Source organism: Loxodonta africana, chromosome 3, assembly GCF_030014295.1.
Source record: "Loxodonta africana isolate mLoxAfr1 chromosome 3, mLoxAfr1.hap2, whole genome shotgun sequence".
In the NCBI taxonomy this organism is placed as follows: Eukaryota; Metazoa; Chordata; class Mammalia; order Proboscidea; family Elephantidae; genus Loxodonta; species Loxodonta africana.
Genome location: NC_087344.1, coordinates 16301295 through 16373383, shown reverse-complemented (window position 1 = coordinate 16373383; position 72089 = coordinate 16301295). Strand labels below are relative to the sequence as shown.

The following is a 72089-nucleotide window of genomic DNA, read 5'->3' as shown; positions in this document are numbered from 1 at the left end:
CCAGAAGCTTCCATCTTATCTTGACTTCCAACTCCAAATAGTCTCTTCCAAACCCAGATTCATTCTCTCTCTCTTCTCTGACTCTTTTATACTCTCTCTTAATTATTCTTCCCATTTTCCATATAATATAGGCTTCCCTGCTGATTGCTCAGCATCTCCACCATCTGTACAAAAAAGCACAGAAGTATAGGATTTGGCTGGGAAGAAATGCAGCCACTGTGAGAATGATTGCACGAGGGAAAGGGAGTGTGGATATAGATTCCTTTTTTACTTTTTCTGTTACATAACTTATTGAAACCCCAGCTTCATGGCAAAGTTTGATATCACTTCTATGGATTATTCGTTTCGGAATTCTCATTTCGTTCAGCACGTTCCCTCCATTTCTACACACAATGCTACTACAATAAAAAATAAGTCTGCACTCTAGAGTTACTGTAGCAATAAAATACATGTGACAATGGAATTATACAAAACTTCAAACATCATTTTTTTACCAGTACTTAGAACCCTTAATACTAAAAAGCAATACCATCAAAAAAATTTTAACATGCAAAAAAAATAATAAATAGACTTGCAGGGGGCTTACAAATGTAAATATTCTACTCAGAGGTTGACTTCTACTTTGTCTCACAGTCAACGTCAGATTAATTGACCTGAGAATTAATGAGACATAAGAAACAAAGAGAGGAAGATCCTCAATGAGATGGACTGATACAGTGCCTGCAAACGTGGGCTCAAGCATGCAATGATTCTGAGGGTGATGCAGGACAGGGCAGTGTTTCATTATTGTGCGAATCTGCGTTGTAGCCTTTCATCATACTCAATCAATCTATATAACCCGAGAAGCTGAACTATATGAAGAAAAATATGGTATCAGCATCGGAGGAAGACTCCTGAACAACCTGCATTACACAGATGACACAGCCTTGCTTGCCGAAAGTGAAGAGGACTTGAAGTACTTACTGTTAAAGATCAAAGACCACAGCCTTCGGTATGGATTGCACTTCAACATGAAAAAAATGGAACTCCTCACAACTGGACCAATATGCAATATCATCACAAATGGAGAAAATATTGAAGTTGTCAAGGATTTCATTTTATTTGGATCCTCAATAAACAACCATGGAAGCAGCAGTTAGGAAATCAAAGAACATATTGCATTGGGTAAATCTGCTGCAAAAGTATTCTTGAAACTGTTAAAAAGCAAAGATGTCACTTTGAAAACTGAAGTGCGTCTGACCTAAGCCATGGTATTTTCAATAGACGCACCTGCCTGTGAAAGCTGGACAAGGAATAAAGAAGATCAAAGAAGAATTGATGCCTTTGAATTACGGTGTTGGTGAAGAGCGCTGACTATATACCATGGCCTTCCAGAAGAATGAACAAGTCTGTCTTAGAAGAAATACAATCAGAAAGCTCCTAGGATGCCGGGATGGCAAAATTTCATCTCACATACTTTGGAGGGATCAGATTCTGGAAAAGGATATCATGCTTGGTAGAGTTGTTGTTGTTGTTGTTAGGTGCCACTGAGTCATAAGGACTCTATGTACAACAGCATGAGATACTGCCCTGTCCCTCGCCATTCTCATAATCATTGTTATGCTCAAGCCCGTTGTTGCAGCCAATGTGTCAATCCATGTTGTTGAGAGTCTTCCTCTTTTTCACTGACCCTCTACCTTAGTCTTCAAGGTGACATCTTTGCTTTTTAACACTTTAAAGAGGTCTCCTGCAGCAAGCTTGCCCAGGGCAATGCATCATTTGTTTTCCAGACTACTGTTTCCATTGGTGTTAATTGTGGATCAAAGTAAAATGAAACTTTTGATTACTTGAACCTGGTAAAATAGAGGGTCAGTGAAAAAGAGGAAGACACTCGATGAAGCGGATTGACACTGTGGCAGCAACAACGGTCTCAAACACAACATTTGTGAGGACAAGGCAGGACCAGGCAGTGTTTCATACAGTTGTACATAGCGTTGCTATAAGTAGGACCTGACTGGATGGCGCCTAACAACATTTTCCTGAGGTTGCGAGATCTGTACGGGGAACTTTTTCTCAAATCTCTATTAAAGCACTTGCCACACTGAATTGGCTACCTGTCTCTACCACTAGCCACAAGCCTTCCGAGGGCATGACTGAATCTTGGGAATCTTTGTATCTCCATGCCTGGTACGTAATACATACTTCATCAAATTTGGTTGAAGGAAAGAATTAAGGAGTTTATTAGTAAATGAACAATGCTATCACCTAATAAGTACCATCCTACCCCTATTTTGTACCCTGCGGTTCACTTTCCTCACTAATTTATCTTTGTAAAACACTAGTTTTCAAACTTTTGGCCATTCCTTTGTAGATAGAAAAAAATAATGAGGATACACAAGCATGAAGTACAATCAAGTGAAGTAAAGCAGAAGCAGGTGGAGTGGAGTGGAGTAGAAAATAATGCTGCACACATGATAAGGCAAAGTCTTGTTTATCTTAAGTTTCAGTTGTGTGTGTATGTGTGCATCAGCACTGTATACTGGGTTTCGGCATAGGATGTATTCTTACTGTGGCTTCTGACCAAAATGATATGAAAGGCACCGTACTAAACCTTAGCTTTGTGCACTTCATGCCCTGTTAGGCAAGTCAGAATTAGATGCGATTCTGTTACTAGTTCTTGCAATTTTTTCTAACTCCCTTCAGTAATGTTCGATGTCTCTTCCTACAAGATTAAGGCCTTAGCTTCACATTCAAGACCTTACATAATCTGCCCCCAACCTATTGCATATTGCTTTCTTCCCACAACCAGCGCCATTACAAAACATCAAGCCTATACAAATGCTCTGCTCCTTGCCTTTCCCACCCTGCTAAATGTACAAGACATAGTCTTTGCTTTGTAACTTTTGCTTACCCTCTCTCACTTTCACTCCACCACCCCTGCCACTCCTAATGGGCTCTGTCTTCGATGATTTAGCTACAGGTGTGTTCCTGACGGTCTTCAGCTAGAAGGTATTGACACTTGGCTCATGGTAAGTACATATAATGTTTGCTGTAAAAATAGCACTGAGATTCTTGTACTACCACACAATTCCTTTTTACCTTTTATCTGAATTTTGTGATGAGTGTTGTTTACAATGCACAAAGTGAGAAGTTGGTTCAAACACAGTCTTAAGTCACATGTGATTGATTCACAGGAAGGCTATGAGACCAACGGCAACATAAAAATTATTTTAATTGTCTGTGGTTTTGTCTCACATTCATATTAATGACATCTATCTCAAAATGCTAGCCCCAGTGCTCAACGACCAATGCCAATAAGCCACAGAAAAGACAAACAATTAAATGCTTTTTTTCAAAAACCAGTTCACAGACTTTTGGAGAAAGAAGCAGTATATAAATACGTGTCAAAATAAATAATGCTATATATTTACGGCACATCATATTTGTCAAAGCCTCTGAAATCAATTATTTTCTGGTAATGACCACCCTAGCATTCATGACAAAGTGGGTTACTTAGTGTGATTATTAAGACTGTGTGTCAACTTGGCTGGGCCATGATTCTCAGTGGATTATCAGTTATGATGTAATTTGGCAGTTGTATAATGATGAAATCATCTTCATGATGAGACCTGCTATAATGTGATCACCTCCATGATGGGATCTGCTATGAGTAGCCAATCAGCTGAAAGGAAATTTCCTTGGGGTTGTGCCTGCATCCAATATAGGTGGGCTTTCTAGTAAGGCTCACTAGTTTGCTTGCTCTGGATATTGCAGCTGGCTTCTGCTCATCTGACCTCCAGTTCTTTCTTGGGACTTGAGCTAGCAGCTTGCCTGCTGTCTTAGTTATTCAGTACTGCTCTAACAAAAATATCACAAGTGCATGGCTTTAAGGAAATTTATTCTCTCACAGTTTAGTAGGCTACAAGTCCAAATTTAGGGCGTCAGCTCCAGGCAAAGGCTTTCTCTGTCAGTCAGCTCTGGAGGGAGGTCCTTGTCATTAATCTTCCCTTGGTCTAGGAGTTTCTCTGTACAGGAACCTCAGGTCCAAAGGATAGGCTCTGCTCTCGGCACTGCTTTCTTGGTAGTGTGAGGTCCCCCTGTCTCTCTGCTGGCTTTTCTTTTTTATGTCTCAAAATAGATTGGCTTAAGACACAATCTCATCTTCTAGACTGAGTTTACATAAAGGCTGTTAATTCCATCTCTTCAGCATCAGAGAGATAGGATTGCCAACACATAGGGATATCACATCAGATGACCAAATGGTGGAAAATCGTACAATACTGGGAATCATGACCTAGCCAAGTTGACAGATATTTTGGAGGGATACAATTCAATCCATGACACTTGCTGACCTTGAGTTCATCAGTCTCTGTGGTCTGGATCTTGGATTCGCCAACTCTGTGAGTCAGAAGAAGCCTTCGGCCTTACTTGGGAGTTTCCAGCCTCTACAACGCGTGAGCCATTTCCTTGATAGAAACCTCTCTCTCTCTCTAGCTATATATATTTAGACACTCCACTGGTTTTGCTTCTCTAGAGAACCCAGCCTAAGACACTTAGCATTTATGTTCATTGCTAAAAGAATACTTATAAAACCAGAAGACAAATGTTTTATACAGATTAAGTAAGTGTAGTGAAAGGATACAACCCTGACGCACACCTTAACTAATTTTAAACCCTGCAATACCCTCTCTAATGTGAGTTTCTTGTAAAGAGCATCCAGCTGGATCAAGATGTTTTTAAAGAATCAGTAATATGTGTTTTTGTTATAGAGTTTATTCAAATTATATTTAAAATAATTTACTGATAAGAAAGGACTTATCAGTCATCTCACTATCTATTTTCTACGTCTTAAATCTTTTTTGTTCCTCAGTTCCTCCAGTACTGCTTTCAGTTCTGTTTCATCATTTTTTCCCCAGTGTATCAATTTGATTCCCATCTCATTTCTTATTCTGTATATATCTTAGTTTTCCCTTAGTCATTAACCTAGGAATTTCAGTTAACATACTAACTTTATAGAAATCAAGTTTGAATTAATACTGACTTAATTTCAATAGCGTAAAAAAAACTCTACTCCTTTTCAGTGCCATGCTGCCCCCCATTATGTTGTTATAGTCACAAACTAGGTCTTTTTACATTGTGTGCCTATGAACTTACCTTTACAATTATTGACTTATGCATTTGTTCTTTATATTATATATGGAAAAAAAAATCTAAGAAAAAAGAGTACTTAAAAATCAAATATGCAATAATACCTTTAATATTTACCTATGTAGCTACTTTAACATTTTTCTTTATTTCTTCAAATGGCTTCTAGTTACTGTCTAACGTCTTTTCAGTTTATCTTGGGAGACCCCCTTTAGCATTTCTTGTAGGTTAGTTGTACTGGTGATTAACTCCCTCAGTTTCCATCAATCTGAAAATTTCTTAACTCCTTCATTTTTAAAGAAATAGTTTTTCTTATCTCACTTCTTTTTTTTTACTTTCAATACTTTATTCACTCTATCCCACTGACTTTTGGCCTCCACAGTTTCTAATGAGAAAGTGACTGTTATCTGATTGACAAGCCCATCTATGTGATGACACCCTCCTCTCTTGTTGTTTTCAAAATTCCGTTTGTCTTTTTCTTTCAACAGATTTGTCTGTAACATGTCTCTACGTGGATCTCTTTGAGTTTATCCTGCTTACAGTTCACTGACCTTCTTGGATGTAGATTTATGTCTTTCATTAAATCATTTTTCAGCTTTCACATGCAATTCTTCTTCAAAGAAGAACTGATGCCTTTGAATTGTGGTGTTGGCGAAGAATATTGAATATACCATGGACTGCCACAAGAACGAAAAAATCTGTCTTGGACAAAGTACAGCCAGAATGCTCCTTGGAAGCAAGGATGGTGAGACTGCGTCTTACATACTTTGGACATGTTGTCAAGAGAGATCAGTCTCTGGGGAAGGACGTCATGCTTGGCAAAGTACAGGGTCAGCGGAAAAGAGGAAGACCCTCAACGAGGTGGATTGACACACTGGCTGCAACAATGGGCTCAAGCACAACAACGATTGTAAGGATGGCACAGGACCAGGCAGTGCATAGGGTCGCTATGAGTCGGAACAGACTTGACGGCACCTAACAACAACAACATCCAATCTGGAAACTTTTCAACCATTATTCCTTCAAATATTCTTCTCGCCCCTTTCTCTCCTTTCCCTCTGGTACTCCCATTATGTGTATATTGGTACACTTGATGTTATCCCACAGGTCTTTTAGGCTGTTTTTTTTTTTTTTGGTTTTGTTCTTTGGTTTTTTTCCCCCCATTCTTTCCATTTTCTGCTTCTCTGACTGGATAATCTCAATTGACCTTTCTTTAAGTTTGTTGACTCTTCCTTCTGCCCTCTCAAATATACTACTGAATCCCAGGAATGACTTTTTTTTTAAAAAACTTTGTAGTTTTCAGATCCAGTTATCTGTTTGGTTCCTTTTTATAATTTCTTTTCATTATTCCATGTTCTGATTATTAATGTATGTTTGCAGCTGTTTCTTCTAGTTTTCAGTCATGCCACATCAGCAAATGAAGGTCCCAAAAGCTTCACTCTATCTGCGTCATAAAGGTCGACTCTACTTTGAGGAGGCAGTTATTACCTAGTTGTCTTTTGACTGCCTTCAAACTTGGGGGGCTCATCTTCCAGCACTGTATCAGACAAGGTTTCACTGCTATTCCTAAGGTTTTCACTGGGGAGTTCTTTTCAGAAGTAGACTGCCTGGTCCTTCTTCCTAGTCTGTCTTAGCCTGGAAGATCAGCTGAAACCTATCCACCATGGGTGACACTGCTCACATCCAAATACCAGTGGCATAGCTTCCAGAATCACAGCAACACACAAGCCCCCACAATACAACAAACTGACAGACACATGGGGCTGCAAATATCCATTAATAACCAGAATGTGAAATGTACCATGTATGAATCCAGGGAAACTGGAAATGGTAAAAAATGAAAAGGAAAGGGCGAAGATGGCTAACTAGTCAGAAGTTTCCACTGAACCCTCTTGCAACAAAGACCTGAAAAAACAGGTGAATCCATTACATATGTGACAATCTACAAACCCTGAGCATCAAACACGGAACTAAGGAATCGACCTGAGTGACAGTGGAGCTAGAGGCCATGCAGAAGCAGCGACAAGTTGCTGAGCCCGCTCAGCACCTCAGCTCTGATTCCTTGGTGCTATTCTTTCGTGCGAAGGCAGTGGGGCTGATGGTAGCTTCCTGAGACATGGCAAAATCACCGAACGAAGGCAAACAAAAGAGGCGCATTCCTGACCCTGTGGTGTGCCTTCAGCGGACCTACCTGTGCAGTTTAGGAAGTGGCTACTTCAGTGGAAAAAAAGGCAAATTGCCAGCACCCCGAGCCCCTGGTGTGATGGCCACAGATCTGGTGGTGGGGTTTGGGACAAAGCTGCTTCACAGAAAGAAGGCAAACACAGGACGCAGCCCTAACCCCCAGGGTAATCTCGGCAGAGACCCAGCCAATGCACACAGGCTCCACACGCCTCTGCAATCTGAGATAAAACAGAGCTCTAACACTAGATATGTGATTTTGTTTAATTTACCACATGGATCTAATAGCTCCTTCTTCTGAAAGTTCTCTATCCTATCTATCTGTTCCCTCATCCCCCTGCCCCAGCCAGCTTCAATAACATTTGAATTCCCTGGGCCTGAGACAGAACTTGCAGCACACTCTCTCTGACCCATTCTTCTGGCCTGGGAGAAGGAGCAAATTAACAAACAGGGGAAAAATACTTACCTGACTCCCCTAAACTGGAAGCCCAGAGCAGAAGTGGCTCCAGTCCAGGCATAAGCGATCCATAGACTTTGGCTTTCACCCCTGCATGGAACCAGGTGGCTATTATAATGCAAAGGCCAATCTGTTGGAGGTCTCACTGTAATTGTTTCAGCAACACAGTGGAGAGGCAGGTTTTGGAGGTCTGATACCACTCTACCTATTAAAAAGAGCTCTAACCTACCCACGGCAGGAACCTGAGGGCTAAGGTTCTACCCACACCACCTAGCCACCCGTGAAAGGGCTCTGAGGATAGTGGTGCCTACGAGTCTTTACAGGTATAAGCACTGGATGCCTAAGGTACACCTGCAGAGCCCATGCACCACAGCACTCTAGAGAACAGAGAGGCTCCTTGTTAAATGACACTTGGGGGAAGGCTGTCACCACCCTGCCCACCTCAGAGTGTGACCCCCTGCCGCTACCAGAAGCCAGTGCATACAACCATCACCACTACTCCTCTAAGATAGTAGGTGAGAGCCTACACCACAAAGTAGGTGACCGACTATCAGGACACCTGAACTGATCCTATCCAAGAATAGCGAATGGATTCATAGGCTCTTATACCTGGTAACAGCTCTAACCATCTGGTAACAGGACATTAGTGCTTTAAAGGCTCCAATAATCAAGTTGGCACACTCTAGTAGCCTACCTGGGTATATTAAAACAAAACAAAAAAAAGATAGGACACAGTGAGCAAACATAATATAAATTATTACAGTAACTTATACATGGCTTGTGACAGCTGTTGATATCAGATCACATAAAGAAGCAGACCATGATTACTTCTACAGCTCCCAAAACACAGAATAAAGGTCTCTCCTAGAAGAAGATGTATTTCTGGAATTGCAAGATATAGAATACAAAAGATTAATAAACTGAACACTTCAAGACATCAGGAATGACATCTGGAATGAAATCAGGCAATGTACACAAAAAGCAAAGAAACACACAGATAAAGCAGCTGAAGAAATTAAAAAGATTCTTCAAGAACATAATGAAAAATCTAATAAGCTGCAAGAATCCACAGAGAGACACCATTCAGAAATCCAAAAGATTAACAATAAAATTACAGAATTAGACAACTCAATAGGAAGTCAGACCAGCAGAATTGAGGAACTGGAAGGCAGAATTGTAGAGATGGATGATAAGTCACTGGGCACCAAGATATTTGAAGAAAAATCAGATAAAAGAATTAAAAAAAATGAAGAAACCCTAAGAATCATGTGGGACTCTATCAAGAAGAATAACTTGCTAGTGATTGGAATACCAGAACAGGGATGGATAACTGAATATACAGATAGAATAGCTGAAGATTTGTTCGTAGAAAATGTCGCTGACATCATGAAAGAAGAAAGGATATCTATTCAAGATATTCATCAAACCCCATACAATGTAGACCTCAAAAGAAAGTCACCAAGACATATTATCATCAAACTTGCCAAACCAAAGATAAAGAGAAAATTTTAAGAGCAGCCAGGGATATGCAAAAAGTCACCTACAAAGGAGAATCAATAAGAACAAGTTCAGACTACTTGGCAGAAACCATGAAGGCAAGAAGGCAATGGGATGACATATATTCAGCATTGAAGGAGATAAACTGCCAGTTAAGAATCACATATCCAGCAAAACTGACTCTGAAATAGGAAGGCAAAATTAAGTCATTTACAGATAAACACAAGCTTAGGGAATTTGCAAAAACCAAACCAAAACTACAAGAAATACTAAAGGGAATTCTCTGCTTAGAAAATCAATAATATCCGAAATCAACACAACACTAGGACACAGAACAGAGAATCCCAATATCAACTCAGATAGGGAAATCACAAAAATAAGATTAAAAAAAGCTCAAAACAAGGAATCGCTGATGTCATTACATGAAAGATGACAATAATCAATAAAGGGAGACTAAATAATTTTAAATAAAGTAGGCACAGATCTCCTAAATGGAAAGGAAATCAAGGCAATACATGCAGATATGAGTTAGGTTTATACTTAGAAAAACAGGGGTAAATATTAAGGTAACCACAAAGAAGACTAACAATCCCATATTTCAAAATAAAAACCAAGATAAACATATAGACTCAGCAAAAACAAAATCAACTACACTGAAAAACAGAACACACAATTTACAAAGAAAAACTTCTCAGCACAAAAAAGAAAGTGGATATATGAAACTGTTAACAACACACAAAAAAGGCATCAAAATGATAACACTAAACTCACACCTATCTATAATTACACTGAATGTAAATGGACTAAATGCACCAATAAAGAGACAAAGAGTTGCAAATTTGATTCAAAAAACCATAATGCAGCTATGTGCTGCCTACAAGAGACACACCTTAGACTTAGAGACACAAGCTCAAGCTCAAAGGATGGAAAAAAATATATCAAGTGAAAAACAAGCAAAAATGAGAAGGAGTGGCAATACTAATTTCTGACAAAATAGACTTTAAAGTTAAATTCACCACAAAGGATAAAGAAAGACACTATATAATGATTAAAGGGACAATATACCAGGAAGATATAAACATACTAAATATTTATGCACCCAATGACGGGGCTGCAAGATACATAAAAAAAGCCCTAACAGTATTGAAAAGTGAGATAGACAGCTCCACAATTGTAGTACGAGACTTCAACACACCATTTTCGGTGATGGACAGGACATCCAGTAAGAAGCTCAATAAAGACAATAAATGCCACAAACAACCAACTCAACCTCATAGACATATACAGAACACTCTACCCACGAGCAACCAAGTATACTTTTTTTCCTAGTGCACATGGAACATTTTCTAGAAGAGACCACATATTAGGTCATAAAGCAAGCCTTTGCAGAATCCAAAACATCAAAATATTACAAAACATCTTCTCTAACCATAAGACCAAAAAAGTAGAAATCAGTAACAGAAAAACCAGGATAAAAAAAATCAAATACTTGGAAACTGAACAATACCAGGCTCAAAAAAGACTGGGTTATAGGAGACATTAAGGAGGCAATAAAGAAATTCATAGAATCCAATCACAGTGAAAATACTTCCTATCAGAACCGTTGGGACACAGGGCAACCAGTACTCAGAGGTCAATTTATATCAAGAAATGCATGTATCCAAACAGAAGAAACGGCCAAAATCAAAGAATTATTCCTACAACTTGAACAAATAGAAAGAAGCAAACCATCAGGCACCAGAAGAAAGCAAATAATAAAAAGTAGAGCAAAATTAAATGAATTAGAGAACAGAAAAACAATTGAAAGAGCTAACAAGACCAAAAGCTGGTTCTCTGAAAAAAATTAAGAAAATTGATAAATCATTGGCCAGACTGACAAAAGAAAAACAGGAAAGGAAACAAATAACCCAAGTAACAAATGAAATGGGCGATATCATAACAGACCCAAGTGAAATTAAAGGAATCATATCAGATTACTATGAAAAATTGTACTCTAACAAATTTGAAAACCTAGAGGAAATCTGGGAATTCCTAGAAACACACTACCTACCTAAACTACCACAAACAGAACTAGAACAACTAAATAGACCCATAACAAAAGAAGATACTGAAAAGGAAATCAAAATCCCAACAACAAAAAAAAACCCTGACCCTGACGGCTTCACTACAGAGTTCTACCAGATTTTCAGAGAAGGAGTAACACCACTACTACTGAAGGTATTTCAGAGCATAGAAAAAGAAAGAATACTCCCAAACTCAGTCTATGAAGCCAACATATCCCTGACACCAAAACCAGGTAAAGACACCACAAAAAAAGAAAATTACAGACTTATATCCCTCATGAACTTAGATGCAAAAATCCTCAACAAAATTCTCGCCAACAGAATTCAACAACACATATCAAAAAAATAATTCACCATGACCAAGTGGGATTCATACCAGTTACGCAGGGATGGTTCAACATTAGAAAAACAATTAATATAATTCATCATATAAATAAAACAAAATAAATGAACTACATGATTTTATCAATTGATGCACAAAAGGCATTTGACAAAGTTCAACACCCATTCATGATAAAATCACTCAGCAAAATAGGAATAGAAGGAAAATTCCTGAAAACAATAAACGGCACTTATACAAAGCCAATAGCCAACATCATCCTAAACAGAGAGATTCAGAAACCATTCCCCTTGAGAAAGGGAACTAGACAAGGATGCCCCTTATCACCACTCCTATTCAACATTGTGCTGGAGGTCCTAGCCAGAGCAGTTAGGCTAGATAAAAAAATAAAGCCCATCCAGGTTGGTAAAGAAGAAGTAAAAGTACCTCTATTTGCAGATGACATGACCTTATATACAGAAAAAGCTAAAGAATCCTCAAAAAAACTCCTGAAACTAATAGAAGAGTTCAGCAGAGGATCAAGATACAAGATAAAGATACAAAAATCAGTTGGAATCCTCTACACCAAAAAAAAAAAAAGAACACTGAAGATGAAATCACCAAATCAATACCATTTACATCAGCCCCCATGAAGATAAAATAACTTAGGAATAAATCTTACCAGAATGTAAAAACCTATACAAAGAAAACTACAAGACACTACTGCAAGAAACCAAAAGACACCTACGTAAGTAGAAAAACATACCTTGCTCACAGATAGGAAGACTTAACATTGTGAAAATGTCTATTCTACCAAAAGTTATCTATAGATACAATGCAATTCTGATCCAAATTCCAATGATACTTTTTAATGAGATGGAGAAACAAATCACCAACTTCATAAGGAAGGGAAAGAGACCCCGGATAAGGAAGGCATTACTGAAAAACAAGAACAAAGTGGGAGACCTCACTCTACCTGTTTTTAGAACCTATTATACCGCCACAGTAGTCAAAACACCCTGGTACTGGTACAAAAACACATACATAGACAAGCAGAACAGAATTGAGAATCTAGACATAAATCCATCCACATATGAGCACCTGATATTTGACGAAGGCCCAAAGTCAGTTCAATGGGAAAAGACAATCTTTTTAACACACGGTGCTGGCATAACTGGATATCCATCTGCAAAGCAATGAAACAAGGCCCATGCCTCACACCATGCACAAAAACAAGCTCAAAATGGACCAAAGAACTAAATATAAAATCTAAAACGATAAAGATCATGGAAGAAAAAACAGGGACAACATTAGGAGCCCTAATACATAGCATAAACAGTATACTAAACATTACTAACAATGCAGGAGAAAAACTAGATTGGTGGAAGCTCTTAAAAAACAAAAACCTATGCTCATCCAAAGACTTCACCAAAGAGTAAAAAGATTACCTACAGACTGGGAAAAAGTTTTTAGCTATGGCATTTCCGATCAGCACCTCATCTGTAAAATCTACATGATACTACAAAAACTCAACTACAAAAAGACAAATAATCCAATTAAAAATGGGCAAAGGATATGAACAGGCACTTCACTAAAGAAGGCATTCAGGTAGCTAACAGACACATGAGGAAATGCTCACGATCATTAGCCATTAGAGAAATGCAAATCAAAACTACAACGCGATTCCATCTCACTCCAGCAAGGCAGGCTTTAATCCAAAAAACACATAGGAATAAATATTGGAGAGGTTGTGGAATGAATGGAACACCTATACACTGCTGGTGGGAATGTAAAATGGTACAACCACTTTGGAAATTGATTTCGTGCTTCCTTAAAAAACTAGAAATCCAACTACCATACGATCCAGCAATCCCACTCCTTGGAATACATCCTTGAGAAATAAGAGCCTTTACACGACATATATATGCACACCCATGTTCACTGCAGCTCTGTTTACAACAGCAAAAAGTTGGACGCAACCAAGGTGGCCATCAAAGGGTAAATGGAGAAATAAATTATGGTATATTTGCGCAATGGAACACAACACATCAATAAAGAACAATGATGAATCCATGAAACTTTTTATAACATGGAAAAATCTGAAAGACATTATGCTGAGTGAAATTAGTTAGATGCAAAAGTACAAATATTGTGTAAGACCACTAGTATAAGAGCTGGAGAAATAGTTTAAACAGAGGAGAAAATATTCTTTGATGGTTGTAAGAGGGTGGATGGAGGGCGGGAGGGAAAAGGGTTTTCACTAATTAGATAGTAGATAAGTTTTTTTTTTTTTTTTGGTGAAGGGAAAGACAACACACAATACAGGAAAGGTCAACACAACTGGACTAATCCAAAAGCAAATTAGTTTCCTGATTAAACTGAATGCTTCAAAGGCCAGTGTAGCACGGGCAGGGGTTTGGACACAATGGTTTCAGGAGACATCGAAGTCAGCTGCCATAATAAACCTATTAAGAAAGCATTCTGCATCCCACTTTGGAGAGTGGCCTCTGGGGTCTTAAACGCTGGCAAGTAGCCATCTAAGATGCATCAACTGGTCTCAATCCACCTGGAGCAAGGAAGAATGAAGAACACCAAAGACACAAGGTAACTATGAGCCTAAGAGACAGAAAAGACCACACAAACCAGAGACTACGCCAGCCTGAGACCAGAAGAACTAGATGGTGCCTGCCCACAACCAATGACTCCTCTGACAGGGAACACAACAAAGAAGCCCTGAGAGATCAGGAGAGCAGTGGGATGCAGACCCCTAATTCTCATAAAAAGACCAGACTTAATTGTCAGAACGGGACTAGAAGGACCCCAGAGGCTACAGTCCCCAGACCTTCTATTAGCCCAAAACAGGAACCATTCTCAAAGCCAACTCTTCAGACAGGGATTAGACTGGAATATGGGATGGAAAATGATACTGGTGAAGAAGCTTCTTGGATCAAGAGGACACATGAGACTATGTTGGCATCTCCTGTATGCAGGGGAGATGGGAGGGCAGAGGGGGTCAGAAGCTGGCTGAATGGACACGAAAAGAGAGAATGGAGGGAAGGAGTGTGTTGTTTTATTAGTAGGAGAGCAATTAGGAGTATATAGCAAGGTATGTATAAATTTTTGTATGAGACACTGACTTGATTTCTAAACTTTCACTTAAAGCACAAAAAAAAATTAAAAAAAAAATCAGATGACGTATTGCATCGGGCAAACCTACTGCAAAAGACCTCTTTAAAGTGCTAAAAGGCAAAGCTATCACTTTAACAACTAAGGTGCACCTTACCAAGCCATGATGTTTTCAAGCACCTCACATGCATGAGAGAGCGGGACAATGCCTACGGAAGACCAAAGAATTGATAACTTTGAATTACGGTATGAGCAAAGAATATTGAATATGCCATGATTACTGGTGGAACAAACAAATCTGTCTTGGAACAAGTACAGCCAGAATGCTCATTACAAGAAATAATGTCCAGGTTTGGTCTCACTTTCTTTTGACATGTTATCATGAGGGATCAGTCCCTGGAGAAAGATATCAACCTTGGTCAACAAGAGGGTCATCGAAACAGAGGAAGACCCCCAACAAGATGGATTGACGCAGTGGCTGCAACAATGGGCTCCGGCATAACAATGATTGTGAGGATGGTGCAGGACCAGGCAGTGTTTCACTCTGTTGTACACAGGATCGCTATGAGTCACAATTGACTCAATGAGATCTAACAATAAAAACAAGGATTAGGATTTTGAACATGTCAAACTTGATGTATCTATTAAACTTCCATGTGGAGAATCTAACAATCTGGAGTGATCCTGTCTAGAGATATGCATTTTGGAGTCCTCAGGGAGGGTGGAGGCTACAACTGTCGAGAGACCATGTGACAAGATAGGAATGGCCATGTGAGAACTTGGGTGGGCAGGTAGCTAGGAGGGATTAATGAATGCTGACACAACAAGCTGTGTAGATCACAAACGGGCCTATGACAATGCATCTGTAGACACGTTAGCCCTATATACCACTGAAAACCTCTATATCGTTGCACAAATAATTGACATGTGAGAAGGAGTATAAAGAGAATCCCAGATGCCGTGAGGAAGAACAGTAATGGCCCCGAAGTATACTTTCTGAAGAAGTTACATTTGATCAGAGACCTGAAAGATTGGTAAAATCTAGTTAGCAGTTGGGGCTGGAGAGGGAGAATTTAGGATGAATGGAACAGTAGAGATGACAGGGTATTTGCAGTTTCCTTATGATTGCAGTCCAGAGAGTGAAACAGGGAAAGTAATAACTGAAGTTTTAGGCGCCAGATAACGGAAGACTGAATAGGCTGCATTCAGAATTTGGAACTTCTCCTCAAACTAATGAGAATTCATGAAAGGATTGTAAACACGGGAGTCATCTGATCTATTTTTGCAAGGATATTCTGGTTAGAGTGTGAAGAACTGAACACACAGACAGGTCAAGATTGATGTGGCAAGATGCAGGCCAATGTCAGACTTCCTGCAGGAGGAGAAGAGGACGTGAATATTCATTCACTGTTTCTTTTTCTGTCTTATGACTCAAACCCCAGTTCATGACAGTGTTTGCGATCTCATGCTTTGGATTACCCATTTCGAAATTCTCAGTTCTCTTAATTCTTCCCCCAAATACTACACATAAAGCTAGTACGATAAAAAATAATTTGAGTCTCAGAATTGCTGTGGTAATAAAATATACATGCCAATGGAATTACAGCAAATTTCCAAGATTAACATTTTTATTTGTGTTTAAAAATTTAGCCAAAAAATTTAATAGCACCGCAACTTTTTAACAAGGATAGATGATAAATACAGCAACAGGAGACCTGTAGCTGTGTAAATATTCTACTCAAAGAAGCTTGGCTTTTGAATTCTGCCATAGATATCTAGCACTGCTACAACAAAAATGCCACAAGAAAATGTCTTTAACAAAAAGAAATTTATTCTCTCACAGTTTAGGAGGCTACAAGGCTAAATTCAGGCACAAGCTCCAAGGGAAGGCTCTACAGGAAAGTCCTTGTCATCAATCTTACCCTGGGTCCAGGAGCTTCTCAGTGCAGGGACCCTGTGTCCAAAGTAGGCAGTCCTCTTCTGTCTCTTCTTGCTTGGTGGTAAAGAGATCCCTTCAGGCTAAAATGACATGAGACTGGAGAGTTGATACACCACCGAGGCAGAAGAGTAAAGGTGTACTGCTGGCCTTGCCAGCTGAAGGCTTATGGCTTCTGGAGGTCCTTTGAAACAGGTATGGAGAAAAAGGCATTACACACATCAACAGGTCCATATGAGGTACCAGGAGATATATTAATTTGCTAAGGCAATGAAACCACATCTGGAACAGCAGCTACAATTGCAGTCTCCACCTGGTTAAGTTTTCAATAATCCACTGTCATTCTCTAAGATCCATTTGTTTTTTCACGAGACAAACAGGCCAGTTCAATACGGATGTGGTGGGAATCAATACCCCTGCATTCTTCAAATCCTTGATGGTGGCAGTAATCTCTCCAATCCCTCCAGGAATGCAGCATTGCTTTTGGTTTCCTATTTTCCTAGGTAGGGGCAGTTCTAATGGCTTCTACTTAGACTTTCCTACCATAATATCCCTCGCTCCACATGTCAGGGAGCCAGCATGTGGCTTCTGCCAGTTGCTGAGCATGACTATTCCAATTACGCATTCTGGATCTGGGGAAATCACAACAGTATGGGTTCGGGGACCCACTACACCCACTGTGAGACAGGCACGAGCTAATACTCCATTAATAAATTGAACTCCACATGCCCTCACTCTAGTATTTCTGCCTCCATGCCTGCAGAATCTAATTTCAGGTCAGACTCCAGATCCTCACCCAAATCCAAACTCGACACAGTCTTGGGTTCCTTTCCCACACATTGCTTTGGCAGGGGTGGCTTGGCTTTGGACTCCCATTTGGACTGGCCAAAATCTGAGCTTGCTTCATCTCTTACTCTCACCTTAATCTCACAGAGTAAAAGTCTTTACCCATAGCTATCAATTCCAACTCATAGTGACATTACAGACAGAAAACTGCCCCCACAGGGTTTCTGAGGCTTTCATCTTTATGGAAACACACTGCCACGTCTTTATTCCACGGAGGGGCTAGTGGGTTCAAACCACTGGTCTTTTCCTTAGCAGATGAGTGCTTAACTACTGCACCACCAGGGATCATTAGAGTCTTTACAGACACCTAAATGATAGTGTTGGCAAAGAATATTGAATAATATACCATTGACTGCTGAAATAAACAAATAGATCTTACAAGAAGTACGGCCAGAATGCTCCTTAGACGGTGGATGGGAAAATTTCGCCTCACTTACTTTGGACGGGTTACCAAGAGGGACCAATCCTCCTGGATATTATGTTTGGTAAAGGACAAGGTCAGCAAAACAGAGGAAGAGCCTCAACAAGATGGATTGACACAGTGGCATCGACAATGGCCTCAAACATAGGCTACACTGAAGACACTGGTGAAAAACACGGCTCTAGGAATTAAGCACCAGTTGAGATGTTTCACCAAATGCATGCAGCAATGGAGGTACTCACGCATCTATGGCAAGAAATTTGGATGTTGGCTAACTGGCCAACAAACTGGAAGAGATATATGTGCCCATTCTAAAGAATGGTGATCCAACAGAATGTGGAATTTATCCAACAGTGCCACTAACATCACATGAAAGTAATATCTTGCTAAAGGATTGGGCCAGATTCGCTGACCAAAGCTGAGGGGGCAGGGCTGCCATGCTCAAAGGGCAAAAGAATGGGGTCTGCTAAGGCCGAGTGGATAGAGTCGCCACTCAGATGGACTAGGAGAATGGGGCTGCCCAAAGCTGATGGAACAGAGTTGCCGTTCCCGTGGGCCTGGGAGGTAGAGCTGAAGTTCAAGTCCTAGGGGACTCCAGCCAGAATTCAGAGATTGTAGCCAACACTTCGTATCTGGAGGGCAGGGCCATTACCCAGATGGTCTCTCAGAACAGAGGGTTATTTTCGACCCTTGAGAGGTAATGTAAATTGTTGGTGATGACCCCATCTCCTCGTTCCCTCCAATTTCTACCATTTCTAATAGAAAGGTTTACCTTGTGCCTGTTCCATTATTCTACTTTGAAAGCAAAAAAACTTCTGGATTTCACAGATGAAGAGAAATTGTGCGACAGGAAAGAATTTGGACTTGGAGTTAAGGCTTTTGGGATGATATAATGGGGTGAAAGTGTTTTACATGTGGCAAGGACATGAATTTTGGGGGTCTACAGCTGGAACCCCCACGTGTCTGGCAGTTTGTCATACTCTAGGGGCTTTTGTGTTGTTGTGATGCTGGAAGCTATGCCACTGGTATTCAGATACCAGCAGGGTTGCCCATGGAGGACAGGTTTCAGCTGAGCTTCCATACTAAGACAGACTAGGAACAAGGACCCGGCAGTCTACTTCTGAAAAGCATGAGCCAGTGAAAACCTTAGGAATAGCACTGGAACACTGTCTGATATACTGCCTGAAAATGAGCCCCTCAGGTTGGAAGGCACTCAAAAGATGACTGGGGAACAGCTGCCTCCTCAATGTAGAGTCGACCTTAATGACATGGATGGAATAAAGCTTTTGGGACCTTCATCTGCTGATGTGGCATGACTCAAAATGATAAGAAACACCTGCAAACATCCATTAATAATTGGAACCTGGAATGTATGAAGTATGAATCTAGGAAAATTGGAAATTGGCAAAAATGAAATGGAACGCATAAACATCGATATCCTAGGCATTAGTGAGCTGAAATGCACTGGTATTGGCCATTTTGAATCGGACAATCATATAGTCTACTATGTTGGGAATGACAACTCGAAGAGAAATGGTGTTGCATTCATCAACAAAAAGAATATTTCAAGATTTATCCTGAAGCACAACGCTGTCAGTGATAGGATAATATCCATACGCCTATAAGGAAGACCAGTTAATACGACTATTATTCAAATTTACACACCAAACACTAGGGCCAAAGATGAAGAAAGAGAAGATTTTTATCAGCTGCTACAGTCTGAAATTGATCTAACATGCAATCAAGATGCATTAAAAATTACTGCCGATTGGAATGCGAAAGCTGGAAACAAAGAAGGATCAGTAGTTGGAAAATATGGCCTTGGTGATAGAAACAGTGCTGGAGATCAAATGACAGAATTTTGCAAGACCAATGACTTCTTCATTGCAAGTAACTTCTTTCACCAACATATACAGCGACTACACACATGGACCTCACCAGATGGAACACACAGAAATCAAACTGACTACATCTGTGGAAAGAGATGATGGAAAAGCTCAATATCATCAGCCAGAACAAGGCCAGGGGCCGACTGGGGAACAGACCATCCATTGCTCATATGCAAGTTCAAGCTGAAACTGAAGAAAATCAGAGCAAGTCCACAAGAGCCAAAATATGACTTTGAATATACCCCACCCGAATTTAGAGACCATCTCAAGAATAGGTTTGATGCATTGAACTCTAGTGACCGCAGACCAGATGAGTTGTGGAATGACATCAAGGACATCATCCATGAAGAAAGCAACAGGTCATTGAAAAGACAGGAAAGAAAGAAAAGACCAAGACGGATGTCAGAGGAGACTCTGAACCTTGCTCTTGAGCGTCGAGCAGCTAAAGCAAAAGGAAGAATTGATGAAGTGAAAGAACTGAACAGAAGATTTCAAAGGGCAGCTGAGAAGACAAAGTATTATAATGACATGTACAAGGAGCTGCAGATGGAAAACCAAAAGGGAAGAACACGCTCGGCATTTCTCAAGCTGAAAGGATTGAAGAAAAAATTCAAACCTCGAGTTGCAATAGTGAAGGATTCCACGGGGAAAATATTAAACGATGCAGGAAGCATCAAAAGAAGATGGAAGGAATACACAGAGTCATTATACCAAAAAGAATTAGTTGATATTCAACCATTTCAAGAGGTGGCATATGATCAGGAACCGATGGTACTGAAGGAAGAAGTCCAAGCCGCTCTGAAAGCATTGGCGAAAAACGAGGCTCCAGGAATTGATGGAATATCAATTGAGATGTTTCAACAAACAGATGTAGTGCTGGACGTGCTCACTCGTCTATGCCAAGAAATATGGAAGACAGCTTCCTGGCCAACTGACTGGAAGAGATCCATATTTATGCCTATTCCCAAGAAAGGTGATCCAGCCAAATGTGGAAGTTATAGAATATCGTTAATATCACATACAAGGAAAATTTTGCTGAAGATCATTCAAAAACGGCTACAGCAGTATGTCGACAGGGAACTGCCAGAAATTCAGGCAGGTTTCAGAAGAGGATGTGGAATCAGGGATATCATTGCTGCTGTCAGAGGGATCCTGGCTGAAAGCAGAGAATACCTGAAGGATGTGTACCTGTGTTTTATTGACTATGCAAAGGCATTCGACTGTGTGGATCATAACAAACTATGGATAACACTGCAAAGAATGGGAATTCCAGAACGCTTAATTGTGCTCTTGAGGAACCTTTACATAGATCAACAGGCAGTTCTTTGGACAGAACAAGGGGATACTAATTGGTTTAAAGTAAAGAAAGGTGTGCATCAGGGTTGTATTCTTTCACCATACCTATTGAATCTGCATGCTGAGCAAATAATACGAGAAGCTGGACTATATGAAGAAGAATGGGGCATCAGGATTGGAGAAAGACTCATTAACAACTAGCATTATGCAGATGACACAACCTTGCTTGCTGAAAGTGAAGAGGACTTGAAGCACTTACAGATGAAGATCAAAGACCACAGCCTTCAGTATGGATTACACCTCAACATAAAGAAAAAACAAAAATTCTCACAACTGGACTGATGAGCACCATCATGATAAACGAAGAAAAGAGTGAAGTTGTCAAGGATTTCATTTTACTTGGATCCACAATCAACACCCATGGAAGCAGCAGTCAAGAAATCATAAGACGCATTGCATTGGGCAAATCTGCTGCAAAGGACCTCTTCAAAGTGTTGAAGAGCAAAGATATTACCCTGAAGACTAAGATGTGCCTGACCCAAGCCATGGTATTTTCAATCACATCATACGCGTGTGAAAGCTGGACAATGAATAAGGAAGACCAAAGTAGAACTGACACCTTTGAATTGTGGTGTTGGAGAAGAATACTGAATATACCATGGACCTCCAAAAGAACGAACAAATCTGTCTTGGAAGAAGTGCAGCAGAATGCTCCTTAGAGGCAAGGATGGTGAGACTGCATCTTACATACTTTGGACACGTTGTCAGGGGGAATCAGTCCCTGGAGAAGGACATCATGCTTGGCAGAGTACAGGGTCACCGGAAAAGAGGAAGACCCTCATGAGGTGGACTGACACAGTGGCTGCAACAATAAGCTCCAGCATAACTACGATTGTAAGGATAACGCAGGACCGGGCAGTGTTTCGCTCTGTTGTGCATAGGGTCACTATGAGTCAGAACCGACTCAATGGCACCTAACAACAACAACAACAACAACAAGGTGGAATGTCATGGATTGAATAGAAAGGGATGAAACGCGTTTACGAAAGTCACAGCCCAGATCCGATGGAAGGGGAGGTTCCCTGGGGTGTGACCTCTATCACCTTTTATCTTCCAAGAGATAAAAGGAGAGAAATGTAATCAGAGAGATATAAGTACCTCATGCCACCAAGAAAGATGTGCCAGGAGCAGAGCACATTCTTTGGACCTATGGTCACTGTGCTGAGAAGCTCCTAGGTCAGGAGAAAATGATTGATGACAAGGACCTTCTCCCAGAAACAACAAAGATAGAAAGAATTCCCTGGGAGCTGGCACCCTGAATTTGGACTTGTAGCCTCGTAGACTGGGAGAGAATAAATTTCTCTTTGTTAAAGCCATCCACTTGTGGTATTGCTGTTATAGCAGCACTAGATAACTAAGACACTTAGTGAAGTAGAGGGTTAGGGAGAAAGAGGAAGACCTTGACAAGACTAGACTGACACAGTGGCTGCAACAATGGGCTCAAACACAGCAACAATTTTGATGATGGGGCAGGACCAGGAAGTGTTTTGTTGTGTTGTACCTAGGGTCACTATGAGTCAGAATCAACTCGACAGCATCTAATAACAACAACAGCCACTATGCAAGGCAGGAACGCAAGCGGAAATCTACATACAACTGTTCACTGCAGCACTTTTCACAAGAAGCAAAAGATGAACACAGCCAAAATGTCCATCAGCAGATGAATGGATACACAAACTTTGGTACGTACACACAACTCCACAGGGTTTTCAAGGCTCTGACCTTTCAGAAGGAGATCACCGGGCCTGTCTTCTGAGAAGTCTCTGGGTGGGTTTGAACCCCTACACTAGTAGATGAGCAATTAACTGTTGGTGCAAGCCAGGGACTTCCAATGGAATATTACACACACTCCCCAAAATGAAGTCTTGATGCATACGACAACATGGATGAAGCCTGAAAACACCAAGCTGAGAAAAGTCAGTCAGTCAGAAAAGGAGAGATGCATTCTGATCTCACTTATAGGGCAGAAGCAAATATACACAAAACAAAGCTTATTAGTGGTTACCAGGGGTGACAGGGAGGGGGAAGGAAGAGTTTTTGATTAGGATCATTGAGTTTATGTGAAAGGTAGTGGAATGATTTGGAACATAAACCGTGAAATGCTTGCACAGCTTGAATATAAGCAATGTTTAACAAATGCACATGTAGAAATTGTTGAAATGGCGTGTTTTATTATGTATATTTGGAACACAATAAAAAAAATAACATGAAGATCAATAAAAAGGAAAGAAGAGCTCTGTGGAATTCTCGCTCTGCACACACACACACACATTTTTCTTCTAAAAAAGATGAGTAAAGAATCCCTGAGAGCAAAAAGCACAGTCAATTACCCCCCGTTTTTATTGGTCCATTTCTTGTGGTGACCTCATAAGAAGCCAATTCTTTGGAACTCCAAGCCCCTATATAAGTCCCTGGAAACCTAGGTTTGTGGTCTTTCTGGCTCAGGAAGCTCTTTCAGTGACCTGAGACATCGTGACCAAACTTGGCTTGTTTTCTCTTTAAATTGTGGTTTTTCCATTTCCTCGCCAGCTATTCTTATTTTCTCTTTGTTTTTCCTCATTTGCATTCATTCGTTTTTCATTTTATTCTTCCTTTACATCCTCAATTTTTCTTTTTTTCTATGTACTTGTTAATTTTTTTATCATCTTACTATTATTGTTTTATTTTGTATTTTTTCTTATCCTCATGTTATTTATTCCTTTTTTGAATCTTTCTCATTGATTTCTTGTTTTGTTTATATATACAATTTATCTTAGTTTTATCAGTTTTTAAAATTTTACTTCCTCTTTTCTCATTTTACCTTTTTGATTCTATTTTAACTTTTTCTCATTTTTTCCATATTTCATTAAGTTTTTAGTCACCACTTTTTAGGGTTTTGGGTTTTTAAGTTTTTAATCCTACCACCAGGGCACCTCTTATCCCAAAGGCCGCTACACCTTCGCACCATAGCCAACATGCTGCAGAGCCACTTAGCCTTCTCTGCTGTGGAGGAAACTCATGTGGGACGCTACCACCTCCTCAGAACCATCGGCAAGGGGGCATCTGCCAAGGTCAAGCTGGCCCAGCACATCATCACCGGCCAAGAGGTAGCCATTAAAATAATTGACAAGAGCCAGCACACGTCCTCCGACCTCCACAGACTATACAGAGAGATAGAAATTATGAAGAATCTCCATCATCCAAATATTGTAAAGCTGTTTGAAGTCATAGAGAATGAGCACGCCCTCTATATAGTGATGGAGTATGCAAGTGGAAGGGACCTCTTTTACCACCTAGTGAATCATGGCTTCATGAGCGAAAAAGAGGCCCAAACGAAATTCCAACAAATAGTGTCAGCGGTGAAGTACTGCCACGACAAGCGTATTGTTCACAGGGATCTGAAAACAGAAAACCTACTATTGGACAAGCGAATGAACATCAAACTTGCAGACTTTGGTTTAGGAACTGAATTCATCACAGGGAGCAAGCTGGATACCTTCTGTGGCACTCCGCCTTATTCTGCCCCAGAACTCCTTCAGGGAGAAAAGTATGACGGACCCCCAGTGGATGTGTGGAGCCTGGGAGTCATCCTATACTTCATGGTAACTGGATCTCTGCCTTTTCGTGGGAAGACCTTGACGAAGCTGCGAGAGCAGGTGCTGCAGGGACAATATCACGTTCCCTTCCACATGTCTAGCCAGTGTCAACACCTGCTCAGTAAAATTTTCATTCGTGACCCAAGAAAGAGAGCCACATTAGAGGACATCCTATCACATCTATGGATGAAGGTTAGCCATGAAGAAAAACAAAAGCTCTATGTGCAGCCACTCCCAGACTACGATAACCACTGGCACACTGAGGTGACGGTGAACACGGGTTACATGCAGGAAGACATTCATGACTCACTGTTGAACCACAATTACAATGATGCGAACGCCACCTATCTGATCCTGCGTCACGAAACATACGAGATTGACAGCCACACCAGCACCCTGGAACCCCAGGCTGAAGCCCATTGCACCGATAGCCACACTCCTTCCTCATCCCATGAAGTGCCTTCTACCGTCTGTCCTAAACCCAAACAGCGTAGTTACACCGAACCCACCATTCCCACCTTTGGTTACTACATCCGCGATGCTTTGAACACTCTATCTGAGGGAGGGATGGGGACCTCCATGGTGTCTACTTCTCCATCATTCTCCCTGGCCCTGGCCCACCTGCGGCAGCAATCTACCACAGCCTGGGCACAGCCCAACCAGGACTCTGACCTGTATGCCAAGGTGAGAAGCAGTGAGGTGCCACACCCCATCACACCACCCCAGTGTGTTTCTGTGCCTTCCTCCTCAGCCTACACCATCAACGAGAGTGCCGGGGCCCCGGAGAAAACCAGTTTTACCCAGGGAATGTCAAAACTAAGCTCCGTAAATGAGGAGCAGGTGCATGAGTTACCTGACCAGCCGAGTTTGCCCCAGACTGTGAGTCTAGCCTCTTCCTCTGAGGAGCAGGTGCATGAGTTACCTGACCAGCCGAGTTTGCCCCAGACTGTGAGTCCAGCCTCTTCCTCTGTCAGCAGCCAGGGCTGGAAGCGGGCCACTGGGAGGTTCTTTAAGCTCATGAGAAGATGCCTTTGTTTTACATATGACAAAAAGGACCACAAAGCATCAGACAGCAAAGCTGCACAAATGATCAAACCTCAAGAGGCCAAACCACGCTCTCTCAAATTTACCTGGAGGATGAAGATCACCAGTTCCTTGGAGCCCGACGAGATGCTGCAGGAGATCTGTCAAGTGTTGGATGCCAATGGCTGTGACTGGGATCTCACCCACAAATACACACTGCTGTGTATGAATGGCACACCAGGACAACAGGACTTCGTTCAGTGGAGGATGGAGGTGTGCACTCTGCTTCGGAGGACTCTCAATGGGGTAAAAGTGAAGAGAATTTCAGGGACCTCTGAGGCCTTTAATAGCATTGTCTCAAAAATCACCAGGGACCTTGCACTTTAAAATGGGGGCAGCAGAGCTGCCTGAGAGAAAACAGGAGTTCCAAGGTTTAAGCTCCTTTGTAATTTTGAAGGCAATGTTCGGAAAACCCACCTAAAAAAGGTGCCCGAAATTCACTTCACTTGAACCCTGTTGAGCAATCATCAAGGCAGTGTGCATACCTTCATCCTCCACTGCACAAAGTCCTCTTGGCCTGCACGTCACGTGTGCACAGCAACACATATGCCCGGGAGACATCCCACTCGCAGCTGTTGGCATCGCACACTTGGCAGATCTTCCACATCATCTCATTGGGCTCCATGGAGCTGGTTCCTCCACGTAAACTTCAGCGACAACAGCTTGGCCTCTCCAGGTTTAAGCACTTCCACCTCGTCTTTGCTCTCAGATTCCTACAGATCCGCTGCAGCAAACATGAAGCAAAGAATTCATGAAAACAAAACAAACACTCCCAAATTCATCCGTTCAGACAGACAAAGGAAAGCTTGTAATAGGGAAAGCCACTTGATTCACTAACACGGCCATCGAGATCTCTCTGGAGTCCCTTGGGATGCACTGAACAGCAAACCAGAAAGTTGTCGGTTTAACTCCACACACAGATGACTTGAAAGAAAGGCCTCCAGTCTATTTCTGAAACATCTTGAAGCTGAAGAAAATCAGACCAAGTCCACAAGAGCCAAAGTATGACCTTGAGCTTGTCCCACCTGAATTTAGAGACCATCTCAAGAATACATTCACTGACTGAACACTAATGACCGAAGACCAGGCGAGTTGTGGAATGACATCATATGTTCTTCCTTGTGAAAAAATTTGGAGTTTAGCCATCAAATTAGATCCTGGGCCATGCGAAACTCAACATGGAAGACTTTCAAGTGGGCCTAAGTATTTCAAGAATAGGCATCAATTCTATTATACATTGGATCCTTTTCTGAACCTGTTTATTGTTTTCAGAGGGAGACCACCTGCCCTATCGTCTCCACCCTAGGAGAAATTTTTCTAGCACACCCATTTATAGAACTTTAGTAGCCTTGGAGGTGGCATGCCAATAAATTTTGCCCAAATTGACCTTGCTTCTCAGCTTTTCATGGTTGGCTCTGTCTCCTGTACAGTGACATGTCTATATTTTTTAACACTGGGTATCAGTTTCCAACAAATATTTCCGTATTAATGGTTTTGGTAGGCCTAGCACACACTGGAAGCAGGTAGTTGTCAATTTGGTTAGACTCTCCCACGTGAAGAGTGCTTAGATAGCTCCATGGGATTAAATCCATTTTCCATAAGAAATTGCTTTGCTATAACCCCCCCAGCAGCCATGCCTGATTACTGGGGGCACAGCCACAATTACAATTCCTATAGGACATACAAAATACTGAGTGTTATTTAAAAAAAAAAAAAAAAAAGAAACTTGTGTTTTGACAGTGTGAGAAGGTTACATTAGGGAAGAACTTCCAAGCTAGTTGTAGTTCCTGATTTTTTGAGACATGCTTTGGTCCACCTAATTTATACCATATACTTTATCTTCCTTGCATGTACTGATTAGTGACCACCGCCCTTGATCACTTAGTTAGTGGGATTCATTTCTGCCTCAGGAAAAGGGCTCGTACTGGTGGGGGAGAGAGAGCATTATAATTAGTAGGAAAATAGATCAATACTTCTAAGGGCCTATGGTTGACAGGATTTACATTCTGAAAAATATGTAGTGCAGCTTAAGAAAGAGCTTGCCAAAGTGATGCGGGGGCATTCCAAATACTGAGTTCCAACCACTTAAGCCTGTCCAGAGTCATTTCTCAATTTATTGTCCTGCTAAATGGATGGACCCCCATTACCAAATTCTACATCATTCCCAATATCTCCTCCTTTTCCTTCTTACTACTTGTAGTGAGTTAGAAATATGTGGGGCTGAGCTGGCAAACCAAGACATGTAATCCTGCAAATAACACTGAATAAATCTCAGTGGCCCCCTGCCATCCCTGGCTGCTGACACAGGGAGAGGCTGGGCTCACAATCTGAGGCAAACTCGGCTGGTCAGGAATCTCTTGCAGCTTCTCAGCATGCAAAGAGCTTAGTTTTCACACTCCCTGGAGGAAACCAGTTCCTTCTGAGCTCCACCAATGCTGCTCATGGTGTGGGATGAGGAGGAAGCCTCACAGACACACTGGGAAGATGTTCTAAACTGCAGCACGTCACTGTTGCTCACCCTGGAGCACACTCCAGAGTCCTGGTTGGGCTGCACCAAGTCTGTCCTGGATTCGTGGTATATGTAGGACTGGGGTGGAGAGACTGAGGTACAGGTAGATGCCACGGAGGCCCCTGATCCTGAATCAGATAGACTGTCCAAAGCATTGTGGATGTTGCCCTGGCCAAGGTGGTCTTCACTTAATTTCTGGAATGGTCAATTCCGTGTTTGTTTGTGAAAACGTTGCTGTTCACAGAGGGCACAGGACTGGCCTTCTTTCTCTCCAGGATGGGTTGTTCTTATGCTTCTGCTCTTCTGCCCTGACCCCTGGTCCTCCTCAGGCCGCATATTTTTTGGCATAATTGCAAGAGGAATTTTAGGTACGCCTCATGGACTAAATTATGTCCTCCCCAAAAAGTGTGCATCACTTTAGCTGGATTATGATTCCCTGTATCTTGTGACTGTCCTCCATTCTGAGATTGTAATTTTATGTTAAAGAGGATTAGGATGGGATGGTAACGCCATCCTTACCCAGGTCACACCCCTGATCCAATGTAAAAGCAGTTACCCTGGGGTGTGGTCTGTACCACCCCTTATGTCTCAAGAGATAAAAAGGAAAGGGAAGCAAGCAGAGAGTTGGGGACCTCATACCCCTAATAAAGCAGCAACAGGAGCGAAGCTTATGCTTTCGGCCTGGTGTCCCTGCACCTGAGATGCTCCTCTATCAGGGGAAAATTGATGAGAAGACCGACAGAGAAAGAAAGCCTTCCCCTGGAGCTGACACCCTGAATTTGGACTTTCAGCCTACTATATTGTGAAGAAATTAATTTCTCTTTGTTAAAGCCATCCACTTGTGGTATTTCTATTACAGCAGCGCTAGATGACTAAGAGAGCTGGAATGGCAGCCTCGCTCTACCTCCTCTGCTTGGGTTAGCAAAAGAGGGTACACTGTACACCATGAGATGAACATCCACTGCAGGCTGCTACGGCCCTCTGTCTCAGGTGTTTTACGACCAGGAGCAGATAGGTGACTATCACAACACTGTAATTTGGCATCATCAATAAGCACTGAATCTCTCACCATGTGTAACACATCACCTCAATCCACTGAGGGTCACTGTAATCTGGGTGTGGCTCCACATACAGCTTTTGTTCTTCATGACCCACCATCATCCACGGATGTGTCAGAATTGCCTCTGAAGTACCTCTCTCACTAGGGTCATGAACGAAAATTTTGCTCAGCAGGTATTCATACTGCATAGTCATATGGAAGGGAAAGTCCCTTCACTACCGCCTGCCATAGTATCATGAAGGTATTTCCAACAAAAGGCAGGGATCCACCTACCAACAAATACAAAATGACTCTGAGGCTCAACACATCCACTAGGGGGGGGTCTGTCATACTTTTCTCCCTGAAGAGTTCTAGGGCAGAATAAAGGAAGGGAGACTGCCACAGGAGGTAGACAGCTTGTTGCCCAGGCTGAATTCATTTCCAAGGTCAAGACCTGAAAGTTTGCTGCTCCTTTTCTTATCTAATAGTAGGTTTTCTCTTTTCAGGCCCCTCTGAACCACACACTTGTTATGACAATCCTGCACCGCAGGCACTATCTGGCAGAATTTGGTGGCTTGAGCCCCTTTTTCCCTCATCCTGCCATGAGCCCTTGCATGATGAAACACCTCCCCTCCACTTACTTATTCCATCACTATGTGGAGTGTGTTCTCATTCTTGATGACTTCAAACAATTTCACAGTAAACACTCCCACAGCTCCATGAAGGCATTTCCACCAAAAGGCAGGGATTCACTCACCAACAAATACAAGATGACTCCCAGGCTCCACACATCCACTGGGAAGTCCGTCGTACTCTTCTACCTGGAAGACTTCTAGGGCAGAATAAAGAAAAGGTATGATTGAAAGCCTTCATAATTTTAACCTCTCAGGATAGTATGTGGATGCTGCAGGAGGTTGCTGGGTCTTCCTAATGATCTTACCTTATTCCCAGTGAGGAGAGCTTTAGCCAACTTCACCTTGGTAAAGGTACCTTTGCAGAGGTTTTCGAGCATTTGGTAGTCTTACACATGGGTCTCCTCCTCAGAAGAAATGGCCGAGAGGCCTCTGCATCATCTCGGACTTGGGTCAAGTCTTACTTAGCTTAGGGCCAATGGGTCCCAACACAGGATTCAAAGTGGTAAAAACTGATGACTAAATAAAAACTAGGCCCCTGGGTGGCACAAATTGTTAAGCCCTGGATGACAAGCCAAAAGGTTAGTAGTTCAAACCCACCCAGTGGCATCTCCAAAGTAAGGCCTCGTAACTGATTCTGAAAGGTCACAACCTTCAAAACCCTGTGAAACAGTTCTACTTTGCACGTTTGGTGTTGCTGCGAACTGTTATCTACTCAACAGCAACTAGTAACATGCAAATAAAAACTTAATTAAAGGAGAAAAAGATGAGAAAAAGCATATAAAAACTAGAAAAAAAAATACAAAATAAGAAAATGAAAAAGTGACAAAAATCAGTTTCATTTTGGGGGTTAGTCTGTGGAGGTTGGAAGAGCTCTGCTGGATCTTGTCAGTGATCCTGGCTCTGAAAGTGGCCACGTTTGGATTCTGGCCTACTGAGTTCCAGTCTCTCATTCAGAGCCCTACCAAAGGGCAATGTTAAAATGAATCAAGTGGGAAAGTTCAGCAAGACGCTGAGATATGTTATATGAAGCTCTCACCCCACCAAAGGGGGAAAAGAAACCTAGAAGGTGTTCCTACCCTGTGAGTATCCTGAAAAGAGTCAACAGTTGACATCAACACAGCAAATGTTGAATCAAGGAAAAGATGGCTTCAAAAAGGTAAGGCAACTTTGTGGTCTCTTTTCTTGCCTTTGCCCCATCTCCTCCCCAACTCAGTGGTTCATCTTATAGCAGCAGCACTTGCTTCCGATCCCAGGGTGGGACCCTGTTCCTGGCTCCAGTTAGAGTACAGAAAATCATTGTGTGTGTCTCTTCTAATCTTTCTGGGGATGCCTGAAGGACTAATGCAAGGACCTTGTCTCTTTCACCCAACTTACGACCCAGGCTGCTAAGGTGGCAGGCATTTATAAGGAAAGATTGCAAGGGGAACTAACAGCTCATAGAGGGCTGAGGCTAAACGGTATGCTCAAAACATACCATAGATAGCCTAAGGCCTAAAAGCCAAAACTGGGGAAGTACTTCTTTGGAAAATCAGGATATTCAAAAGCAACTGTGTGTTTGGGAAATTTAGCAGGCTACAAATACCTAGAGCAAAATTTCTGTTCAGAAACTACCTGAGAAAGACCTACACTTTTTCTCACTCTATAAGTGTTTCAGGAGCGCCCCAGCACAGAGCCAATCTGCACAGACTGGGAGAAGTATTTGTGGGTTTTGTTTTGATTTTTTGTTTCTTTCTTTTTTCTGTGTATTTTTAGCTCCTCTCATTTCAAAATCACTCTAAAAGCACTAGATGGGAATTTCCATTTTCCATTCCACTATAAAAGGAACTTGGATGTCCCTTGCATGCTCACAATAAGAAAACCCTGAAAAGCAACAACTCTTCTTAGCTCTGTCACAGATCTGAACTCACAGAGCAATCTGCTATCCCAGAAGCTGGAGATACACATGCACTACTACGAAGAATCCCTGCTTACTGGGAACAGAGAATGCCACCACCGTGACTTCCACCTCCTGACCTAGAATCATATGTGATTAGGTGCCGATGAGTTGATTCCAACTCATAGCAGCACAATGTGACAGAGTAGAGCACCCCCATAGGATTCTCTAGGCTGGAAATGTTATGGAAGCAAACAGCCAAGTATTTTCTTCTATGGAGTTGCTGCTGGTTTTAATCAACACCCTGTTGGTTAGCAGCCATGTGCTTAACTAGTATGCCACTAGGGCTCCTTACTTCAGTGCTAATTGACTAATCCCTGGAAACTGAGAGAGAGAAATTTCACAGGGCCTAGCCTTATGGTACCTTCACACTTCGGTGAATTTCTCATAAAGGAGACTCACTAGGTTTTCACTGTCAAACTGTAAGAAAAAGTCTCTCGTAATTCCAGTTGGAAAAAAAAAGTAACCAACTGCAAACACTACTGTGTTCTTGACAACGTTCTACCCTTAAGGGAAACGGTTCTACCACCCTTTCAACCAACCTAACCAACTTCCAATTTTTTAGAGCCTAATAGACTTGAGGAAGGGGAAATACCAAACACCATCTAACATGCCACATAGGGGGAAAACTGCCTACCTTCAGTCCTCATCGAACATACCCAAAAAAAAAAAAAAAAAACCAGTGCCGTCGAGTTGATTCTGACACACAGTACCCTATAGGACAGAGTAGATCTGCCCAACAGAGATTTCAAGGAGCGCTTGGCGGATGTGACCTGCCAACCCATTAGTTAGCACGCGTAGCACTTAACCACTATGCCACCCAGGAAGTCCTCATCAAGCATAGGCTTGACAAAAACGTGGAAAACACACACAGACTGAAGAGACTGCGTAAACAACAGGACAAGGCTCAGATATGGCACCTTTGTTAGAAATATTAGACCAGGAAATTAAAATAGCTATGATAATATGATAAGGCTCTGGGTAAAAAGTGGACAACATGCAACAATAAAAGGGTAATGAAAATGAACAGACTGAAACTCAAAGAAATACTCAAAAAAAATATCAGAAATGAAAAACACAGTAACACAAATGAAAAATGGCACCGATTGGCTTATCAGTAGGTTGCACATGTTTTAAGCAAAGAATCAGTAAGGTTGAACATTTGTCAGTGGAAGCTTGTCAAATTGAAAAGAAAAAAGAGTGAAAGAGAATAAGAAATGGGGGACAATCCCAAAAAGTCTAACATATGCATAGAGGGAATACCAGAAGCAGAAGAGAAAAAGGAACACAGGAAATATTTAAAGTTTTAATGGCACAGTATTATCTAAAATTGTTGCCAGACACCAAATCACAGATCGAGGAGCCCACAGAACACCAAGCAGGATAAATACCAAAACATCTAAATCTGGGAATAGGATATTGAAAGTGCAGATAATTACACAAAGAGGAAAAACTTACATAAACAAGAGGAAACAAAAACACTATACCTATAAAGGAACGAGGATTTAGAATTCATCAGACCTCCCCAGAAACCACGCAAGCAAGAAGAGTGTGCAGTGATAAACGTAAAGTGTGAAAAGAAAACTCTAGCTGAACACAAGCTAAACAACAGATATTTCAGTGACCACCTATAAACAAGAATACATTCATTCCAAAAAGTCACTAAACAAATACAGTAAAATAACCTTCAAGAATTTAATTTAAAAACATTAAAAGGGAAAGGTGCAGAATCTGATTTCCAAGTTGCCACTTTATAATATTAAAATGTCCACTTTAAAAAAAAATCAGAACGCATACAAGAAAAAGAAAATTTGTTCCATTCAAAGGAACAAAATAAACTGACAGAAAACGTTCCAGTCCACACATCAGACTTACTAGACAAAGACTTCAAAACGACTGTCTTAAATATGCCTAAAGAGCCAAAACCAAACATGGAGAAATATCTAAAGGAAATCAGGAAAACTATGAAAGAAAATTAGGCTATTAATAAGAGATAATATAAAAAGAAACCAACAAAAATTCAGCAGCTCAATAGTGCAACCACTGAAATAAAAATTTACTAGAGAACGCAAACATTTCAGAAAGAAGACGAAACTATCACAAATTTGAAAAAAACGGATATTGAAATTACTGAGTCCTCAAGAGCAAAAAAAAATAAAATAAAAACAAGTAAACAAAGCCTATGAGATCTGCTAGACACAATCCACATGACCAGCATTGCTACCCGCAAAGGAGAAGAGGGGGAGAAAGTGACAAAAATCATACCTGAAGAAATGATAACTGAAAAGTTTCAAAATTTGATGATAGATGTGAATCTACAAACTAAGAAACAAATTTCAAGGAAAATACACTCAAAAAAAAACAAAACAATCGTATTAAACGGAAATCTAGAACATCACTCTTTTTCCAATAGCATCTAAAAAAGAAAATATGAGGAATAAATTGAACTTAGCAGGCAAAAGCTTATACACTGAAAACTACAAAATACTGCTGAAAGAAATTCAAGAAGACCTAAATAAACAGAAAGGAATACCGTTTTCATGCAGTGGAGGACTTAATATTGTCAAAATGGCAATTCTACCAAATCTATCTACCGATTCAGTGTAAGCCCGACGAAAATTCTAAAAGCATTTTTGAACATTAACGGAAAAGCCAAACCTCAAGTTCACCTTGAATTGCTAGAGGCCCTGAATAGCCAAAAATAATCTTCAAACACACGGATCAAAGTCACATGACTCACACTTCTCAACTTCAAAACAATTGTAAAGCTGCAGTAATCCAAACTGTGTGCTATTGGCATGTGAATAGACATACGGACCAACAGAATGGAATTCAAACTCTACAGATAAACCCAATCATATCTGGTCAATTCATTTTCAACAAGGACGCCAAATACATTCAATGGGAAAAGAAGACACTCTTCAACAAAAGGCACAAAGAAAACTGGATTTCCACATGCAAGAGAAGGAAGCTCAACTTCTACCTCACGTCATACAAATAACTCAAAATGATCACTGAACTAACTAAAGATAACAACTAAAGTCATAACATTCTTAAATAGAAGAGATTACAGGGATTGGCAATGGGTATTGACCTAAGACAGAAAAAGCATAAACAACAAGATAAAAATTGGATTATGTGCAAGTTACAAATTTTGTCCATCACTGTTTAGGAAGCATTGAGTTTGTGTTTATAGGACAGAAAATTTGGCAATGGATATTGGTGACAGTTGCACAACATGATTGATGTAATTGGTGTCACTGAACTGTGTACGTGAAGATGCTGAATTGCAAATGGTTTGTATAATTTCACAACACTAAAAAAGGTAAAAATAATCTTTAAGAAGTAAACACGTTCCAAGGGAAAAACAGACATTATCAAGAAATTAAAAAGAAACCTTAGGGGGTGGAGCCAAGATGGCAGTAATAGGAAGATGCTTTCTATCCAGCCCTCTTTACAACAAAGACCTGAAAAACAATGAAACCAGTATATTTGTGACAAGCTCCGAGCCCTGAGCATAAAAGGCAACCTTAGACAGGAACTGAGGGGCAGGGGAAGGAAGAGACCGTTCAGAAGCGGACAGGAGTTACCGGACCTGAATCGCTGGGAGCCCTCAGGCACCATTCCTGGAGCAGAGCGGCTAGGCAGTGGCAGCTCCGCTTCAGAGCAAGTCCTGGGGCACACTCACCTCCTCCTGAGAAGCTGCCTAAGTGTGTCCCGGGGGGAGGGGCCACGGAGGCTGAAGGGGATGGGGTGGGGCGGGGCACAGTGGGCGGGGCCGAAGGGTGGGCCAGGAGAAGAGCAGTGACTCCTGGGGCCAGGGTCACAGCACCTTAGGTGCCTCTGGGAGGAGGCAAGGGAATTAAAATGGGAGGATCTGGGAACAAGAGCTCTCTGCCCATTTTTGAATTGGGTTGTTTGTCCTTTTTGTTGGTGACTGTCATGAGCTGTTTAGATATTATACATATTTGGATATTGAAGATATTGAACCCTTATTTCCCAGATAGTTTCCAAAATTTTCTTCCATTCTGTAGCTTTTCACTTTCTTGATCATGCTCTTTGATGCACAAACGGTTTTCATTTTGTTGAATTCCAACGGACCTATATTTTCTTTTGTTGCTCACATTTGGTGTCACATCTAAGAATCTCCCTGAGAATCAGCCATTGAAAACCCTCCGGAACACATTTGTACTCCGACACACTTAGGGTTGCCATGGTCTGAATACCCTGGATGGCAAACTGGTTTTTCTCTAGGCTCTTTCTACTGCCTGTGTTTTCTATCTCCCTCTACAGGTGACTTTCTGTAAAAAAAAAAAAGCAACTGGTTTTTCTCTAGGCTCTTTCTGCTGCCTGTGTTTTCTATCTCCCTCTACAGGTGACTTTCTGTAGCTTACCACAATTCCAGGGGTCCTAGTAGCAGCCCATTAGTCTTATAGCCAAAAAAAGCTGGGAATTCTCTGCCTTGTTTTCAGTACTGGGTCAACAGATAGGTCATGGGTTCAGCCCATCATTGTGCACATATTAATGTGAGACTAGCCTCTGGATATTGCTAATAGATGTCAGTGGTTAAGGAACTAGGGTCATATGTGAAGTTTTCAGGAAAAGGCCAGCCAGGAGAGGGCAGTTATGGGACTCTGTACTAAAATTAGGTTACCACAGCAAGCTAAACAGAGTTAGACTGATCATCTTGTGCAGTGCTCTGGCTAACGTCATAGGCAAACTTGGGCTGATTAAAAAAAAAAAAAATTTTTTTTTTTTTAGCAACCATATATTCTTCCTTGTGAAAAAATCTGTAGTTTAGCCATCAAAATTAGATCCTGGACCATGTGAAACTCAACATGGAATACTTTCAAGCGGGCCTAAGTATTTCAAGAATAGGTATCAATTCTATTATACATTTGATCCTTTTCCATACCTGTTTATTGTTTTCAGTGGGAGACCACCTGCCCTGTCATCTCCACCCCAGGAGAGATTTTTCTAGCACACCCATTTATATAAACTTTAGTAGCCTTGGAGGTAGCATGCCAATAAATTTTGCCCAAGTTGACTCTGCTTCTCAGATTCTCATGGTTGGCTTTGTCTCCTCTACAGTGGGATATCTATATTTTTTAAGAATTCCCCAGGAGAGTAACATTCAGGCATCACATTTCCAACAAATATTTCTGTATTAATGGATTTCGTAGGCCTAGCACACACTGGATGCAGGCAGTTGTCAATTGGTTACAATCTCACATATGAAGAGTGCTTAGATAGCTCCATGGGATTAAATCCATTTTCCATAAGAAATTTCTTTGCTATAACCCGCCAGCAGCCATGACTGTCTACTGTGGGCACGGCCAGAATTACATACAAATATTGACTGTTATCAAAAAAAAAAAAAAAAAAAACCTTGCGTTTTGACAGTATGAGAAGATTAGATTAGGGAAGAACTTCCAAGCTAGCTGTAGTTCCTGATTTTTGAGAGATGCTTTGGTCCACCTAATTTATACCACATACATTGTCTTCCTTGCATACACTGATTAGTGAACACTGCCCTTGATCACTTAGTTAGTGGGATTCATTTTGCCTCAGTAAAAGGGCTTGTACTGGTGGGGGAGAGAGAGCATTATAATAGTAGGAAAATAGGCCAATACTTCTAAGGACCTATTGTTGGTAGGATTTATATTGTGAAAAATATATACTGCAGCTTAAGAGAGAGCAAGAGCTTGCCAAAGTGATGCGGGGGCGTTTCAAATATTGAGTTCCAATCACTTAAGGCTGTCCAGAGTCATTTTCCCAATTTATTCTCCAGCTGAATCAATGGACCCCCATTATCAATTTCTACATCATTCCAATACCTCCTCCTTTTCCTTCTAGTCACTTATACTGACGTAGAAAATGTGAGGCTGAGCTGGCAAACCAAGACATGTATTGCTGCAAATAAAACTGAATAAATCTCAGTGGCCCCCTGCCATCCCTGGCTGCTGACAGAGGGGGAGGCTGAGCTCACAATCTGAGGGAAACTTGGCTGGTCACCAATCTCTTGCAGCTTCTCCCCATGCAAGGAGCTTAGTTTTGACACTCCCTGGAGGAAACCAGTTCCCTTCTGGGTTCCACGCTGCTGATGATGGTGTGGGATGAGGAGGAAGCCTCACAGACACACTGGGAAGATGTTCTAAACTGCAGCACGTCACTGTTGCTCACCCTGGAGCACACTCCACAGTCCTGGTTGGGCTGCACCGAGTCTGTCCTGGATTCGTGGTATATGTAGGACTGGGCTAGGGAGACTGAGGGTACAAGCAGATGCCATAGAGGCCCCTGATCCTGAATCAGAGAGACTATCCAAAGCATTGCGGATGTTGCCCTGGCCAAGGCTGGTCTTCACTGAAGGTGTGGAATTGCCACTTTCCTGCTTGCTGGTGAAGACGTTCCTGTTCACACAGGGCACAGGAGTGGTCTTCTTTCTCTCCAGGATGGGTAGAGAGCTGACAGGTGTGTTGTTGTGCTGCTCCTCTTCTGCCCTGACTCCTGGTCCTCCTCAGGCCACTTATTTTTTGGCATAATTGCAGGAGGAATCTTAGGTAGGCCTCATGGACTAAATTATATCCCCCCCAAAATGTGTGTATCACTTTAGCTGGGTCATGATTCCCCTTATCCTGTGATTGTCCTCCATTCTGGGATTGTAATATTCTGGTAAAGAGGATTAGGCTGGGATGGTAACGCCACCCATACCCAGGTCACATCCCTGATCCAGTGTAAAAGCAGTTACCCTGGGGTGTGGTCTGTACCACCTCTTATGTCTCAAGAGATAAAAAGGAAAGGGAAGCAAGCAGAGAGTTGGGGACCTCACACCACCAATAAAGCAGCAACAGGAGCGAAGCTCCTGCTTTGGACCCAGTGATCCTGCACCTGAGATGCTCCTCTATCAGGGGAAAATTGATGAGAAGACCGACAGAGAAAGAAAGCCTTCCCCTGGAGCTGACATCCTGAATTTGGACTTTCAGCCTACTATATTGTGAAGAAATTAATTTCTCTTTGTTAAAGCCATCCACTTGTGGTATTTCTATTACAACAGCGCTAGATGACTAAGAGAGTTGGAATGGCAGGCTCGCTCTACCTCCTCTGCTTGGATTAGCACAAGAGGGTACACTGTACACCATGGGATGAAAATCTACTGCAGGCTGCTATGGCCCTCTGTCTCAGGTGTTTTATGACCCAGGAGCAGATAGGTGACTATCACAACACTGTACTTTGGCATCATCAATAAGCACTGAATCTCTTGCCATGTGTCACGCATCACCTCAATCCACTGAGGGTCACTGCAAATCTGGGAGTGGCTCCACATACAGCTTTTGTTCTTCATGACCCACCATCATCCATGGATGTGTCAGAATTGCCTCTGAAGTACCTCTCTCAATAGGGTCATGAATGAAAATTTTGCTCAGCGGGTATTCATACTGCATAGTCATATGGAAGGGAAAGTCCCTTCACTACCTCCTGCCATAGTATCATGAAGGTATTTCCAACAAAAGGCAGGGATCCACCTACCAACAAATACAAAATGACTCTGAGGCTCAACACATCCACGGGGGGTGGGGGGGAGTCTGTCATACTTTTCTCCCTGAAGAGTTCTAGGGCAGAATAAAGGAAGGGAGACTGCCACAGGAGGTAGACAGCTTGTTGCCCAGGCTGAATTCATTTCCAAGGTCAAGACCTGAAAGTTTGCTGTTCATTTTCTTATCCAATAGTAGGTTGTCTGTTTTCAGGCCCCTCTGAAGCATACCCTTTTTATGACAATCCTGCACCGCTGACACTATCTGGCAGAATTTGGTGGCTTGAGCCCCTTTTTCCCTCATCCTGCCATGAGCCCTTGCATGATGAAACACCTCCCCTACACTCACTTAATCCATCACTATGTGGAGTGTGTTCTCATTCTTGATGACTTCAAACAATTTCACAGTAACACTCCCACAGCTCCATGAAGGCATTTCCACCAAAAGGCAGGGATCCACTCACCAACAAATACAAGACGACTCCCAGGCTCCACATATTCACTGGGAAGTCCATCGTACTCTTCTCCCTTGAAGAGTTCTAAGGCAGAATAAAGAAAAGGTATAATTGAAAGCCTTCATAATATTTACCTCTCAGCATAGTCTGTGGATGCTGCAAGAGGTTGCTGGGTCTCCCTAATGAATCATACCTTATTCCCAGTGAGGATAGGTTTGCCAACTTCACCTTGGTGAAGGTACCTTTGCAGAGGTTTTTGAGCATCTGGTAGTCTCACACATGCATATCCACCTCATAAGAAATGGCTGAGAGGGCCCTGCATCATCTTGGACTTGGGGCAAGACTTACTTAAAAAAAAATTTTTTTTTTTTTTAAATCTTACTTAGCTTAGAGCAATCGGGTCCCAACATAGGATTCAAAGTGGTAAAAAAGGATGACTAAATAAAAAACTGGGGCCCCTGGGTGGCACAAATTGTTAAGCCCTGTATTAGTACATAAAAGGTTGGTAGTTCAAACCCACCCAGTGGCATCTCCAAAGTAAGGCCCTGTAACCACTTCTGAAAGGTCACAACCTTGAAAACCCATTTGGGGTTGCTGCAAGTTGTTATCTACTCAACAGGAAGTAGTAAAATGCAAATAAAAACGTACTTAAAGAAGAAAAACTTGAGAAAAAACATATATAAACAAGAAAAAATTAATACAAAAAAAAGAAAATGAAAAAGTGATAAAAATCACTTTTATTTTTGCGGTTAGTCTGTGGCTGTTGGATGAGCTCTGCTGGGCCTTGTCAGTGATCCTGCCTGTGAAGGTGGCCATGTTTGGATTCTGGTCTACTGAGTTCCAGTCTCTCATTCACAGCCCTATCAAAGGGCAAAGATAAAATGAATCAAGTGGGAAAGTTCAGCAAGATGGTGAGACAGTTATATGAAGCTCTTATCCCACCAAAGGGGGAAAAAAACCTAGAAGGTATTGCTAGCCTGTGAGTATCCTGAAAAGAGTCAACAGTTGACATCAACACAGCAAATGCTGAATCAAGGAAAAGATGGCTTCAAAAAGGTAAGGAATCTTTGTGGTCTCTTTTCTTGCCTTTGCCCCATCTCCTCCCCAACTCAGTGGTCATCTTACAGCAGCAGCACTTGCTTCTGATCCCAGGGTGGGACCCTGTTCCTGGCTCCAGTTAGAGTACAGAAAATCATTGTGTGTGTCAGTTCTAATCTTTGTGGGGGATGCCTGAAGGACAAATGCAAGGAGCTTGTCTCTTTTACCTAACTTATGACAAAGGCTGGTAGGATGGCAGGCATTTATAAGAAAGATTGCAAGAGGAACTAACAGCCCATAGAGAGCTGAGGCTAAAAATTATGCTCAAAATATACGATAGATTGCCTACGGCCTGGCAGCCAAAACTGGGAAGTATTTCTTTGGAAAATCAGGACATTCAAAAGCAACTGTGTGTTTGGGGAAATTTAGCAGGCTACACATACCTAGAGCAAAATTTATATTCAGAAACTACCTGAGAAAGATCTACACTTCTTTCTCACTCTTTCAGTATTTCAGGAGTGCCCCAGCACACAGCCAATCTGCACAGACTGGGAGAGGTATCTCTGGGGTTTGTTTTGATTTATTTTCTTTGTTTGCTTTTTCTATGTATTTTCAGCTGCTCTCATTTCAAATTCACTGTAAAAACACTAGATGGGAATTTGCATTTTCCATTCCACTATAAAACGAGCTCAGATGTCCTCTGCACGCTCACAATAAGAAAAACCTGAAAAGCAACAACTCTTCTTAGCTCTCTCTGAGATCTGAACTTACACAACAAACTGCTATCCCAGAAGCTGGAGATACAGATGGACTACTACAAAGAATCACTGCTTACTGGGAACGGAGAATGTCACCACAATTCCTTCCACCTCCTGACCTAGAATCATATGTTATTACCTGAAGATGTGTTGATTCCAACTGATAGCAGTGCAATGTGATAGAGAAGAACATCCCCATAGGATTTTCTAGCCTGTATATTTTATGGAGGCAAATAGGCAAGTGTTTTCTTCTACGGAGTCGCTGGCTGGATTTAAATCACCAACCTGTTGGTTAGCAGCCAAGCGCTTAACTATATGCCACTAGGGCTCCTTACTTCAATGCTAATTGACTAATCCCTGGAAACTGAGAGATAGAAATTTCACAGGGCCTAGCCTTATGGTACCTTCACACTTCGGGGAATTTCTCATAAAGGAGACCCACTAGGTTTTCACTGTCAAGCTGTAAGTAAAAGTCTCTCATAATTCCAGGTGTTAAAAAAAAAAGTAAACAACTGGAAACAGTACTGTGTTCTTGACAATGGCCTACCCTCAAGGGAAACGGTTCTAGTACCCTTTTAACCAACTTAATCAACTTCCAGGTTTTAGAGCCTAATAGACTTGAGGAAGGGGAAATAACAAACACCATCTAACCTGCCACATAGGGGGAAAACTGCCTAACCTCACTCCTCATCGAACATACCAAAAAAAAAAAAACAAAACCCAGTGCTGTTGAGTCCATTCTGACACATTGTACCCTATAAGACATAGTAGAACTGCCCCGTAGAGTTTCCAAGGAGCGCCTGGCAGATTCGAACTGCTGACCCATTAGTTAGCACCCGTAGCACTTAACCACTACACCACCAGGGATTCCTCATCAAGCATAGCCTTGACAAAAATGTGGAAACACACACAGATGGAAGAGACTGGATAAACAACAGGAGAAGGGTCAGATATGGCACCCATGTTAGAATTATTAGACCAGGAAATTAAAATCACAACATCATAAGGGCTGTGTATAAAAAGTGGACAACATGCAAGAATAGAATGGTAAACAAAGTGAACAAACTGAAACTCTAAGAAATATTCAAAAAATATGAGAAATGAAAAACAGTAACAGAAATGAAAAAATGGCACTGATTGACTTATTAGTAGGTTGCTCATGTTCGAGGAAAGAATCAGTAAGGTTGAAGATTTATCAGTGGAAACTTGTCAAATTGAAAAGAAAAAAGAGTGAAAGAGAATAAGAAACCTGGGACAATTGCAAAAGGTCTAATATATGCATAGAGGGAATACCAGAAGGAGAAGAGAGAAAGGAACAGAGGAAATATTTGAAGTTTTCATGGCAGAGTATTATCCAAAATTGTTGCCAGACACCAAATCACAGATCGAGGCACCCAGAGAACGCCAAGCAGGATAAATACCAAAACACCTCAACCTAGGAATAGCATATTGAAAGTGCAGATAATTACACAAAGAGGAAAAACTTACATAAACAAGAGGAAACAAAAACACTACACCTGTAAAGGAATAAGGATTAGGATTCATCAGACCTTCCCAGAAACCATGCAAGCAAGAAGAGTGAGCAGTGATAAACGTAAAGTGTGAAAAGAAAACTCTAGCTGAACACAAGCTAAACAACAGATATTTCAGTGACTACATATAAACAAGAATACATTCTTTCCAAAAAGTCACTAAACAAATACAATAATATAACCTTCAAGAATTTAATTAAAAAAAACATTAAAAGGGAAAGGTGCATAATCTGATTTCCAGGTTACCACTTTATAATTTTAAAATATCCACTTTCAAAAAAAAAAATCACAACACATACAAGAAAAAGAAAATTTGTTCCATTCAAAGGAACAAAATAAACTGGCAGAAAAGGTTCCAGTCCACACATCACACTTACTAGACAAAGACTTCAAAATGACTGTCTTAAACATGCCTAAAGAGACAAAGGAAAGCATGGAGAAATAACTAAAGGAAATCAGGAAAACTATGAAAGAAAATGAGACTATTAATAAAGAGACAGAAAGTATAAAAAGAAACCAAAAAAAATTCAGCAGCTCAATAGTGCAACCACTGAAATAAAAATTTACAAAAGAATGCAAACATTTCAGCGGGAAGAAGAAACTCTCAACAACTTTGAAAAAAGGCAAATCGAAATTACTGAGTTTAAGAGGAAAAAAAAATGAAAACAAGTAAACAAAGCCTATGAGATCAGCTAGACACAATCAAGATGACCAGCACTGCTACACCCAAAGGAGACGAGGGGGAGAAAGTGACAAAAATCATACTTGAAGAAATGATAACTAAAAAGTTCCAATATTTGATGATAGATGTGAATCTACAAAACTAAAAAAAAAAAAATTTTAAAGAAAACGCACTCAAAAAAAACAAAGCACTCGTATTAAAAGCAAAATCTAGAACATCACTCTTTTTCAAATAGCATCTGGAAAAGAAAATACTTAGGAATAAATTGAACTTAGGAGGCAAAAGCTTATATACTGAAAACTACAAAATACTGCTGAAAGAAATTCAAGAAGACCTAAATAAATGGAAAGGAATACCGTTTTCATGCAGTGCAAGACTTAATATTGTCAAAATGGCAATTCTACCAAATTCATCTACAGATTCAGTGTAATCCTGACGAAAATTCTAAAAGCCATTTTTTACAGAAATGGAAAAACCAAACCTCAAGTTCATCTTGAATTGTTAGGTGCCCTGAATGGCTAAAATAATCTTCAAACACACGGATCAAAGTCAGATGACTCACACTTCTCAACTTCAAAACAATCGCAAAGCTTCAGTAATCCAAACTGTGTGCTTTGGCACGTGAATAGACATACACACCAACAGAATGGAACTGAAAATCTACAAATAAACCCAATCATATCTGGTCAATTCATTTTCAACAAGGATGCCAAATCCATTCAATGGGAAAAGAAGAGTCTCTTCAACAAATGGTACAAAGAAAACTGGATTTCCACATGCAAGAGAATGAAGCTCAACTTTTACCTCACACCAGACAAATAACTCAAAATGATCAGTGAACTAACTAAAGATAATAAATAGAAGAAATTATGGGGATTTGGCAATGGGTATTTACATATGACACAAAAAGCATAAACGACAAGATAACAAATTGGATTACGTAGAAATTACAAATCTTGTCCATCACTGTTTAGGAAGCATTGAGTTTCTGTTTATAGGACAGAAAATTTGGCAATGGATATTGGTGACAGTTGCACAACATGATTGATGTAATTGGTGTCACTGAACTGTGTACGTGAAGATGCTGAACTGGCAAATGCTTTCTTTATATAGTTTTACAACACTAAAAAAGGTAAAAATAAACTTTAAGAAGTAAACACGTTCTAAGGGAAAAACAGACATCAAGAAATTAAAAAGAAACACTGGGGGTGGAGTGAAGATGGCAGAATAGACAGACGCTTCTGTCGAGCCCTCTTTACAACAAAGACCCGAAAAAACAAGTGAAACGAATGTATTTGTGACAAGCTGGGAGCCCTGAGCATCAAAGGCAAGCTTAGACAATGAACTCAGGGGTAGGGGAAGGAAGAGACCATTCAGAAGCGCAGAGGAGTTACCGGACGTGAATCACGGGGAGCCCTCAGGCAACATTCCCAGAGCGGCTACGGCGGTGGCAGCGGCGGTGGCCGGCTGGACCCAGCATTCAGATGCAGTTTCTTCAGAGAGAAGCAGCGGGCCACACAGCCTGCTCACACCTCCGGAACCTGCGGAGAAGGGCACTCTCGGCAAAAGGTAACTACTTGAGTATATTTTACCACCCCACCCCCACCCCCAACCCAGCTTCAGCAGCCGAATTCCGGGGCCTGAGATAGACCCTGCTGAGCACCTGGACTCGTCCTCCTGGCCTTATGGAAGGAAAAAATTTGTATCTGGGGGGAAAAGATAATTTGCTACCTCCATTAACTGGGGAAGTTCAGGACAGAAGCGGTTCCTGTCCAGGTATAAACCATCCGTGGACCCTGAGCACCTTTCCCTTCTGCATGGACCTGTTTGGGTTTATTTCGGGAGAAAAGGCCCTTGTAGGCAAACTCCAACCATTTTAGCGGTGCGGTGGACAGGTGGGTATTTGACGTTTGATATTGCTTTGCCTATTAAACAAAGTCCTCACCTATCCAAAACAGGGTCCTGATGACTGCTGGCTCCACTTGGGTTGCCCAGCCACGCGGGACACTCGTCCAGGGAAAACTGCTACCTACCAGTCCTTACACCAAAAACTTCGGGTGCCCGTGGTCCCTCTGCAGAGCCCATCCACCACCGCGCTCTAGGGAACAGAGACGCATTTTCCTCAGGGACACTTGGGGGTCAGTTTTCAGCCCCCTGCCTTGTTCAGAGCATGACCCTCTGCTACAATCAGATACCGATATATACGCCAATCACCCCTGCCCCTCTCAGACTGTAGGACAGAGCCCGTACCACACACTTGATATCAGCTACCTGGAAACCTGAGCTGAATTCATACAAGAAAACTGAATGGACTACTAGACTGATATACCTGATAACACCTCTACCCAGCTAAGGACAGGACACCAGAGCTGCAAAGGAGAAAATAATCCAGCTACTCACTCAGGCAACCCATAGGGGTATACCAAAACAAAACAAAACAAAGCAAGCAGCTACGACACAGTAAGCAACCATAAACTAATACAATAACTTATACATAGCTCAGAGACAACAGTCAATATCAAGTCACATAAAGAAACAGGCCATGATCACCTCAACAGGCTCTCAAAACAAAGAATCCAGGGATCTTTTAGATGAAAGTGCATCCCTGGAATTACCAGATGCAGAACACAAAAGAACCTTTCAAGGCATCAGGAAGGAAATGAGGCAATATGCAGAACAAGCCAAGGAACACACAAAAAAAGCAACAGAAGAAATCAGAAAGATTATTCAGGAATATAATGAAAAGTTTCATAAGCTGGAAAAATCCGTAGACAGACAGCAATCAGAAATTCAGAAGATTAACAATGCAATTACAGAATTAGATAACTCAATCGAAAGTCACAGGAGCACAAGTGAGCAAGTAGAAGCTAGAATTTCTGAACTTGAAGATAAATCACTTGGCACTAATATATTTGAAGAAAAATCAGATAAAAGAATTTTTAAAAATGAAGAAACCTTAAGAATCATGGGGGACTCTATCAAGAGAAATGACCTACGACTGATTGGAGTACCAGAACGGGGAAGGAGAACAGAAAATGCAGAGAAAATTGTTGAGGATTTGTTGCCAGAAAACTTCCCTGATAGTGTGAAAGATGAGAAGATATCTATCCGAGATTCTCATGAAACTCCACATAAGGTAGATCTTAAAAGAAAGTCGCCTAGCTTGCCAAAAACAAAGATAAAGAGACAATTATAAGAGCAGCGACGGATAAAAGAAAAGTCACCTACAAGGCAGAGCCAATAAGAAAATTCTCAGACTACTCGGCAGAAACCATGCAGGCAAGAAGGCAATGGAATGACATATTTAAAAAACTGAAGGAAAAAAATTGCCTGCCGAAAATCATATACCCATCAAAACTGCCTCTTAAATGAAGGTGAAATTAAGACATTTCCAGATAAACACAACTTGGGGGAATTCATAAAAACCAAACCAAAACTATAATAAATACTAAAGGGAGTTCTTTGGTTAGAAAATCAATAACATCAGGTATCGACCCAAGACTAGAACACTGGGCAGAGCGACCAGAAGTCAACCCAGACAGGGAAATCCAAAAAAAAAAAAAAAAGCAAGATTCAAAAAAAAAAAGCCCAACACAGGGTAACGGCGATGTTATTATATAAAAGAAGACAACATTAAAATAATAAAGAGGGACTTAAGAAATGTAACCATACACCTTCCATGTGGAGAAGAAGATACGGCGATACAAAGAAATAAAAGTTAGGTTTAAATTGAGAAAAACAGGGGTAAATAATGAGGTAACAATAAAGGAGACAAACTATCCCACTCATCAAAATAAAATTCAAGGGAAAAATACAGGCTCAGCAGAAACAAAATCAGCAACAACAAATATGAGGAAAGGACAATATACAAAGAAAATCTACTCAGCACATGAAATCAAGTGGGAAAAAAAAGCTGTCAAAACACAAAAAAAGACATCAAAATGATAGCACTGAAGTCATACCTATCCATAATTACCCTGAAACTAAATGGACTAAATGCACCAATAAAGAGACAGAGAGTGGCAGAATGGATTAAAAAACAAGATCCGTCTATCTGCTGCCTACAAGAGACACACCTTAGACTTAGAGACACAAACAAACCAAAACTCAAAGGATGGAAAAAAATAGATCAAGCAAACAACAATCAAAAAAGAGCAGGAGTGGCAAAATTAATTTCTGACAAAATAGACTTTAAAGTTAAATCCATCAGAAAGAAGGAAGGACACTATATAACGATTAAAGGGACAATACACCAAGAAGATATAACCATAATAAATATTTATGCACCCAATGACAGGGCTTCAAGATACATAAAACAAACTCTATCAGCATTGAAAAGTGAGATAGCTCCACAATAATACTAGAAGACTTCAAGACACCACTTTCGGTGAAGGACAGGACATCCAGAAAGAAGCTCAGTAAAGACATGGAAGATCTAAATGCCACAACCAACCAACTTGACCTGGTAGACATATGCAGAACACTCCACACCACGCCAACCAACTATACTTTCTTTTCTAGTGCACATGGAATATTCTGTACAATAGACCACATATTAGGTCATAAAGCAAGCCTTAGCAATATCCAAATCACTGAAATATTACAAAGCATCTTCTCTGACCATAAGGCCATAAAAGTGGAAATCAAGACCAGGAAAAGCAGGGAAAAGAAATCAAACACTTGGAAACTGAACAATACCCTGCTCAGAAAAGACTGGATTTTAGAAGACATTCAGGGTGGAATAAAGAAATTCTGACAATCCAATGAGAATGAAAACACTTCCTATCAGAACCTTTGGGACACAGCAAAAGTGGTGCTCGGAGGCCAATTTATATCAATAAACGCACACATCCAAAAAGAAGAAAGAGCCAAAATCAAAGAACTATCCCTACAACTTGAACAAAGAGAAAGACAGCAACAAAAGAAACCCACAGGCAACAGAAGAAAACAAAAAATCAAAATTAGAGCTGAACTAAATGAAATAGAAAACAGAAAACCAATTGAAAGAATTAACAAGACCAAAGGCTGGTTCCTTGAAAAAAATCAACAAAAGTGATAAACCATTGGCCAAACTGACAAAAGAAAAACAGGAGAGGAAGCAAAATAACCCGATTAAGAAATGAGATGGGCAATATTACAACAGACACAACAGAAATTAAAAAAAATCATATCAGATTACTATGAAAAACTAAAACAAATTTGAAAACCTAGAAGAAATGGATGAATTCCTAGAAACATACTACCTACCTAAACCAACACAAACAGAGGTAGAACAACTAAATAGACCCATAACGAAAGAAGAGATTGAAAAGGTAATCAAAAAACCCCCAACAAAAAAAAAGCCCTGGTCCGAACGGCTTCATTACAGAGTTCTACCAAACTTTCAGAGAAGAGTTAACACCACAACTACTAAAGGTATTTCAGAGCATAGAAAAGGATGGAATACTACCAAACTCATTCTGTGAAGCCACCATATCCCTGATAACAAAGCCAGGTAAAGACACCACAAGAAAAGAAAATTATAGACCTATATCCCTCATGAATGTAGATGCAAAAATCCTCAACAAAATTCTAGCCAATAGAATTCAACAACATATCAAAAAAATAATTCACCATGACCAAGTGGGATTCATACCAGGTATGCACGGACGGTTCAACATTAGAAAAACAATTAAGGTAATCCACCACATAAACAAAAGACAACAATCACAGGATTTTACCAACTGATGCAGAAAAGGCACTTGAAAAAGTTCAACACTCATTCATGATAAAAACTCTCAGCAAAATAGGAATAGAAGGAAAATTTCTCAACATAATAAAGGGCATTTATACAAAGCCAACATCCAACATCACCCTAAATGGAGAGAGCCTGAAAACATTCCCATTGAGATTGGGAACTAGACAAGGATGCCCTTTATCACCACTCTTATTCAACATTGTGTTGGAAGTCCTAGGCAGAGCAATTAGGTTAGAAAAAGAAATAAAGGGCATCCAGATTGGCAAGGAAGAAATTAAAGTATCTCTATTTGCAGATGACATGATCTCATACACAGAAAACCCTAACGAATCCTCCAGAAAACTACTGAAACGAATACAAGAGTTCAGCAGAGTATTGGGACACATGATAAACATACAAAACTCAGTCGGACTCCTCTACACCAACAAAAAGAACATCAAAGATGAAATCACCAAATCAATGCCATTTACGGTAGCCCTCAAAAGATAAAATAATAAATCTTACTGGAAATGTAAAAGGCTTACACAAAGAAAACTACAGTACACTTCTGCAAGAAACCAAAAGAGACTTACATAAGTGGAAGAACATACCTTGCTCATGGATAGGAAGGCTTAACATTATAAAAATGTCTATTCTACCAAAAGCGATCTATACATTTAATGCAATTCCGATCCAAATCCCACGGACATTCTTTAATGGCATGGAGAAACAAATAAGGCATTACTGAAAAAGAAGAACAAAGTGGGAGGCCTTACTTGACCTGATTTTAGAACCTATTATACCACCACAGTAGTCAAAACAGCCTGGTATTGTTACAACAACAGATACATGGACCAAAGGAACAGAATTGAGAATCCAGACATAAATTCACCCACATATGAGCAGTTGATATTTGACAAAGGCCACAAAACGGTTAAATGGGGAAAAGACAATCTTTTTAACAAATGGTGCTGGCAGAACTGGATATCCATCTGCAAAAAAATGAAACCACACCCATACCTCACTCCATGCACAAAAACTAACTCAAAATGGATCAAAGAACTAAACATAAAATATAAAACGGTAAAGATCATGGAAGAAAAAATAGGGACAACATTAGGAGCCCTAATACATGGCATAAACAGTATAAAAAAAAATTTTTTTTTTTGTTATACAAAACACTATAAAGAACGTAGAAGAAAAACTAGACAACCGGGAGCTCCTAAAAATCAAACACTTATGCTCATCCAAAGACTTCACCAAAAGAGTAAAAAGTCTATCTACAGACTGCGAAAAAGTTTTTAGCTAGGACATTTCTGATCAGCGCCTGATCTCTAAAACCTACATGATACTGCAAAAACTCCACTGCAAAAAGACAACTAACCCAATTAAAAAATGGGCAAAAGATGTGAATAGACACTTCACTAGAGAAGACATTCAGGTAGCTAACAGATACATGAGGAAATGTTCACCCTCATCAGCCATTAGAGAAATGCAGATCAAAACTACAATGAGATTTCATCTCACTCCAACAAGGCTGGCATTAATCCAAAAAACACAAAATAAGAAATGTTGGAGAGGCTCTGGAGAGACTGGAACACTTCTACACTGCTGGTGGGAATGTCAAATGGTACAACCACTTTGGAAACTGATTTGGCGCTTCCTTGAAAAGTTAGAAACAGAACTGCCATGAAAAAAAAAAAATAACAACTACCATACGATCCAGCAATCTCACTCCTTGGAATATATCCTAGAGAAATAAGAGAATTTACAGGAAGAGATATATGCACACCCATGTTTACTGCAGCACTGTTTACAATAGCAAAAACATAGAACCAACCAAAGTGCCCATCAACGGATGAATGGATAAATAAACTATAGTATATTCACACAATGGAATACTATGCATCGATAAAGAACAGTAAGGAATCTGTGAAACATTTCATAACATGGAGGAACCTGGACGGCACTATGCTGAGTGAAATTTCTCAGTTGCAAAAGGACAAATATTGTATAAGACCCTTATTATAAGAACTTGAGAAATAGTTTAAACTGAGAAGAAAACATTCTTTTGAGGTTATGAGAAGGGGGAAGGAGAGAGGGTGGGAGAGGGGTGTTTACTAATTAAGTAGTAGATAAGAACTACTTTAGGTGAAGGGAAAGACAGCACACAATGCAGGGGAGGTCAGCACAATTGGACTAAACCAAAAGCAAAGAACTTTCCTGAATAAACTGAATACTTTGAAGGCCAGCATAGCAGGGGTAGGGGTCTGGAGACCATGGTTTCAGGGGACATCTAAGTCAATTGGCACAATAAAATCTATTATCAAAATATTCTGCATCTCACTTTGAAGAGTGGCATCTGGGGTCTTAAACGCTAGCAAGCTGCCATCTAAGATGCATCAATTGGTCTCAAACCACCAGGATCAAAGGAGAATGAAGAATAGCAAGGACTCAAGGTGATTAGGAGCCCAAGAGACAGAAAGGGCCACATGAACCAGCAACTATATCATCCTGAGACCAGAAGAACTAGATGGTGCCCAGCTACAGCCGATGACTGCCCTGACAGGGAACACAACACGGAACCCCTGAGGAAGCAGGAGAGCAGTGGGATGCAGACCCCAAATTCTCATAAGACCAGACTTAATGGTCTGCCTGAGACTGGAAGGACCCCGGTGGTTATGGCCCCCAGACCTTCTCTTGCCCCAGGACAGGAACCATTCCCGAAGCCAACTCTTCAGACATGGATTTCACTGGACAATGGGTTGGAGACGGATGCTGGTGAGGAGTGAGCTTCTTGGATCAGGTGGACACTTGAGACTATGTTGGCATCTCCTGCCTGGAGGGGTGATGAGAGGATGGAGGGGGTTAGAAGCTGGCGAAAAGGACATGAAAAGAGAGTGGAGGGAGAGAGCTAGCAGTCTCATTACAGGGAGAGTAATTGGGAGTGTGTAGCAAGGTGTATATGGGTTTTTGTGTGACAGACTGACTTGATTTGTAAACTTTCACTTAAAGCACAATAAAATTTCATTACAAAAAAAAAAGAAACCCTATAGCAGAAAATGTCTGCAAGTCATATAACTTATAAGAGTATAAGATTCAAAATATGTATACAATTCCTAAAACTCAAGAAAAAGACCAATATACCAATTTAAAACTGAGCAAAGGACTTGAATAGATAGTTCTCTAAAGAAGGTATATAAATCATTAAGAAGCATAAGAAACAGTGCTAAATATCATTAGCCCTTAGAGAAATGCAAATCAAAACCAAAATGAGATACCACTTCATACCTAATAGGATGGGTATAATAATAATTAAAAAGGAAAAATAACAAGTGTTGTGGAGAAGTTTCCATGCTCATACATTGCTGTTGGAAATGTAAAATGGTGCAGCTGCTGTGGAAAACACATTGGTGCTTACTCAAAAAGGTAAACAATTATCATGGGACCCACCACTTCCACTCCTAGGTATATACCACAGGAATGGAAAACAGAGACTCCAAAAGTGACTTGTAAACCAATATTCATTGCAGTATTATTCACAAGAGCCAAAAGGTATAAACCCACGTGTCCATTAACAGCCGAATGGATAAACCAAGTTTAGTATAGGCATACAATGGAATATTATTCAGCCAAAAAGGTATGAAATTCTGATACACAATACAATGTAGATATACTCTGAAAAAACTATGCCAAGTAAAATAAGCTTATATGAACTACTTAGCATACACAAATTCATACAAACAGAAAGTAGATAAGAGGATACCAGGGCTGAAGAACAGAATAATTGGGAGTTATTTCTGAATGGGTATAGAGTTTCTATTGTGGGTGACAAAAAATTTTGCAAATAGAAACTGGTAATGATTATACAACTCTGTGAATACGTTTAATACTACTCCATCGTACGTTTAGAAATGATTAAAAAAGAGCATCGAACAGGAAATCACCAAATCGATACCATTTACAATAGTCCCCAAGAAGATAAACTACTTAGGAATAAATCTTACAACAGACGTAAAAGACTCATACAAAGAAATCTACAAAACGCTTCTGCAAAAAACCAAAAGAGACCTAAAGAACTGGGAAAACATACCTTGCTCATGGATAGGAAGACTATACATTATAAAAAGGTCTATTCTACCAAAAGTCATCTATAGATTTATTGTAATTCTGATCCAAATTCCAACAACATTTTTAAATGAGATAGAGAAAAAAATCAACAACTTCATACGAAAGTGAAAGAGGCCCTGGATAAGTAAACCATTACTGAAAAACAAGAACAAAGTGGAAAGCCTTACTCTACCTGATTTTACAACCTATTACACCGCCACGAGAGTCAAAACTGCCTGGTACTGGTACGACAAAAGATCCACAGATCAATGGGACAGAATAGAGCATTTGATATTTGACAAAGGCCTCAGAACAGTTAAATGGGAAAAAGAAAGTCTTTTTAACAAACGGTGCTTTGGCATAACTGGATATCCATCTGCAAAACAATGAAACAAGACCCATACCTCACTCCATGCAAAAAAATACGCTTAAAATGGATCAAAGACCTAAACATGAAATACAAAACCATGAAGATCATGGAAGAAAAGATAGGGACAAAGTCAAGAGCCCTAATACATGGCATAAACAGTATACAAAACATTACTAACACTGCACGAGAAAAACTAGATAAATGGGAGCTCCTAAAAACCAAACACCTACACTCATCCAAAGACTTCACCAAAAGAGTAAAAAGATTACCTACGGAATGGTAAAAAGTTTTTAGCTATGACATTTCCGATCAGCACCTGATCTGTAAAATCTATGTGATATTCCCAAAACTCAACAACAAAAAGACAAATAACCCAATTAAAAAACGGGCAAAGGATATGAAGAAGCACATCACTGAAGAAGACATTCAGGTAGCTAACAGATACATGAGAAAACGCTCATGATCTTCAGCCAAAAGAGAAACGCAAATCAAACCAACAATGGGATTCCATCTCACTCCAACAAGGCTGGCTTTAATCCAAAAACACATAATAATAAACATTGGAGAGCTTATGGAATGACTGGAACACTTACACACTGCTGGTGAGAATGTAAAATGGTACAACCACTTTGGAAATTGATTCGGCGATTCCTAAAAAAACTAGAAATCGAACTACCATACGATCCAGCAATCCCACTCCTTGCAATATATCCTCGAGAAATAAGAGACTTTACACGAACAGATATATGCACACCCATGTTCACCGCAGCTCTCTTTACAATAGCAAAAACTTGGATGCAACCAAGGTGGCCATCAACGGATAAATGGATAAATCAATTATGATATACTCACACAATGGAATACTACACATCAATAAAGAACAATGATGAATCCATGAAACTTCTTATAACACGGAGAAATCTGAAAGACATTATGCTGACTGAAATTAGTCAGATGCAAAAGTACAAATATTGTGTAAGGCCACTATTATAAGACCTGGAGAAATAGTTTAAACAGAGAAGAAAATGTTCTTTGATAGTTCTAAGAGGGTGGAGGGAGGGAGGGAGGGAGGGAGGGACGGAGAGGGGTTTTCACTAATTAGATAGTAGATAAGTTTTTCTTTTAGGTGAAGGGAAAGACAACACACAATACAGGAGAGGTCAACACAACTGCACTAAACCAAGAGCAAAGAAGTTTCCTGATTAAACTGAATGACTAGAAGGCCAGTGTAGCACGGGCGGGAGTTTGGACACCATGGTTTCAGGAGACATCTAAGTCAACTGGCATAATAAATCTATTAAGAAAACATTCTGCATCCCACTTTGGAGAGTGGCCTCTGGGGTCTTAAACGCTGGCAAGTAGCCATCTAAGATGCATCAACTGGTCTCAATCCACCTGGAGCAAGGAAGAATGAAGAACACCAAAGACACAAGGTAATTATGAGCCTAAGAGACAGAAAGGACCACACAAACCAGAGACTACACCAACCTGAGACCAGAAGAGCTAGACGGTGCCTGGCCACAACTGATGTCTCCCTTGACAGGGAACACAACAGAGAAGCTCCGAGAGATCAGGAGAGCAGTGGGATGCAGACCCCTAATTCTCATAATAAGACCAGACTTAATTGTCAGAATGGGACTAGAAAGACCCCAGAGGCTACAGTCCCCAGACCTTCTGTTAGCCCAAAATAGGAACCATTCCCAAAGCCAACTCTTCAGACAGGGATTAGACTGGAATATGGGATGGAAAATGATACTGGTGAAGAAGGAACTTCTTGGATCGAGGGGACACATGAGACTATGTTGGCATCTCCTGTATGAAGGGGAGATGAGAGGGCACAGGGGGTCAGAAGCTGGCTGAATGGACACGAAAAGAGAGAATGGAGGGAAGGAGTGTGTTTTTTCATTAGGAGGGGAGCAATTAGGAGTATACTGCAATGTATGTATAAATTTTTGTATAAGACAGTGACTTGCTTTCTCAACTTTCACTTGAAACACAAAAAAAATTAAAAAAAAAAAAATCAAATGATGTATTGCACCGGGCAAACCTGCTGCAAAAGACCTCTTTCAAGTGCTAAAAGGCAAAGTTATCACTTTAACAACTAAGGTGCACCTTACCAAGCCATGTTGTTTTCAGGCACCTCATACGCATGAGAGAGCTGGACAACGCACACGGAAGACCGACGAACTGATAACTTTGAATTATGGTATTGGAAAAGAATATTGAATATACTGATTGCTGGTGGAACAAACAAATCTGTCTTGGAAGAAGTACAACCAGAATGCTCATTACAAGAAATAATGTCCAGGTTTGGTCTCATGTTCTTTTGACATGTTATCATGAGGGATCAGTCCCTGGAGAAGGATATCAAGCTTGGTCAACAAGAGGGTCATTGAAAAAGTGGAAGACCCCCAACGAGATGGATTGACGCAGCAGCTGCAACAATGGGCTCCGGCATAACAATGATTGTGAGGATGGTGCAGGACCAGGCAGTGTTTCACTCTGTTGTACACAGGATCGTTATGAGTCACAATTGACTCAATGAGATCTAACAATAAAGAAAAGGATTAGGATTTTGAACATGCCAAACTTGATGTATCTATTAAACTTCCATGTGGAGAATCTAACAATCTGGAGTGATCCTGTCTAGAGATATGCATTTTGGAGTCCTCAGGGAGGGTGGACACTACAACGATTGACAGACCAAGTGACAAGATAGGAATGGCCATGTGAGGAGCTGGGCGGGAGGGTAGCTAGAAGGGATTAATGAATGCTGAGGCAACAAGCTGCGTAGATCACAAACGGGCCTATGACAATGCATCTGTAGGCGCGTTAGCCCTATACACCACAGGAAACCTCTACATCGTTGCACAAATAATTATATGACATGAGATAACGGAGTATAAAGAGAATCCCAGATGCCATGAGGAAGAACAGTAATGGCCCCGAAGTATACTTTCTGAAGAAGTTACATTTGATCAGAGACCTGAAAGATTGGTAAAATCTAGTTAGCAGTCGGGGCTGGAGAGGGAGAATTTAGGATGAATGGAATAGTAGAGATGACAGGGTATTTGCAGTTTCCTTATGATTGCAGTCCAGAGAGTGAAACAGGGAAAGTAATAACTGAAGTTTTAGGCGCCAAATAATGGAAGACTGAATAGGCTGCATTCAGAATTTGGAACTTCTCCTAAAACTAATGAGAATTCATGAAAGGATTGTAAACACGGGAGTCATTTGATTTATTTTTGCAAGGATATTCTGGTTAGAGTGTGAAGAACTGAACACACAGAGAGGTCAAGATGGATGTGGCAAGATGCAGGCCAATGTCAGACTTCCTGCAGGAGGAGAAGAGAACGTGAATATTCATTCACTGTTTCTTTTTCTGTCTTATGGCTCAAACCCCAGTTCATGACAGCGTTTGTGATCCCATGCTTTGGACTACTCATTTCGAAATTCTCAGTTCTCTTAATTCTTCCCCCAAATACTACACATAAAGCTAGTACGATAAAAAATATTTTGAGTCTCAGAATTGCCGTGGTAATAAAATATATATGCCAATGGAATTATAAAAAATTTCCAGCATTAACATTTTAACTTGTGTTTAGAAAACTTAGCAATAAGATTTAATAGCACTGCAAATTTTCAACAACCAAAGATGATAAATACAGCAACAGGAGACCTGTAGCTGTGTAAATAGTCTACTCAAAGAAGCTTGGCTTTAGAATTCTGCCATAGATATCTACCACTGCTACAACAAAAATACCACAAGAAGATGTCTTTAACAAAAAGAAATTTATTCTCTCACAGTTGAAAAGGCTAGAAGGCTAAATTCAGGGACTAGCTCCAAGGGAAGGCTCTACAGGAAAGTCCTTGTCATCAATCTTACCCTGGGTCCAGAAGCTTCTCAGTGGAGGGACCCTGGGTCCAAAGTAGGCGCTCCTCTTCTGTTTCTTCTTCCTTGGTGGTAAAGAGATCCCTTCAGACTAAATTATGACATAAGGCTGGACAGTTGATACACCCCCGAGGTAGAAGAGTAAAGGTGTACTGCTGACCTTGCCAGCTTAAGGCAAATGGCTTCTGGAGGTCCTTTGAAACAGGTATGGAGAAAAAGGCATTACACACATCAACAAGTCCATACGAGGTACCAGGAGATATATTTAATTTGCTAAAGCAATGAAACCACATCTGGAACAGTAGCTGCAATTGCAGTCTCCACCTGGTTAAGTTTTCAATAATCCACTGTCATTCTCCAAGATCCACCCGTTTTTTCACGGGCCACATACGCAAGTTCAATACAGATGTGGTGGGAATCAACACCCGTGGATCCTTCAAGTCCATGATGGTGGCAATAATCTCTCCAATCCCTCCAGGAATGCAGCATTGCTTTTGGTTTCCTATTTTCCTAGGTAGGGGCAGTTCTAATGCCTTCTGCTTAGCCTTTCCTACCATAATATCCTTTGCTCCACATGTCAGGGAGCCAAAGTGTGGGTTCTGCCACTTGCTGAGTATGACTACTCCAATTACGCATTCTGGATCTGGGGAAATCACTACAGTACGGGTTTGGGGACCCACTAGACCCACTGTGAGACGGGCATGAGCTAACACTCCTTTAATAAATTGACCTCCATATGCCCTCACTCTAACTAGTCCTTGTGCCTCCACACCTGCAGAATCAAATTGCAGGTCAGACTCCACATCCTCACCCAAACCGAAACCCGACACACTCTTGGGTTCCTTTCCCACACGTTGCTTTGGCAGGGGTGGCTTGGCTTTGGACTCCAATTTGGACTGGCTGAAATCTGAGCTTGGCTCATCTCTTACTCTCACCTTAATCTCACAGAGTAAAAGTCTTTACCCATAGCTATCAATTCCAACTCATAGTGACATTACAGGACAGAAAACTGCCCCACAGGGTCTCTGAGGCTTTCATCTTTATGAAAGCAAACTGCCACGTCTTTATTCCATGGAGGGGCTGGTGGGTTCAAACCACCGACCTTTTCCGTAGCAGCTCAGTGCTTCACTACTGCATCACCAGGGATCCTTAGAGTCTTTCCAAACACCTAAATGATAGTGTTGGCAAAGAATATTGAATAATATACCACGGACTGCCGAAATAAACCAATAGGTCTTACAAGAAGTATGGCCAGAATGCTCCTTGGAGGGCGGATGGGAAAACTTCACCTCACTTACTTTAGACATGTTACCAAGAGAGACCAATCCTCCTGGACATTACGTTTGGTAAAGGACAAGGTCAGCAAAACAGAGGAAGAGCCTCAACAAGATGGACTGACACAGTGGCATCAACAATGGCCTCAAACATAGGCTACACTGAAGACATTGGTGAAAAACAAGGCTCTAGGAATTAAACACTAGCTGAGATGTTTCAACAAATGCATGCAGCAATGGAGGTACTCACGCATCTATGGCAAGAAATTTGGATGTAAGCTAACTGCCCAACCAACTGGAAGAGATATATGTGCCGATCCCAAAGAAAGGTGATCCAACAGAATGTGGAAATTATCGAACAGTGTCATTAATATCACATGAAAGTAATATTTTGCTAAAGGATTGGGCCACATAAACTGACCAAAGCTGAGGGGGCAGGGCTGCCACGCTCAACAGGCAGAAGAATGGGCCCTGCTAAGGCCGAATGGATAGAGTCGCCACTCAGATGGACTAGGAGAATGGGGCTGCCCGAAGCTGATGGAACAGAGTTGCTGTTCCAGTGGGCCTGGGAGGAAGAACTGAAGTTCAAGTCCTAGGGGCCTTCAGCCAGAATCCAGAGATTGTAGCCAGCACTTAGCATCTGGAGGGCAGGGCCATTGCCCCGATGGTCTCTCAGAACAGAGGGCTATTTTCAACCCTTGAGAGGTAATGTAAATTGCTGCTGATGCCCCCTATCCCCTCCAATTTCTACCATTTCTAATGGAAAGGTCTACCTTGTGCCTGTTCGATTCTTGTACTTTGGAAGCAAAAAACTTCTAGATTTCACAGATGAAGAGAAATTCTGCACCAGGAAAGAATCTGGACGTGGAGTTAAGACTTTTGGGATGATATAATGGGGTGAAAGTGTTTTACATGTGGCAAGGACATGAATTTTGGGGGTCTACAAGTGGAACCCCCCGTGTCTGTCAGTTTGTCGTACTGTGGGGGCTTGTGTGTTGCTGTGATGCTGGAAGCTATGCCACCGGGATTCAGATACCAGCAGGGTTGCCCATGGAGGACAGGTTTCAGCTGAGCTTCCAGACTAAGACCGACTAGGAACAAGGACCCCGGAGTCTACTTCTGAAAAGCATGAGCCAGTGAAAACCTTAGGAATAGCACTGGAACACTGTCTGATATACTGCCTGAAAATGAGCCCCTCAGGTTGGAAGGCACTCAAAAGATGACTGGGGAAGAGCTGCCTCCTCAAAGTACAGTCGACCTTAACGATGTGGATGGAGTAAAGCTTTCGGAACCTTCATTTGCTGATGTGGCACGACTCAAAATGAGAAGAAACACCTGCAAACATCCATGAATAATCGGAACCTGGAATGTATGACCTATGAATCTAGGACAATTGGAAATCATCAAAAATGAAATGGAACGCATAAACATCGACATCCTAGGCATTAGTGAGCTGAAATAGACTAGCAGTGGCCATTTTGAATCGGACAATCATATACTCCACTATGCTGGGAATGACAACTCGAAGAGGAATGGTGTTGCATTCATCATCAAAAAGAACGTTTCAAGACCTATCCTAAAGTACAACACCGTCACTGATAGGATAATGTTCATACGTCTACAAGCAAGATCAGTTAATATGACTATTATTCAAATGTACGCACCAACCACTAGGGCCAAAGATGAAGAAAGAGAAGATTTTTATCAGCTGCTACAGTATGAAATTGATCGAAAATGCAGTCAAGATGCATTGAGAATTACTGGCAATTGGAATGCAAAAGTTGGAAACAAAGAAGAAGGATCAGCAGTTGGAAAATCTGGCCTTGGTGACAGAAACACTGCCAGAGATCGAATGATAGAATTTTGCAAGACCAATGACTTCTTCATTGCAAATACCTTCTTTCATCAACATAAAGAGCAACTATACACACGGACCTCACCAGATGGAAAATACAGAAATCAAATTCACTACATCTGTGAAAAGACATGATGGAAAAGCTCTATCTCATCAGTCGGAACAAGGCCAGGGGCCAAGTGTGGAACAGACCATCAATTGCTCATATGCAAATTTATGCTAAAACTGAAGAAACTCAGAGCAAGTCCAGGAGAGCCAAAATATGACCTTGACTATATCCTACCTGAATTTAGAGACCATCTCAAAAATAGATTTGACGCATTGAACACCACTAACTGCAGACCAGACGAGTTGTGGAATGACATCAAGGACATCATCCATGAAGAAAGCAAGAGGTCATTGAAAAGACAGGAAAGAAAGAAAAGACCAAGATGGATGTCAGAGGAGACTCTGAAACTTGCTCTTGAACTTCAAGCAGCTAAAGCAAAAGGAAGAATTGATGAAGTAAAAGAACTGAATAGAAGATTTCAAAGCGCCTCTCCAGAAGACAAAGTATTATAATGACACGTGCAAAGAGCTGCAGATGGAAAACCAAAAGGGAAGAACACACTTGGCGTTTCTCAAGGTGAAAGAACTGAAGAAAAATTTCAAACCTCGAGTTGCAATATTGAAGGATTCCATGGGGAAAATATTAAACGATGCAGGAAGCATCGAAAGAAGATGGAAGGAATACACAGAGTCATTATACCAAAAAGAATTAGTTGATATTCAACCATTTCAAGAGGTGGCATATGATCAGGAACCGACGGTACTGAAGGAAGAAGTCCAAGCTGCTCTGAAGTCATTGGCGAAAAACGAGGCTCCAGGAATTGATGGAATATCAATTGAGATGTTTCAACAAACAGATGCAGCGCTGGACGTGCTCACTCGTTTATGCCAGGAAATAGGGAAGACAGCTTCCTGGCCAACTGACTGGAAAAAAAAAAAAAAAAAAGAGAGATCCATATTTATGCCTATTCCCCAAAAAGGATCCAACTGAATGTGGAAATTATAGAACAGTATCGATATCACAAGGAAGCTAAATTTTGCTGAAGATCATTCAAAAACGGCTGCAGCAGTATATTGACAGGGAACTGCCAGAAATTCAGGCCGGTTTCAGAAGAGGACATGGAACCAGGAATATCATTGCTGATGTCAGATGGATCCTGGCTGAAAGCAGAGAACACCAGAAGGATGTTTACCTGTGTTTTACAGACTATGCAAAGGCATTCGACTGTGTGGATCATAACAAACTATGGATAACACTGCAAAGAATGGGAATTCCAGAACGCTTAATTGTGCTCTTGAGGAACCTTTACATAGATCAAGAAGCAGTTGTTAAGATGGAACAAGGGGATACTGATTGGTTTAAAGTCAAGAAAGGTGTGCGTCAGGGTTCTATTCTTTCACCATACCTATTCAATCTCTATGTTGAGCAAATAATACGAGAAGCTGGACTATATGAACAAAAACAGGGCACCAGGATTGGAGGAAGGCTCATTAACAACCTGCGTGATGCAGATGACACAACCTTGCTTGCTGAAAGTGAAGAGGACTTGAAGCACTTACTGATGAAGATCAAAGACCACAGCCTTCAGTATGGATTACACCTCAACATAAAGAAAACAAAAATCCTCACAACTGGACCAATGAGCAACATCGTGATAAACGGAGAAAAGATTGAAGTTGTCAAGGATTTCATTTTACTTGGATCCACAATTAACAGCCATTCAAGCAGCAGTCAAGAAATCAAAAGACGCATTGCATTGGGCAAATCTGCTGCTAAGGACCCCTTCGAAGTGCTGAAGATGAAGATGTCACCCTGAAGACTAAGGTGCACCTGGCTCAAACCATGGTATTTTCAATGACATTATACGGGTGTGAAAGCTGGACAATGAATAAGGAAGACCAAAGAAGAATTGACGCCTTTGAATTCTGGTGTTGGCGAAGAATATTGAATATACCAGGGACTGCCAAAAGAATGAACACATCTGTCCTGGAAGAAGTGCGGACACAATGCTCCTTTGAGGCAAGGATGGCGAGAATGCGTCTTACATAATTTGGACACATTGTCAGGGAGGATCAGTCCCTGGACAGGGATATCGTGCTTGGCAGAGTACAGGGTCACCGGAAAAGAGGAAGACCCTCAAGGAGCTGGACTGACACAGTGGCTGCAACAATGAGCTCCAGCATAACAACGATTCTAAGGATGGCGCAGGGCCGGGAAGTGTTTCCTTCTGTTGTGCGTAGGGTCGCTATGCGTCACAACCGACTCGACGGCACCTAACAACAACAACAACAAGGTGGAATGTCATGGATTGAATAGAAAGGGATGAAACGCGTTTACGAAAGTCACAGCCCAGCTCCGATGGAAGGGGAGGTTCCCTGGGGTGTGACCTCTATCACCTTTTATCTTCCAAAAGATAAAAGGACAGAAATGAAATTAGAGAGATATAGGGACCGCATGACACCACGAAAGAACTGCCAGGAGCAGGGCATGTTCTTTGGACCCAGGGTCACTGTGCTGAGAAGCTCCTAGGGAGAAAATAATTGATGACAAGGACCTTCTCCCAGAAACAACAAAGATAGAAAGCATTGCCTGGGAGTTGGCACCCTGAATTCAGACTTCTAGCCTCGTAGACTGGGAGAGAATAAATTTCTTTGTTAAAGCCATCCACTTGTGGTATTGCACTTATAGCAGCACTAGATAACTAAGACACTTAGTGAAGTAGAGGGTTAGGGAGAAAGAGGAAGACCTTGACAAAACAGACTGACACAGTGGCTGCAACAATGGGCTCAAACACAGCAACAATTCTGATGATGGGGCAGGACCAGGAAGTGTTTTGTTGTATTGTACCTAGGGTCACTATGAGTCAGAATCAACTCGACAGCATCTAATAACAACAACAGCCACTATGCAAGGCAGGAATGCAAGCGGAAATCTATATACAACTGTTCACTGCAGCACTTTTCACAAGAAGCAAAAGATGAACACAGCCAAAATGTCCATCAGCAGATGAATGGATACACAAACTTTGGTACGTACACACAACTCCACAGGGTTTTCAAGGCTCTGACCTTTCAGAAGGAGATCACCGGGCCTGTCTTCTGAGAAGTCTCTGGGTGGGTTTGAACCCCTAAACTAGTAGATGAGCAATTAACTGTTGGTGCAAGCCAGGGACTTCCAATGGAATATTACACACACTCCCGAAAATGAAGACTTGATGCATACGACAACATGGATGAAGCCTGAAAACACCAAGCTGAGAAAAGTCAGTCAGTCAGAAAAGGAGAGATGCATTCTGATCTCACTTATAGGACATAAGCAAATATACACAAAACAAAGCTTATTAGTGGTTACCAGGGGTGACAGGGAGGGGGAAGGAAGAGTTTTTGATTAGGATCATTGAGTTTATGTGAAAGGTAGTGGAATGATTTGGAACATAAACCGTGAAATGCTTGCACAGCTTGAATATAAGCAATGTAACAAATGCACATGTAGAAATTATTGAAATGGCGTGTTTTATTATGCATATTTGGAACACAATAAAAAAAATAACATGAAGATCAATAAAAAGGAAAGAAAAGCTCTGTGGAATTCTCGCTCTACACACACACACACACACACACACACACACACACATTTTTCTTCTAAAAAAAATGAGTAAAGAATCCCTGAGAGCAAAAAGCACAATTACCCCCCGTTTTTATTGGTCCATTTCTTGTAGTGACCTCATAAGAAGCCAATTCTTTGGAACTCCAAGCCCCTATATAAGTCCCTGGAAACCTAGGTTTGTGGTCTTTCTGGCTCAGGAAGCTCCTTCAGTGACCTGAGACATCGTGACCAAACTTGGCTTGTTTTCTCTTTAAATTGTGGTTTTTCTATTTCCTCGCCAGCTATTCTTATTTTCTCTTTGTTTTTCCTCATTTGCATTCATTCGTTTTTCATTTTATTCTTCCTTTACATCCTCAATTTTTCTTTTTTTCTATGTACTTGTTAATTTTTTTATCATCTTACTATTATTGTTTTATTTTGTATTTTTTCTTATCCTCATGTTATTTATTCCTTTTTTGAATCTTTCTCATTGATTTCTTGTTTTGTTTATATATACAATTTATCTTAGTTTTATCAGTTTTTAAAATTTTACTTCCTCTTTTCTCATTTTACCTTTTTGATTCTATTTTAACTTTTTCTCATTTTTTCCCTATTTCATTAAGTTTTTAGTCACCACTTTTTAGGGTTTTGGGTTTTTAAGTTTTTAATCCTACCACAAGGGCACCTCTTATCCCAAAGGCCGCTACGCCTTCGCACCATAGCCAACATGCTGCAGAGCCACTTAGCCTTCTCTGCTGTGGAGGAAACTCATGTGGGACGCTACCACCTCCTCAGAACCATCGGCAAGGGGGCATCTGCCAAGGTCAAGCTGGCCCAGCACATCATCACCGGCCAAGAGGTAGCCATTAAAATAATTGGCAAGAGCCAGCACACGTCCTCCGACCTCCACAGACTATACAGAGAGATAGAAATTATGAAGGATCTCCATCATCCAAATATTGTAAAGCTGTTTGAAGTCATAGAGAATGAGCACGCCCTCTATATAGTGATGGAGTATGCAAGTGGAAGGGACCTCTTTTACCACCTAGTGAATCATGGCTTCATGAGCGAAAAAGAGGCCCAAACGAAATTCCAACAAATAGTGTCAGCGGTGAAGTACTGCCACGACAAGCGTATTGTTCACAGGGATCTGAAAACAGAAAACCTACTATTGGACAAGCGAATGAACATCAAACTTGCAGACTTTGGTTTAGGAACTGAATTCATCACAGGGAGCAAGCTGGATACCTTCTGTGGCACTCCCCCTTATTCTGCCCCAGAACTCCTTCAGGGAGAAAAGTATGACGGACCCCCAGTGGATGTGTGGAGCCTGGGAGTCATCCTATACTTCATGGTAACTGGATCTCTGCCTTTTCATGGGAAGACCTTGACGAAGCTGCGAGAGCAGGTGCTGCAGGGACAATATCACGTTCCCTTCCACATGTCTAGCCAGTGTCAACACCTGCTCAGTAAAATTTTCATTCGTGACCCAAGAAAGAGAGCCACATTAGAGGACATCCTATCACATCTATGGATGAAGGTGAGCCATGAAGAAAAACAAAAGCTCTATGTGCAGCCACTCCCAGACTACGATAACCACTGGCACACTGAGGTGACGGTGAACACGGGTTACATGCAGGAAGACATTCATGACTCACTGTTGAACCACAATTACAATGATGCGAACGCCACCTATCTGATCCTGCGTCACGAAACATACGAGATTGACAGCCACACCAGCACCCTGGAACCCCAGGCTGAAGCCCATTGCACCGATAGCCACACTCCTTCCTCATCCCATGAAGTGCCTTCTACCGTCTGTCCTAAACCCAAACAGCGTAGTTACACCGAACCCACCATTCCCACCTTTGGTTACTACATCCGCGATGCTTTGAACATTCTATCTGAGGGAGGGATGGGGACCTCCATGGTGTCTACTTCTCCATCATTCTCCCTGGCCCTGGCCCACCTGCGGCAGCAATCTACCACAGCCTGGGCACAGCCCAACCAGGACTCTGACCTGTATGCCAAGGTGAGAAGCAGTGAGGTGCCACACCCCATCACACCACCCCAGTGTGTTTCTGTGCCTTCCTCCTCAGCCTACACCATCAACGAGAGTGCCGGGGCCCCGGAGAAAACCAGTTTTACCCAGGGAATGTCAAAACTAAGCTCCGTAAATGAGGAGCAGGTGCATGAGTTACCTGACCAGCCGAGTTTGCCCCAGACTGTGAGTCTAGTCTCTTCCTCTGAGGAGCAGGTGCATGAGTTACCTGACCAGCCGAGTTTGCCCCAGACTGTGAGTCCAGCCTCTTCCTCTGTCAGCAGCCAGGGCTGGAAGCGGGCCACTGGGAGGTTCTTTAAGCTCATGAGAAGATGCCTTTGTTTTACATATGACAAAAAGGACCACAAAGCATCGGACAGCAAAGCTGCACAAATGATCAAACCTCAACAGGCCAAACCACGCTCTCTCAAATTTACCTGGAGGATGAAGATCACCAGTTCCTTGGAGCCCGACGAGATGCTGCAGGAGATCTGTCAAGTGTTGGATGCCAATGGCTGTGACTGGGATCTCACCCACAAATACACACTGCTGTGTATGAATGGCACACCAGGACAACAGGACTTCACTCAGTGGAGGATGGAGGTGTGCACCCTGCCTCGGAGGACTCTCAATGGGGTAAAAGTGAAGAGAATTTCAGGGACCTCTGAGGCCTTCAATAGCATTGTCTCAAAAATCACCAGGGACCTTGCACTTTAAAACGGGGGCAGCAGCTGCCTGAGAGAAAACAGGAGTTCCAAGGTTTAAGCTCCTTTGTAATTTTGAAGGCAATGTTCGGAAAGCCCACCTAAAAAAGGTGCCCGAAATTCACTTCACTTGAACCCTGTTGAGCAATCATCAAGGCAGTGTGCATACCTTCATCCTCCACTGCACAAAGTCCTCTTGGCCTGCACGTCACGTGTGCACAGCAACACATATGCCCGGGAGACATCCCACTCGCAGCTGTTGGCATCGCACACTTGGCAGATCTTCCACATCATCTCGTTGGGCTCCATGGAGCTGGTTCCTCCACGTAAACTTCAGCGACAACAGCTTGGCCTCTCCAGGTTTAAACACTTCCACCTCGTCTTTGCTCTCAGATTCCTACAGATCCGCTGCAGCAAACATGAAGCAAAGAATTCATGAAAACAAAACAAACACTCCCAAATTCATCCGTTCAGACAGACAAAGGAAAGCTTGTAATAGGGAAAGCCACTTGATTCACTAACACGGCCATCGAGATCTCTCTGGAGTCCCTTGGGATGCACTGAACAGCAAACCAGAAAGTTGTCGGTTTAACTCCACACACAGATGACTTGAAAGAAAGGCCTCCAGTCTATTTCTGAAACATCTTGAAGCTGAAGAAAATCAGACCAAGTCCACAAGAGCCAAAGTATGACCTTGAGCTTGTCCCACCTGAATTTAGAGACCATCTCAAGAATATATTCACTGACTGAACACTAATGACCGAAGACCAGGCGAGTTGTGGAATGACATCATATGTTCTTCCTTGTGAAAAAATCTGGAGTTTAGCCATCAAATTAGATCCTGGGCCATGCGAAACTCAACATGGAAGACTTTCAAGTGGGCCTAAGTATTTCAAGAATAGGCATCAATTCTATTATACATTGGATCCTTTTCTGAACCTGTTTATTGTTTTCAGAGGGAGACCACCTGCCCTATCGTCTCCACCCTAGGAGAAATTTTTCTAGCACACCCATTTATAGAACTTTAGTAGCCTTGGAGGTGGCATGCCAATAAATTTTGCCCAAATTGACCTTGCTTCTCAGCTTTTCATGGTTGGCTCTGTCTCCTGTACAGTGACATGTCTATATTTTTTAACACTGGGTATCAGTTTCCAACAAATATTTCCGTATTAATGGTTTTGGTAGGCCTAGCACACACTGGAAGCAGGTAGTTGTCAATTTGGTTAGACTCTACCACGTGAAGAGTGCTTAGATAGCTCCATGGGATTAAATCCATTTTCCATAAGAAATTGCTTTGCTATAACCCCCCCAGCAGCCATGCCTGATTACTGGGGGCACAGCCACAATTACAATTCCTATAGGACATAGAAAATACTGAGTGTTATTTAAAAAAAAAAAAAAAAAAAAAGAAACTTGTGTTTTGACAGTGTGAGAAGGTTACATTAGGGAAGAACTTCCAAGCTAGTTGTAGTTCCTGATTTTTTGAGACATGCTTTGGTCCACCTAATTTATACCATATACTTTATCTTCCTTGCATGTACTCATTAGTGACCACCGCCCTTGATCACTTAGTTAGTGGGATTCATTTCTGCCTCAGGAAAAGGGCTTGTACTGGTGGGGGAGAGAGAGCATTATAATTAGTAGGAAAATAGGTCAATACTTCTAAGGGCCTATGGTTGACAGGATTTACATTGTGAAAAATATGTAGTGCAGCTTAAGAAAGAGCAAGAGCTTGCCAAAGTGATGCGGGGGCATTCCAAATACTGAGTTCCAATCACTTAAGCCTGTCCAGAGTCATTTCTCAATTTATTGTCCTGCTAAATGGATGGACCCCCATTACCAAATTCTACATCATTCCCAATATCTCCTCCTTTTCCTTCTTACCACTTGTAGTGAGTTACAAATATGTGGGGCTGAGCTGGCAAACCAAGACATGTAATCCTGCAAATAACACTGAATAAATCTCAGTGGCCCCCTGCCATCCCTGGCTGCTGACACAGGGAGAGGCTGGGCTCACAATCTGAGGCAAACTCGGCTGGTCAGGAATCTCTTGCAGCTTCTCAGCATGCAAAGAGCTTAGTTTTCACACTCCCTGGAGGAAACCAGTTCCTTCTGAGCTCCACCAATGCTGCTCATGGTGTGGGATGAGGAGGAAGCCTCACAGACACACTGGGAAGATGTTCTAAACTGCAGCACGTCACTGTTGCTCACCCTGGAGCACACTCCAGAGTCCTGGTTGGGCTGCACCGAGTCTGTCCTGGATTCGTGGTATATGTAGGACTGGGGTGGAGAGACTGAGGTACAGGTAGATGCCATGGAGGCCCCTGATCCTGAATCAGATAGACTATCCAAAGCATTGTGGATGTTGCCCTGGCCAAGGTGGTCTTCACTTAATTTCTGGAATGGTCAATTCCGTGTTTGTTTGTGAAAACGTTGCTGTTCACAGAGGGCACAGGACTGGCCTTCTTTCTCTCCAGGATGGGTTGTTCTTATGCTTCTGCTCTTCTGCCCTGACCCCTGGTCCTCCTCAGGCCGCATATTTTTTGGCATAATTGCAAGAGGAATTTTAGGTACGCCTCATGGACTAAATTATGTCCTCCCCAAAAAGTGTGCATCATTTTAGCTGGATTATGATTCCCTGTATCTTGTGACTGTCCTCCATTCTGAGATTGTAATTTTATGTTAAAGAGGATTAGGATGGGATGGTAACGCCATCCTTACCCAGGTCACACCCCTGATCCAATGTAAAAGCAGTTACCCTGGGGTGTGGTCTGTACCACCCCTTATGTCTCAAGAGATAAAAAGGAAAGGGAAGCAAGCAGAGAGTTGGGGACCTCATACCCCTAATAAAGCAGCAACAGGAGCGAAGCTTATGCTTTCGGCCTGGTGTCCCTGCACCTGAGATGCTCCTCTATCAGGGGAAAATTGATGAGAAGACCGACAGAGAAAGAAAGCCTTCCCCTGGAGCTGACACCCTGAATTTGGACTTTCAGCCTACTATATTGTGAAGAAATTAATTTCTCTTTGTTAAAGCCATCCACTTGTGGTATTTCTATTACAGCAGCGCTAGATGACTAAGAGAGCTGGAATGGCAGCCTCGCTCTACCTCCTCTGCTTGGGTTAGCACAAGAGGGTACACTGTACACCATGAGATGAACATCCACTGCAGGCTGCTACGGCCCTCTGTCTCAGGTGTTTTACGACCAGGAGCAGATAGGTGACTATCACAACACTGTAATTTGGCATCATCAATAAGCACTGAATCTCTCACCATGTGTAACACATCACCTCAATCCACTGAGGGTCACTGTAATCTGGGTGTGGCTCCACATACAGCTTTTGTTCTTCATGACCCACCATCATCCACGGATGTGTCAGAATTGCCTCTGAAGTACCTCTCTCACTAGGGTCATGAACGAAAATTTTGCTCAGCAGGTATTCATACTGCATAGTCATATGGAAGGGAAAGTCCCTTCACTACCGCCTGCCATAGTATCATGAAGGTATTTCCAACAAAAGGCAGGGATCCACCTACCAACAAATACAAAATGACTCCAAGGCTCAACACATCCACTAGGGGGGGGTCTGTCATACTTTTCTCCCTGAAGAGTTCTAGGGCAGAATAAAGGAAGGGAGACTGCCACAGGAGGTAGACAGCTTGTTGCCCAGGCTGAATTCATTTCCAAGGTCAAGACCTGAAAGTTTGCTGCTCCTTTTCTTATCTAATAGTAGGTTTTCTCTTTTCAGGCCCCTCTGAACCATACACTTGTTATGACAATCCTGCACCGCAGGCACAATTTGGCAGAATTTGGTGGCTTGAGCCCCTTTTTCCCTCATCCTGCCATGAGCCCTTGCATGATGAAACACCTCCCCTCCACTTACTTATTCCATCACTATGTGGAGTGTGTTCTCATTCTTGATGACTTCAAACAATTTCACAGTAAACACTCCCACAGCTCCATGAAGGCATTTCCACCAAAAGGCAGGGATTCACTCACCAACAAATACAAGATGACTCCCAGGCTCCACACATCCACTGGGAAGTCCGTCGTACTCTTCTACCTGGAAGACTTCTAGGGCAGAATAAAGAAAAGGTATGATTGAAAGCCTTCATAATTTTAACCTCTCAGGATAGTATGTGGATGCTGCAGGAGGTTGCTGGGTCTTCCTAATGATCTTACCTTATTCCCAGTGAGGGGAGCTTTAGCCAACTTCACCTTGGTACCTTTGCAGAGGTTTTCGAGCATTTGGTAGTCTTACACATGGGTCTCCTCCTCAGAAGAAATGGCCGAGAGGCCTCTGTATCATCTCGGATTTGGGTCAAGTCTTACTTAGCTTAGGGCCAATGGGTCCCAACACAGGATTCAAAGTGGTAAAAACTGATGACTAAATAAAAACTAGGCCCCTGGGTGGCACAAATTGTTAAGCCCTGGATGACAAGCCAAAAGGTTAGTAGTTCAAACCCACCCAGTGGCATCTCCAAAGTAAGGCCTCGTAACTGATTCTGA

General features: G+C 41.5%; 2 protein-coding genes across 2 annotated transcripts; both read left to right on the top strand.

Moving 5' to 3' along the window:
- The first annotated feature begins 22557 nt into the window (after positions 1 to 22557).
- Positions 22558 to 46087, top strand: LOC100667192 (serine/threonine-protein kinase MARK2-like). Its single transcript, XM_064279855.1, has 3 exons — positions 22558 to 26119; positions 45420 to 45554; positions 45944 to 46087. The coding sequence occupies exons 1-3, from the start codon at positions 24170 to 24172 to the stop codon at positions 46085 to 46087; spliced, it is 2229 nt and encodes a 742-aa protein (XP_064135925.1). The 5' UTR covers positions 22558 to 24169.
- A 17764-nt stretch (positions 46088 to 63851) lies between these two features.
- Positions 63852 to 67594, top strand: LOC135230500 (serine/threonine-protein kinase MARK2-like). Its single transcript, XM_064279852.1, has one exon. It carries the CDS (start codon positions 65564 to 65566, stop codon positions 67592 to 67594), a length of 2031 nt encoding a protein of 676 aa, XP_064135922.1. The 5' UTR covers positions 63852 to 65563.
- The last annotated feature ends 4495 nt before the right edge of the window (positions 67595 to 72089 follow it).

What these genes read in the sequence shown, in the direction of transcription:
- LOC100667192 (XM_064279855.1), top strand. Translation starts at nt 24,170, where the DNA reads ATGCTGCAGAGCCACTTAGCCTTCTCTGCTGTGGAGGAAACTCATGTG. An exon ending in TTCGGAGGACTCTCAATGGG is followed by an intron (nt 26,120 to 45,419) that starts GTAAAAGTGAAG and finishes CAACATTCCCAG; the next exon opens with AGCGGCTACGGCGGTGGCAG. An exon ending in AAGGGCACTCTCGGCAAAAG is followed by an intron (nt 45,555 to 45,943) that starts GTAACTACTTGA and finishes TATCCAAAACAG; the next exon opens with GGTCCTGATGACTGCTGGCT.
- LOC135230500 (XM_064279852.1), top strand. Translation starts at nt 65,564, where the DNA reads ATGCTGCAGAGCCACTTAGCCTTCTCTGCTGTGGAGGAAACTCATGTG.